The sequence below is a fragment of the Salvia splendens genome, chromosome 10, assembly GCF_004379255.2.
Source record: "Salvia splendens isolate huo1 chromosome 10, SspV2, whole genome shotgun sequence".
NCBI lineage: Eukaryota > Viridiplantae > Streptophyta > Magnoliopsida > Lamiales > Lamiaceae > Salvia > Salvia splendens.
In genome coordinates this window covers 64,917-121,177 of record NC_056041.1, presented here as the reverse complement: position 1 = coordinate 121,177, position 56,261 = coordinate 64,917, and the positions used below count along the sequence as shown (strand labels likewise).

General features: G+C 38.9%; 6 protein-coding genes, 2 long non-coding RNA genes and 2 pseudogenes across 8 annotated transcripts; 3 read left to right on the top strand and 7 right to left on the bottom strand.

The window, feature by feature from the left end:
* Positions 1 to 1,315: 1,315 nt before the first annotated feature.
* Positions 1,316 to 3,506, bottom strand: LOC121752364. Its single transcript, XM_042147390.1, has 3 exons — positions 3,087 to 3,506; positions 2,509 to 2,575; positions 1,316 to 1,360 (listed from the first exon to the last, which is right to left on the bottom strand). The coding sequence occupies exons 1-3, from the start codon at positions 3,327 to 3,329 to the stop codon at positions 1,356 to 1,358; spliced, it is 315 nt and encodes a 104-aa protein (XP_042003324.1). The 5' UTR covers positions 3,330 to 3,506; the 3' UTR covers positions 1,316 to 1,355.
* A 2,954-nt stretch (positions 3,507 to 6,460) lies between these two features.
* Positions 6,461 to 8,277, bottom strand: LOC121751708. The gene is made up of 3 exons (XM_042146507.1): positions 7,423 to 8,277; positions 7,112 to 7,354; positions 6,461 to 7,042 (listed from the first exon to the last, which is right to left on the bottom strand). The coding sequence occupies exons 1-3, from the start codon at positions 8,275 to 8,277 to the stop codon at positions 6,461 to 6,463; spliced, it is 1,680 nt and encodes a 559-aa protein (XP_042002441.1).
* A 4,927-nt stretch (positions 8,278 to 13,204) lies between these two features.
* On the bottom strand, positions 13,205 to 14,486 carry LOC121750529 (homoserine kinase-like). Its single transcript, XM_042145080.1, has one exon. It carries the CDS (start codon positions 14,441 to 14,443, stop codon positions 13,349 to 13,351), a length of 1,095 nt encoding a protein of 364 aa, XP_042001014.1. The 5' UTR covers positions 14,444 to 14,486; the 3' UTR covers positions 13,205 to 13,348.
* Positions 14,487 to 18,960: 4,474 nt separating this feature from the next.
* On the top strand, positions 18,961 to 20,299 carry LOC121752281. The gene is made up of 3 exons (XR_006040296.1): positions 18,961 to 19,376; positions 19,469 to 19,565; positions 19,778 to 20,299. It is a non-coding gene; the product is annotated as an uncharacterized LOC121752281 (long non-coding RNA).
* LOC121752280 lies at positions 19,515 to 24,293 on the bottom strand. The gene is made up of 8 exons (XM_042147264.1): positions 23,834 to 24,293; positions 22,963 to 23,025; positions 21,694 to 22,413; positions 21,454 to 21,588; positions 20,897 to 20,977; positions 20,632 to 20,691; positions 20,407 to 20,493; positions 19,515 to 20,027 (listed from the first exon to the last, which is right to left on the bottom strand). The coding sequence occupies exons 1-8, from the start codon at positions 24,161 to 24,163 to the stop codon at positions 19,755 to 19,757; spliced, it is 1,749 nt and encodes a 582-aa protein (XP_042003198.1). The 5' UTR covers positions 24,164 to 24,293; the 3' UTR covers positions 19,515 to 19,754.
* Positions 24,294 to 25,012: 719 nt separating this feature from the next.
* On the bottom strand, positions 25,013 to 30,382 carry LOC121753319 (T-complex protein 1 subunit gamma). The gene is made up of 13 exons (XM_042148575.1): positions 30,180 to 30,382; positions 29,718 to 29,779; positions 29,308 to 29,380; positions 29,019 to 29,086; positions 28,830 to 28,899; positions 28,214 to 28,282; positions 28,064 to 28,135; positions 27,861 to 27,934; positions 26,595 to 27,257; positions 26,392 to 26,517; positions 25,951 to 26,055; positions 25,795 to 25,869; positions 25,013 to 25,486 (listed from the first exon to the last, which is right to left on the bottom strand). Exons 1-13 carry the CDS (start codon positions 30,202 to 30,204, stop codon positions 25,298 to 25,300), a joined length of 1,671 nt encoding a protein of 556 aa, XP_042004509.1. The 5' UTR covers positions 30,205 to 30,382; the 3' UTR covers positions 25,013 to 25,297.
* A 6,290-nt stretch (positions 30,383 to 36,672) lies between these two features.
* On the bottom strand, positions 36,673 to 38,256 carry LOC121751060. The gene is made up of 2 exons (XM_042145773.1): positions 37,950 to 38,256; positions 36,673 to 37,330 (listed from the first exon to the last, which is right to left on the bottom strand). Exons 1-2 carry the CDS (start codon positions 38,204 to 38,206, stop codon positions 36,745 to 36,747), a joined length of 843 nt encoding a protein of 280 aa, XP_042001707.1. The 5' UTR covers positions 38,207 to 38,256; the 3' UTR covers positions 36,673 to 36,744.
* Positions 38,257 to 44,095: 5,839 nt separating this feature from the next.
* On the bottom strand, positions 44,096 to 44,480 carry LOC121751973. Its single transcript, XR_006040222.1, has 3 exons — positions 44,446 to 44,480; positions 44,247 to 44,362; positions 44,096 to 44,152 (listed from the first exon to the last, which is right to left on the bottom strand). It is a non-coding gene; the product is annotated as an uncharacterized LOC121751973 (long non-coding RNA).
* A 2,582-nt stretch (positions 44,481 to 47,062) lies between these two features.
* Positions 47,063 to 48,941, top strand: LOC121753050 (annotated as a pseudogene).
* Positions 48,942 to 51,304: 2,363 nt separating this feature from the next.
* LOC121751599 lies at positions 51,305 to 54,668 on the top strand (annotated as a pseudogene).
* Positions 54,669 to 56,261: the final 1,593 nt, after the last annotated feature.

Here is a 56,261-nt window from a genome sequence, read left to right as displayed (position 1 = left end):
CTGGCAAGAGCACGGTTGTGGATGCTCTTACAAGGAACCATAGTCTATGTCTATGCTTTTTCTCCGCCAATCAAAGGACAAGCAGCCCCACCCCACTTTTCTCTGTTTTTTTAATCAATGATCTTACAAATTTACTGAATTGAATTATTTGCTTTACATAACTTTTAACATTACAAGGAACCATAGTCTATGTTTATGCTTTTTCTCACTTTTCTCTGTTTTTTTAATCAAAGATCTTTTCCTTTACTTGACCATTCATCAACTATACTCCCTCCCCTCCGTCCTATAAAAATATGAATAATTAATATGACACGAAATAAAATTGATAAAGTAATAGAGATGAGGAGAATGCTATGGTAAAATAAGAGAGAATAGGAAAATAGTAGTTAAATGAGTGTTAGTAAATAGTGAGACCTACATTATTAAATTACTATATAACTTCTTAATGGAATACACATATTTTTATAGGGAAGACGAAAATGGAAAGTGTAGATATTTTTATGAGAAAGACGGAATATATTGCTTGCAGATATGATACATGTAGTATTTTAATTAGAATGAATGGTATTGATTTGTTGGTACTGGTCGAGTTTATTATGAGATTGAGAGGAGTAAATTCTAAATTTATCGTAATATGCTCATTTTTTTTGGGTAACATTGACAACAATTCTATGCACTTCATACGATTTTGCTTAGTAATTCTCTCACAATCTAGCATATATATCACCTTCTTGTAGATCTCAGTCTCAAGAGAAAAAAAAAATACAATCAATTTACATAAAATAAAATTTGGGAGTTGAACATTAGAAAAATGTACTGTGTAATATAGTATCTGCACACAGCACAGAACAACTCAAAAATATGAGGGAAGACTTTTATAGCTAGGAAGTTTTCGCCATCTCAACTTCTGTAACTGGATAGAAACAACAAAAATCAGTACAGAGTCCAGTTGTTTTGGTCAACGTCGAACAATCAAGGTGAACGAACAACTCGATTCACCACAGAGTCCAGTGCATCGACATGTCTCCTGAGAATTTTTCTGATACATAGACTTAAGGAAGCAAACAAGTATATTCCACCAAATCACAATCTATAACTTTATACGCACATGAAGAAAGTATAAGAGGAGAGTATCATGGGAGACGGCTAAGAACTAGCACTCGGCCATCTGTGTCAGAGGAAATTTAGATCTGATCCTACTTTAGTGTCACGTATGCAGTGAATATGACAGGTTGTAATGATTTATAAGTATTTGCAACACAAATTCCTATATTAGGGGTTTAGACGAAAGGAGAGAATGACAGACAAAGGATACAATTTTGTTGCGAGAGCATCCATGTCTTCCATCTCTTCATTTAATCTGCAATAACAAAAAAAATCAGAAAAGAAAACAAAGAAAAGCATGTGGTAAATATAACTTCTCTGATATACTCATACGGCTTAAGACTTGGAATTTCAACAAATACCAGAGGGACTGCCAGGTCGTATCATTCTAGAAGGTTTGCTTAGGAAACACTATATTCTTAATGTATGAATCAATGATGTAAATTGGAGTCGATCATAAAGTGTGTTTTAACCAGTTTGGATCAGAAAAACACAGAATTGTTTTCCTTCCTAAACTCAAAAAAGAAAGGCGTAAGATTTTTCAACAACTCCAGGAAAAAACAGAACTCAAAATGGAAGATGTTTTTCCAAGAATTAAAATCTAAACAAGGGGTGATTTGTTATCATTCAAAAGTTTGACTTCAGCTTAAGTTCTACTTATAAGATGAAGTAACAAGAATGAACTAGTCCCACTTCCCAGCATGTTTCTTTTCTGGGGTAGGATGTACTTTGGCGAATGAAAGTTTTGAAGGGGTCCCCCAAATCACAAGTAGACAGTTTCTCAAGTACGTCCTTGTCGAGATGTTTAGACTTCAGAGATATTAGATTAGTAGTTTAAAATCAGACACCCAACTTCAGTCGTCACGGACGAGCGTTCATGATTGTGCAGATATAATCCATCAAAAGAGTCATCTTCTCGAACTATAAAGATATGCAACAAGAACCAAACCTCAGACAAGAGTTTATGTATCGATTTCCCTTTGTTGATGCATCAAGCAATGCAGTACAACAGCCAAAAAAATGCAATTTTAAGATCCATATAGAGCTCACGAGATAACTTAAGTAAGAGCTTAACGGAGTGTTTACTTTGAATGATGCATAAATATATAAAGTACTAGTAATACTTAATCATATGATACTTATTGTCAATCTAATCTACCATCCAAAATAAACGCACCACTATAGAACAAATGCCTTGAGAAGAACATAAGAAAAGCTAGCAGAGGTAAATAATAGTAATAGTATGAATTTTTTTCACAAAAAAGGTACCCCTCATACTGAGGGTAACAAATTAAGAGACAAGAGGACAAATTTAGGATAATAACATACTTACTAAGTTACATAACTTGGACAACTATAAGAAGGCTTGCTTTCCAAATTAATTAATGTGAAGCTTTAATTTACCATATTCTTTAAGGCGTCTAGCTGCATCACTGAAGCAGTTCATGTGTTCAACCGTAGAGCCAGTAGCCTAAAAATTACATTCTCCTGATTAGAATAGTTGCACCAGATATTAGAACAAGACAGGAGAAACTGCAAGCTGAATCAAGTCCATATAGGCTACTTAATTTAACCAACTTTTATTACTTTTGTGACGCCTTTCTTGAACATCCAAACACATAAACTAAAACTAAAATGTATTTCAGCATTATGAGGCGTAGAGCAAATTGTGTCAAGAACGCGAAAAAACTGCACATCTTAAAATAACATTGATCAATGATCTCTCGCTTATCATACGATCATGTGTTGTTGATATTGAAATCAAGCAAGAACCCTAATGAATACGTCCACACGTCAATTGAGGAAAGTTAAACACAAACTTGGTGAAAATATTACTTCAACCATAAATGCATAACAACACAAAAATGAAATGTGAAATGACCACACAGGCAGCAAATTAAAAGTATATAGAGATTTTTGAAGTCACCAAATTGCTTTGCGATTAGGAACGAATCGAATGTCTAATTACAGAAAGCAGAAACCTGTGAGAGTGATTGGCGGAGAGAGGAGAAGCTCTCAGCTATGGCAGCCGAATCCCTCTCCACTGCCTCCAGCGCTTTCAGAATCTCCTTCCTCAGACCGTGCGGCTCCGGCTCAACCAACTCATCGCCTTGTGCATCTTCCTGGCCTCCGCCGCTGTCGACATGGCAAGGATAAGTGTGACTGGCCACCGCATTTGAAGCTTCGGCCTCTGAGTTGCCGGTAATCGTTTCCTCGTTCTCCATTGATGAGGATTGAGCGTAGAAAGTGGCGCTTTCAAACTGAGCTCAAATGCTTTCACGGAATTGGATAAACTGGAATAGCTTCATTACTCATCAGCATTCAGCAGTTGTTGAAGAAGCGATGCAGCCAACCAACGGCGAATCAACAGAAAACTCGGATTGCGTTGGATTTACAAAAGACTAAAGGAAGAATGGATATTTTTTCAACATTTTCATTTTAATTTCATTAATTAGTGTAATACCAGTGGTAAATCCAATTCTCATACAAAATGTTTTGCACTTGTTTCAATTTAATACAAAAAGTTTCAAGTTTACATAATTAGTACAAAAAGTTATCTCGACGTTTAATTTTAATACAAACCGTTACTACAACCCTAACTCCGTTAATTAAGTGCTTATGTGGCATGTGACTCATCAAAATACACCAAAATGAATGTAAAAAGAAGGAACAAAAGCGTAACAGAGAGGCTGCTGTTTCCCAACTCACATTGCATTTGAAGTTCCCATTCATTCATCTTACATTTTGCTAGAGATGAACTCAAAACTCCGTAAGGGAGAATTGTGAGAGTAGAATAGCAAATGTAATATACTTAATAATTGACAAATGCATTTTACCATAGAAATATCAGAGTACAGCTAATAGAGTCCAACCAGACATTTTATAAAGCCAGATTTAAGTTAGCATCTCAGCTAGATGTCACCACGGTTCGGGAACCGGCGGTTCACGGTTCGGAACCGCCGGTTCCGGTTCAAGATTTGGATGAACCTGAACCGGCCCGGCCAAGTTTCGGCGGTTCCGGTTCGTGAACCGTGAACCGCCGGTTCAAGTGAACCGCCGGAACCGCCGTGCATATCCGGTTCCGGGCCGGTTCCGGGCCGGTTCGGCCGGTTCGGCGGTTCGATTTTTTTTAATTTAAAATTCAAGTAAAAAATGTAAATATATTTGCATAAATAAAATTAGAATAAAGCGATGTACAAATGCAATTTTATTGATACAAATTATAACTTCAAAATTACAAATTACAACTTTAAAATTGCAAAGTACAACTTTAAAATTATAAATTACAACTTAAAATTTACAAATTACAACTTTAAAATTACAAATTACAACTTAAAATTTACAAATTACAACTTAAAAATTATTAATTACAAAAGACTTAAAGTCTTGATTACAAATTTACAATTTACAAATTACATACTCGAAACAAAGGGGAGAAAAAAAAATAAAGGAAAAGGACTCGAGCTCAACTTAAATTTAAAATTTAAGTTGAGATGCCTACGTATCCGGTATCCTCAATGCTCAATTGCATTTTGGAATCAAAGTCCACGTAGTTCTCTTACCTTGCTTACCTATTTGGCTTGATCGGAGGAATTAGCCTACTCTTCTTTGCCGGGGAAGTAGTATTGGTCGGGTTGTACTACTTGATTGTCCCAATATACTAAAAGTATTTTATGTACCCAAACTTGCAAAGTATAGTTTTATATACCATACCGCTATATGTATTTAATACTTGCAATGTTATGTACCCAAACTTGCAAAAACGTTGTACATCTAAGATCATTTTAAGGTTAAAGTATGTGAGAAATAATTTGGTGATGTTAGAACTATTTTAAAATTATATCATAATTATTTTGATTTTGATTTTGAATGTCATTGGAATCATTTTATGTAATACTAATATATAGAAGAATCTTAAATTTTGTGACAATAATGAAAAATAGACATTTTGCATAGTCAATATCAACAAAAGTAAAACATTAAATGATAAGTTATAGTTATTTTTTGTGTAAATAGACTAATTTGTATTTAATAAAATTGTACAAATAAATATTACTTTAGACAAAAATAAAATAAAATGACACAACTAGAATTTAAAATCATTAAACTATTTAATATAATTTTTTATAAAATAGATATATAAAGAATAAGTAATGTTTATAAAAGTCGCCGGAACCGCCGAACCGCCGGTTCGGAACCGGCGGTTCCGACGAAACCGGCGGTTCGGAACCGCCGGTTACGGTTTGCCAAAATTTGGAACCTGAACCGGCCCGTTGGAACCGCCGGTTCCGGTCCCGGTTCGAACCGCCGCCGACGGTTCCGGTTCCGGTTCGGAACCGCCGGTGACGGTTCCGGGCCGGTTCAGCCGGGCCGGTTCGGTTTGGAGACCTCTAATCTCAGCACAACATTATGGGCAAAGATATCATCTTTTTATACAACTATAAGTCCAATTCCTACCAATACTTTGAAGCTTTTCCATAACATTTAAATTAATCAAAAGCAATCTTATTCCAAATCTCCTACATTAAAAATCCATAAAAAAATAACAGTAACACATGACTAAAATCACAATCAAATCCATAATAATAAGAAAAAAAATAGAAGAAGACAAATGACTGTAGCAAGAAAATTAGTACGACTTGATATCCAACAAAAATTGACAGCAAATATGAAACCTTCCAACATAGCAACAAAAGTTAACAGCAATATAAAATGTCTAATATTGCAACAAAAAGTAACAACAATATCAAAAGCGGACTTGATATACGAAAAAGTCATTCAAAAAAAGGATAATAGCCATGAAATCAACATTCAAAACATGGAGAGCAAGATCATCTCAATTTTCAACATTAGAAGGCTGACTTGATATATCTTGATGCTCTTGTGAAGTGTTAGCACTCTTCCTTCTCACCGGCAGCTTGTTTCTTCTCATTACCATGCTTACACATACTTCAGTTTGATCTTCTCTAATATTTCCCTGAGAAGCTTGAGAAGCTTGCCTACCATAGGTCCTTTTATTGTGGCCTTGACCTCCACACTTAGAACAATTTCCTTTTACTTGTCCTGCACTGCCTAAAATTTTCGTTCCATATTTTGCTACCTTACAAACCTACTCATCTATTGTTTTCCTCCTACGCTTTTGTTTTCTTCCTCTCATCACTTTCACAGGAGGTGGTTGCACCGGGAGATAACCTGTTGGTTCATAGTCGTCTATATCTCTAAGAGGATTTATGACATGTCCATATGCAGCCTTAAATCTATCTAAGCTGTAATATTCATGCACAAATTCCTCTGGATTCTTTCTTTCTTGTAAGATGCAAGGAATGGTGTGTTGGCAAGGAATTCCAGAAAGTTGTCATTGGCAACAACTACAAGTCTGAGCATCTAGATCAACCACATATAGTTTCTCCCAAACAGCAACGCTGTATTTTCTAGCACCAGCTTTAGTTTCCCAACAATTAGACGACAATTCCTTATACTTCTCAAGCTTCTTGATGATATTGGGACAAATAGCCCCAGTGTACTTATGAGCCACCTTCCCCTTCAAACACATTCTTTTCATCAACTTCATTCTAATCACTTCTAACATTGTAAGAATTTGTTGATCTCTAGCTTCCAAAATATAGCTGTTGAAACTTTCAATGTGGTTATTTAAGAGAATGTCACACTTTGAAAAATCCCTAAAGTGTGATTTGGACCAATTCTCAGGGGGTTTATTTTCTAGCCACCCCCATGCCTTGATGTCTTCTTTCTTCATGAGAGCCATTCTCCTAGAGTATTCTGCAGGATAGGTTGTCTTTGCTGCATTCCATAGCAAATCCTTTAGTTCTGGGCTACCTTTTATAGTTGTTGCCCTACACAAATTCTTCCAGAGATGTCTTACACAAAATCTTTTCTCTACATGTGGCATAAGTTCATCAAGAGCAGCAATCAGTCCCTGAATCACAATACATTAAGTTAGTATAGAGAGACAATCAATCCATAAAACAAAGCAACTAGAAAGTACATTTTCTTTATCACTCATAAATGTCCAAGAGCCTGAATTCTCAATATTTAAGTCGATGGACAAGTTCCTCACAAACCAGGTCCATGATTCTCTGCTTTCAACATCTACAACTCCATATGCAATGGGAAATATGCAATCATTTGGATCAATTCCCACATCTACAAGGAGTTGTGCTTTGTATCCACCTTTCAGAAAACAACCATCTAATCCTACTAAAGGCCTACAACCAGCTAAGAAGCCTCTCTTACATGCATCAATACATACATACATACAAGTTCTGAAAAAATCAAATGATCAGTCCCTATAAAGACACTGCTGTTGGGGTTAAATTTTTTCAACTCCTCTGCATAATCCCTGAGTTTACCATACTGCTCAACCTCAGATTTCATAACCTTTTCTAAAGCATGCCTTCTTGCTCTCCAAAGCTTTGACCTACTAGTCTTTGTTTTAAAGTCTACCTCAAGTTGATGAGCCAATGACTTATTAGAGAATTTGGGGTCTGGTCCTAGGTGTTCTATGTAAGTTTCGCTCAACCATTTGTAAGTGATATGTCTCTGTGGAATCTCTAAAGCACATTTGTGATTGTCCTTAAACTTCTTTATCTGAATTGCCTTCTCTTTCTTATTTGTAGATGCTCTGATCATCCATCCTTCACAGTTTAAACAATTAGCATTAACCCTATCATTTTCATTCCTCACAACCTTTACATTGTACTTGTTAACAATGGCATATTGTCTAATAGCCTGCTTCAACACCTCTTTGTTTGTAAATAACATTCCATGCTTGAACTTTGGGTCTTTCATATCCCTCTTAGCATTGAATACATGCCATCTTGATATTCTTGCTTCCTCATCACTAGAATGAATACTTATCATCCCATCAGACTCACTCCCTTCACCTTCACCTTCACCTTCTGCCCAAATCTCATCTTCTTTATCCATATTCTCATCAAACTCAGATTCATTAATCATCCCATCTCTGCCATCTCCATTCCTCTCATCCTCCCAAACATTAACATAAAGAGGAATGACATCCACACCATCATTCAATTCATCAATATTAATATCATCTACTAAGTCGAAATCACTATCTTCAAATGTTAAAATATCATCTAACTCATCAAGATTGATATCAATATCAGAATCTGAACCCAAATCTCCATCCATCTTATTCTTATAAAAAATAAAAATAAAAAAAACATAAAAACTTAAGTATATTGATTAGCATATATATATATATATATATATATATATATATAGGGATGTATTCATTTCCTTTTCCTATATTTCCTCCTTTTTCCTTCTTAATATCAACCATTAGATTAGAGAAATGGACGGTCAAGATCAACATTGGGTAATTAATCCCGTGTTGCATTATTTGTCCTATTTTGTGCATTATGAGGGTACAATAGTAATCTAATCTAGGCTGGAAACCGCTACGAATAATGCACCACATGGTCACGAGTAATGCATATAATTGCCTATATAATGCACAATATGTGAACTGCAATGCATACGAACAAGATGTGCTGTGTTATGATGTTTGACACACGTTTCTTGTTTCCCCTAAGGGTTTAATAAGCTTAGGGGCTAGGGTATAGTACGTAGACATGTATGTAATCTTCACATGGTAACGAGTAATGCATATAATTGACTATATAATGCACAATTTGTGAACTGCAATGCATACGAACAAGATGTGCTGTGTTATTATGTTTGACACACGTTTCTTGTTTCCCCTAAGGGTTTAATAAGCTTAGGGGCTAGGGTATAGTACGTACGCATTAATAACAAATTATAAAACGATACGAATAATTCACCAAATTGTCACGAGTAATGGATGTTATTAACTATATAATGCCCAATATGTGAACTGCAATGCATACGAATAAGATGTACCATGTTAAGATGTTTGACACACGTTTCTTGTTTCCCCTAAGGGTTTAATAAGCTTAGGGGCTAGGGTATAGTACGTAGACATTACTAAATACACGTATGTAATCTTCAATCCGTTGATTAACCCATATACACAATACCTCTAATAATGCATAATATACTGAGATAATGACAATTAGCAGCTACATAATGCACTACCTAAACCAAATAATGCACATACGTATATTCCAATAACAACAATTTGTTAGTAATGTCTACGTACTATACCATAGCCCCTAAGCTTATTAAACCCTTAGGGAAACAAGAAACGTGTGTCAAACATCATAACATGGTACATCTTATTCGTATGCATTGCAGTTCACATATTGTGCATTATATAGTTAATAACATCCATTACTCGTGACAATTTGGTGAATTATTCGTATCGTTTTATAATTTGTTATTAATGCGTACGTACTATACCCTAGCCCCTAAGCTTATTAAACCCTTAGGGGAAACAAGAAACGTGTGTCAAACATCATAACACAGCACATCTTGTTCGTATGCATTGCAGTTCACAAATTGTGCATTATATAGTCAATTATATCCATTACTCGTTACCATGTGAAGATTACATACGTGTCTACGTACTATACCCTAGCCCCTAAGCTTATTAAACCCTTAGGAGAAACAAGAAATGTGTGTCCAAACATCATAACATGGTACATCTTATTCGTATGCATTGCAGTTCACATATTGTGCATTATATAGTCAATTATATGCATTACTCGTGACCATGTGGTGCATTATTCGCAGATACCAAAATGTGGCAGTTACTTTTCCGTCAAATATCAATAATAACCCTGTAATGCATACAACCACCTTCTATAATGCAACACGGAACCAGTTTTATAGAATCAATCTGATCCGTTGATGCCTTAGATCTAACGCGTAATATTAAGAAGGAAAAAGGATCTAAGATGTGAAAAGAAGAATAACGCTCCCCTATATATATATATATATATATATATATATATATATATATATATGCTCCTATTTGAACTCTTACATTTATATATATATATATGCTCCTATTTGAACTCTTACATTTTTCAAGCAAATAATAACTATACTTAAATCTGACTATTTTTTAAAGAATATTGAACTCAATGTAACTCAAAGTAGAAGGCTCTACCATGTCGTCCTATGTAGTGCATGCAATAATAAGTATATTTGAGAAAGGCTATGCAATTAACTAAAGCATGTTTTAATTTTTTTTCATAATCCTTTAGGTTCCTATGCAGTTTCTGCTTATATACTTTTACAACCAATACTTCATTCTTATATACTTTTACAACCAATACTTCATTTTTAACATAAAAAAATGTAGTGGTTCAAATACATAAAAAACACAATTTTTTATAAGAAATAACAACAAAGAATAAAAAGATTGACAAAAAAATGAAATAAAGAGAGATAGAAGTTTTACCGTGCGAAGTGGATGCAATGCTGCTCTTGGTTCACTGGTGTGGTCTTGAAGAATGTCAAGAGTTGCTTATGAGAGTTGAGGAGTTTTTATCTTGAATTTTGATTTTTCTTTTATTTTAGTTGATGAGTCACATGCCACATAAGCACTTAAATTACGGAGTTAGTGTTGTAGTAACGGTTTGTATTAAAATTAAACGTCGAGATAACTTTTTGTACTAATTATGTAAACTTGAAACTTTTTGTATTAAATTGAAACAAGTGTAAAACATCTTGTATGAGAATTGGATTTACCCCGTAATACCACCTTCTCAAGTATTGGCATTTTTCTATTTCAAAATTACGTGTACTATTTATAATTTAAATAAAAATTAAGATATTAGAGTAATTAAGTGTTTCTTTATTAAGTGATAGTAGTATCTTTACACTTAAAATACTAATCTAATTACACTCATTATTCAATCTTAAATTTACAATCTAAAATGAAATAGCATATACCCGAGTTTTATAGTGATTTTATTTTAAATAATTACCATTTCCACTTTCCAGTGATTTAGAAACAGAAGTTGAAACTTTTATAATGGTGGGAATGGGTGTGATTTTTGTGTTTATGCAATTATGTTTCAGATTCTCTCACTATTATATAGCTTTTCAATTTAAATTTATAGAATTTTTTATATATATATAACTTATGTTTTTAGTATATACTTGTGATAAATCAAATTTTAATGAATAATAAATTAAAGTTAGTCATATAAATATGGTTACTAATAATCCAATTTTAATGAATGAGCTTGATTGAGATTTACTCAAGCTAACGATTTTAATTAATTAAAAATTGGTTATTAACTAATCTAGTAATGAATATTAGTATATTTTAAAAATCAAACGATACAATAGCTACTGTACAAGTCAATAAACTCAATACATGGACGAAAATTTCTTTCTATTTATGCCAATGCCAAATTGAATACAGTATTTTTCTATAGGGATTCAAAATTTAATTATTAGAGCATCTGCGTCGGTGCTCTTGACCAAGAGCACCCGCCGTGCAGTTGGCGCGGGGAGTATCCTGCTCGTCGTTGTGCTCTTGCTGACGACACGGCCCTGCTCGATAGCAAGACCGCCGTGCCGAAGAGCACACTGACGTGGTGCCATCCTATTCGTCAACGGAATTTTTGTCGGAATTTTATTTTTTTTTAAATCGAAAATAATACCAAAAAATTAAAAAATATAGTATATATTTTAAGATTCCCAAAAAGCAGCAGAACGACATGAAATCTTCCGACGAAGCGAGGGCGGCAATTTCATGCTGTCGAGCGCGGAGAAGCTTCTGAGGCTCGTATTCATGGAGGAGCCTGGACCGAGGTCGTTCCACGGTGGTGTCATGTCTCACGTGCTCAATGGCGACGAGGAGGGATCTGTATGGCTATTTTATGAAGTTTTGAGTGAATGAGTTTTTTGTGCTTGGCTGTTTGCTTGCGTTAAGGTGATTGTATGTTGATGCAGCGTATGGAGGGAAGAATCCCAACAATGATAATCCCAACAATGATATAGAGCTTCTGGGGTTAGGAGGGGATGACTCTGAAGTGATGGAGTTCGTTCTATGGCTCACAGTATTGTCGAGTACACTCTTTTCCATCTAGAGAGACAACTGAAAAGTAAGCATTTCCTTGGCACCTTCTTGCATTGTCTTAGTCTTATGGGAGAGCATTAACTATGTGTATCGCTTATTTGATTGCAGATTATGTGCGTCTGTTAAACATCCGAAACCACCAACGAGGCAGGATCTGCTGCTCGATCTTCTCTAAGCAAGAGCACCACCAAAATTCCATGTATTTAACAGTCTTCATAAACTGAATTTATATGCTAGTATTGACTTGAATTTATATGCTCCATGCCCGTGTTACCTTCCAAAAACTGGCATTAGTTGAGAAGATATTGATGGATGATTAGGTGTTTAAAGTATTAGATTTAGCAGACTTCATTTTTATGATGTAAAATTAGATCTGATGTCAACTTGGAAATTGGTGGCCTCCTTTTTTTTAGCCAACCAAATTTATTCAATTGATGAATGCATGTTTGGTATTTACTCCTCTTCAGCTAAAAGGCTTGGATGAGAAAAATGCAGTCTCACATTAACAAAAGATAGTGTAAAAATCACCATTTGTCAAACAACTTGAGTGTTAGGTATCAGCTTTGACCAGTAAGATTTTGTAATTTTTTTTATTATATTTTGGCCAAAGAATCAAGAAAAGTAGTAATGAGAAGCAGCCAATCAACATTGCCTTTGTTTTGAGCTGAAGGGATCAAATGAACAGTACAGGAAGGAGGGAGACAGAGCTGTAGAGGCCTAGTTTTATTGTTCACTTCAGAACCCAGTTTCTTTGACTCAAAATATGAGAGCGAGTGATTTCTTTAACAATGTGACAAATTAGAAGACGGAAACGCCCTTGAAGGATATTTGTTTTTTGTCTTCAAGAGCTCAGGGTAATGGGGAATCAATGCATTGATTATACTATTAGTACTCCATAATATGTTATGGTGTTGGGAAACGAGATTAAAATTTGTTTTATTAATTTACATATCGGTAATTAATGGTTTGATTAAAATATTAGAAAGGAATCTGTTTCAAATGTTAAAAATGCAAAGGGATTAGATATTTTGTGCATGTTAAACGATGAATGAGGAGGAAGTTACCCTGGTTTTGGATGACAGTGAGGAGCGATCGATCTCAAGAACAACGAGGGGTGTAGAATCGATATTGTTCCAGAGGAGAATTGCAAAAATGTAGATACACACAAACAATCACTAGGCTCACAAAAATGTCATCCAAATTTGATGAAGAAACAGAGCAGTTTTAATAAAAAAAAATGAATTACACCACAGTGCTGACAAGCCTTGCTCCAACTCTGTCAAGCTGTTTAACCATTGCCAAAGACTTCAAGTTCCCCTCTTTGGAAAAAGCCTCCACCATTCTCTCCCCAATCTCCCCACCCCTCTCCTGGCTGTCAGTGACCGCCACCGCAGTCGGCCCTGCCCCGCTGATCGTGCACCCAAACGCCCCCGCCTCGATGGCCGCCTTCTTGACGGCCTCCATCCCCGGGATCAGCGGCGCCCTCCTCGGCTCCACAATCTTGTCCGACGACAGCGCCTTCCCCAATCCAATTAGGTCTCCTTGCAGCACCGACGCCACCAGAGCCCCCGCCTGCCTGCAGTTCCAGATATGATCCGGCATCGTCACATCCGGAGGCAGCGCCGCCCTCATCTTCTTCGTCGGAGCTTCGAATTCCGGATTCACCAGCACGAAATACAGACTCTTCTCGTGGGGGAATTTGAGCTGCATCACCTCCAATGGCTCGTAGCTGCGGATCAAAACGAAACCCCCCAAAATCGACGGCGCCACGTTATCCGCGTGGTAGCCGGAGACCTTCTTCTCCGACTCCAGTCCCGCCATCACCAGCTCCGACGGAGATAGAATGCCGCCGAATAGCTCGTTTACGGCCACGGCGGCTGCGGCGGCGCTTGCGGCGCTGGAGCCAAGGCCGCTGCCGAGGGGGAGGCCCTTGTCGAGGGAGAGAGTGAGGCCGACGGAGCGAATGCCGAGCATCCTCATGACCGAGATGGCGGCGATGCCGGCGCAGTTCCAGAGGGGGTTCTTGCTCAGACGGGACCCGGCGCCGGAGATGTGGGAGATGGCCAGCTCGCCGGGCTGGACGGCGGGGTCGAGCCGGAGGGTGACGTGGTCGCCGATTCCGTCGACGGCGCAACCGAGGAAGTCGAAGCCGGGGCCTAGATTGGCTACGGTGGCGGGGGCGAAGGATTTGACGGAGGAGAAGAGGGGGAGGGGCTCCGTGGATTTGGATTGGGATTTGGATTTGGATTTGGGGAGTGCGGGTGTGGATGGGTTGAATCTTAATTTGGATGGGGAAATGTTGGTGATGGTGGTTAGCTTCAGGTAGACGGTGGCCATTGTGAGTGCCGGCGGCGGCGTTGACGAGGCTTTTGGCTTTTGTAATTTTATGGATATTATGCCATCAATAGCCACATCACTAATAACAATTATATAAAATGACATAATTAACAATCACACAATATACGGAATTTAATTTACGAGACATATACGGGAAAAGTTTAATAATACTATTAAAATTTAAAAAAGTACAATAATTTAAAAAAAGTACATTAATTTAAAAAAAAATACATTAATAAAAAAGAGTGACAATTCACTCCTCGTCTCCGTCGCTGTCGCCTCCGTCGCCACCATCGCCGTCGCCTCCGCCGCCTACGCCGCTGCCGCCGCCACCGGTCTCCCTCCGTATAGCCTCCAACTCGTCCTGCAGGCTCATGAGCAAGGTTTGAAGCACGCTCTTCTCCACGGGATCCGTCGCCACCCGCCATTCGGCCATCGTCTTGATCAACTGAGCGCGCGTTTGGGCGCGAGCGAAGAATTTGAGCTCCTGGGTGGATTGGCCAAGGGGGGATGCCGACTGGACCTCCTGGGAAGCTCCGGCGTTCCCTCTCGCCGCCTGCTGAGCGCGCTTGCGCCCAATCGGGCGAGGTCGGCCACCGACCGAACGCGGCGTGGGGAACTCCTGCGTCGTCTCGGGGAGGTCGTGGGAACCTCCGCTGCTGCCGCTGTAATCGCCGGTGTAGTTCAGTCGTTGCTTCTTCGGCCAGCCAGAGTCGACACCTACTCGGAACTTCTCGGACTCGCTCAGTACAAGATAGCAGTTCAAGTAGGTGAAGTCCTTGTATAAACCCTTCAGTGGGAAGTCTTTCTCCGCTATTCTCCTGCAGTCATCCTCCGTTTGGCCACTGCTCATTATGAGGAGTGCGTTGGTGTACAAACCCGAAAATCGGGAGACCGCCGCCCTGATTCGGTTCCAGCCCTTCCGGCAATCCTCCCCATTGCGGGGCCTCCCCTCCGGGCAAAATCTCTGGTAGGCTGCTGCTATCTTGCCCCACATGTTGACGATCCTTTGCTCGTTCGAAACGAGAGGATCGTCGCAAACACTCACCCACGCCTTGCTGAGCGCGACGTTCTCGTCGTCCGTCCACCTCCTCCGTACCTCCTCCTCACCCGGCTGCGACGACTCGCCGACCTTCTTCTTGCCCTTCTTCTTTGGGGCGCCACGCCCCGGCACTGCCCCCCCCTTGAACTAGAGTCTCCGGAGCTCCGAGAGTATCAAACCCCAACTCATCTAAGGAGAAACTATCAAACCCCAAGGGTGTTTGGGTCGATGTGTGCGAAGACCCAGTCGAAAAATCAAAACTGGGGCGATAGACATCCCCCGCCGTCGTCGGGGACCCCCCATGAGTCCCCTGTGTAGCCGGTACGACCCCCGGAGTCCACTGTGTCGCCGGTACGACCCCCGGAGTCCACTGTTTCGCCGATGCTCCCCCGGGCATCATCTGCATCCCGGGTACCCACCCCGGTATCGGCGGAAACCCCCCCGGCGGACTCCCCCACATTGGGGCCCCGGGCATCATCTGCTGCCACGGGTACATGTTGTAGTACCCGGGCACCTGACCCCATCCACTTCCCACAGGGATCGTCGGAGTTTGTGACCCGCTACTCCCGGAACTAGGCTCGTTGTTGAGATCCATTTCTCGTTGTTGATCTTGAACAGAAATTAAGATAGAGAGAGTACTCGTTAAAACAAGTGGTGCGAATGAAAATGACGAGCAAAGCGCGTATATATAGTGTTTCGGAAAAAAAAAATTAATTTTCGCGCTAGGCGGTGCGCTGGGCGATCCGGGCGCTGCAATAGCGCCGAACGGACCGCCCAGCCGACCGCCCAGCGCTGCGCGGTTTCTCTCTCCAATCGCCCGCTGGGCGGCTGCAATAGATCGCCCAGCGAACCGCCCACCGCCGGCGCTCGGCTGGGCGGTCGCTGGGCGCCTATTGTGCATGGCCTTAGAGTATCCACTATAAGGCGGACACGCCCAATAGCCCCGCCCCAGTTTTTGTCTATAGCCCCAATTTTATTGTCCATAGCCCCAAAATTCTATTTCCGTCACTATAGTGGACACCTCCAATAGCCCCAAAATTCCAAATACAAAATTCTACATTTTCACATCCCTCCAATAGCCGCGTCCTCGCCGCGAACGCGGCTATCCCGCGTCCCCCCCCCCAATAGCCCCAAAAGTTGTCCGCCTACCTTCCCCACTATAGCCGCCCGCCCACCGCCCCCAAGACGCGGCTATAGCCTTATTAATTGTTAACCCCAATTTCTCAAGTCTCCCAATAAATTCATGTTTTTACTTTTTATTCAATCTCCGTTATAATCTAAATGTATGTTTATCACTTTTAAATTGTAAATTTACTATATTATGTAAGGGTGGGAATATGGCTATCCGTGGATACCCGACCCAAAAAAAATGGGTATCCAAATCCGAAAATCATCTAAATGTCTATCCAAAACCCGATTCGATATATTTTTGGGTACTCCAATACCCCCGGGTATCCATACCCGACGTATTGGGTACCCAAATACCCGACTCTTTACATGTGTTAATAACTAATAAAAAAATTCAAATTTTATATATTAATATAAATATAGAAATATTTAAATTGACTAATATCTTTAATGTTGCATTTATTTTATAGTATAAAACTATATAAAAAATGAGTCACTTTTATTTTAAAGTATATGGTTATATTTATGGGGATTGGTTATGCAATATGCAAGTAAAATAATAAAAGTTACGCATTTAATTAAACAGTAGAAGCTACCAATAATATAATTCAAAAGTCAAAATAATTAACTAAAATATAAAACCCATATGAGTTGGTTATGCAATACATAAAACTTGATAGTTTGGAGAAGTCGTGACCGAGTAAGAGAGATTGACTTATTTACATAAGTTTAGATAAAGTTGACCTAGTAAGTTGTAATTAGTAAATAAATTAGCTAAAATGGCTAAACCTAATTAAAAATTGCTTTAAATAATAAATTGGTTATTCTGGTAATATCCGATACCCATTCGGGTTACCCAATATCTGATTTATCTTAAATTTCAATATCCAATCTCATACCCAATCCCATAAAATTGGATATTGGGTATCCAATACCTGCAGGATATCGGGTCGGGTACGGATAAACCCAATACCCGATATCCATATTCCCACCCCTAATATTATGCATTTTTCGAGATTATATAGCAGTTATGTAATTGAGAACTGCAATAAAGTTACGATTTAAATATTTAATCACTTCTGATTTTATGATGCCAATCTGAATAAATAAGGTGATAGTATATAATATTGTGATATAAGTGAGAATTAATTAGTTTTTGTGTTGAAAAAGATTCTTTGGAGATATATTATTTAATGTATTTCCAATTATATACGGAGTACTATGTTTACCTTCATTGATGAAGACAAAATAGTTAAAATCGAGATAACGTTATATATTATAGTATGTACTTTTATTGAATATTTAGATGAATAAAAAAGTTCTTACGATTCTAAATTTAAAGATTTAGTAGTACTCCAAATTTATAAACCCTCCAAATTTATAAACCCTCCAAATTTTGTTTAGCTATTTAAATTCTGAAGTAGCAATTCGAGGCCGTTTATAGGCCGATTTGGCCCAAATCAAGCCCAATAGTTTTAGCTATTTAAATTCTGAAGTAGCAATTCGAGGCCGTTTATAGGCCGATTTGGCCCAAATCAAGCCCAATAGTTTAATAATTGAACTGAAAATTTTAATTAGTTTAAGGGCTAAAACTCAAAATGAAATAGGTAGAACAAGTCCTTTTAAATTCAAAAACTGAGAATAGCCCAATCAAATTACCCCTCCGTCCCTGAAAAGTATGTACTATTTCCTTTTTCGCATGTCTCTAAAGAGTATGAACTTTCAATTTTAGAAACTATTTTCTCTCTAATGAGGTAGGACATATTATCCACTAACAATACTTAAAAAAATTTTCTCTATCTATCTCTCTCTTACTTTATCAATAATGCATTAAAACTCATGCCGAACTTAAAGTTCATACTCTTTGGGGACGGAATGAGTACAAATTACTACTAAGATTTGGGAATAACATAGATTAATATAAATCATAATTCAATAAATTAACTTCTTTAATTTAATATAATACAATAGTGTTAAAATGTCTAAACTTGGTAAAGCGTGTCCAATTATGGCACGTAAGTAAGTCATCAAAATATGTTACATGCGAAATCAGTAATTTAATTGTAAAATTAGAATAGATCAATAATTTAGTTATTTTTATATGCAGATTTAGAAGCTATTTAACAAAAATTGGTTTATTAATTTGAATATTAATAGAATATAAAAAAAACAAAAGATAGTAAAAGTACAAAAAAGGACATGGCATTGTCTCAAATAATTTGAAATTGATTGAAGGTAAATCTCAAATGCGCGTAAATTAACGTGATCGATCGATGAGAGGTTGGCGGAAATCGTGCGGCTACGATTAAAACCCCCATTTCAATCTTATCTGTGTTCTAAGCTAAACCGCTTTTTCCCTACACCAGAATAGACGCCCACAATCACAAGATAGAGATTCCCTCATTTTCACCCTTCCTCCCTTAAAATTCCCTCATTTGCACCTCGAATCAACGCACTCACACAGCAAGATAGAGATTTTTCTGCGACAATGTATTCCATGGGGGCGGCGTTGCACGTGCAGCAGAAGCGACAGAAGGAGAGGTTAGTAAAGAAAATGGAGCAATTGAAGAATTTGAGCGTGGAAAAACATGTGGTGGAGGCATCGGCTGCTACGATTTGCAGCGCCAAAGCCAAAATCCACCCTGCGCCTCTCTTCATTTGAAGTGGAATTGAGTTTGTGCTGAAACCGTCCACGATTTGTATAGAGTTTTAGTATCTTTTTTGATGGGACGACAAACCATGTGAGACACTGAACTGGACTAGGTAAGTCCACCGTCTCTTCATCCTCTCCTATAACTATAAGACATATGCCCAATTTAATTTCCTTTTAGAATTCCCATTGCATATGGAAACAGGGAAGTTAAAATAGGTCTTGCAAAATGGGACGACAAACCAACTCCATAGGGTCTCAACTCTCAAATATGATTAGCATATGAAAGTGTAAAAATCCGGGTAAAGTGTCACCTTACAGTCTTCTCTACCATTTTCTTCATCTCGATACAAAATCACTAGCAGTTAATAGGCACATCACTAACTACTATGTTATTGATATATCTATGTATATACGCGTGCGCAACTAGACCTTGTACAAAAAACAAATCCGGCCAAAATACTAGCAACTAGAGGATGTACAACATGCATTTACTTGGCCTCGTTGGTTGCAGGACTTTCCTTGAACGATCTCTGAGTTTCCAACACTGGAACAAATGCTTCCCTGGTTTTCTTCAACACGTCACTAATTCCTTCCTCAGCTGCATGCGGGCTAACTAAAGCCTTCTCGACATCTTCAAACTTGGCCGTAGCCAAAGGTGCAGTACCAACAACAGTCTTGCCAGAGTTAGGCCCTTCTATGGTCAATGTAGCAGCATCGTCCCTCGAAGCATACCAAGTGTTACCGCAAGAAACACATTCCAACTGAGGACACAAAATGAACAAATGTGGAAACAATTATTCCTCTTCTTCGCTTTTACATGTGTCATAGTAATATTTTCAGGGTTAATTGAAAGGAATGTTATTCATTCCACAGGTTCTTGGGACATTGGTTTTGTTAAAACAACAATTGCTGGATCACAAGCTATTACCAAGATTTCATGTTACCATTAGACAAAACCAATATCAGCCTATAAAATTTAACATGTGCGGAATTGTGAACTATGAATCACATCTCAGTCATCTACTTTTCTAAATCCATATACTAGAACACTTTGAGTTTCAGTCTATATCAATTGATCTTATACTACAATAGCATATCGATACCCACAAAATATAAACTATAGAAGCTAAGCTAAAAAACCTGATAGCGGTCACCATGCCCAGTCTGAATAATATCAGTCAAACCCACTTGTTTTGCCGAGCATCTTCTACAACGAGCATCCGTCATCTGATCAAAAAAAACAAACACCAATCAAAATGGCGTAAAAGTCATCAGGAAAAATAATGAAAAAGATGAATCCATAATGTTGATCAAAAAACTGATCTTTGTATGTTTAGTAAGAATAATGTTTAATCAGCAGTCGACCTGCATGCGCCCCGTCTCCTCTGGCTCCCTCCTAGCAATTTCTTCTGCTGTTAAACCCTCCTGAGGAAAGTCAAATGTTCACAAAAAATAGCCTGGTCGGCAAATTTGCAGAAGAGTAATAAAAACACCAATAGTTGTTGGTATTTCCGCATACACAGGATATGGACCACAAGTCCAATGTAATTGCAAAAACGAAAGGAAGCCCAAGACAGATGCAAGGAACAAAAATATTGAAAAATTATACAAAGAGGGAAAAAGCAAGAACCTTCAACTCATTAGGTGACATATTAAGTATTTGTGCAGGTTCCAGCTCCTTGTTCAGAAGACGTTGTGCCAGTACAGCATGCTGTACATTCAATTAACAATTTTAAAGAACAAACAGAAGACAATATGAAGATTTGCATGTATAATGAAATATAAGATGAAAATGGTATATATATCAGGAGGGTCCTTGATAAGTTTGTAGACTATTCCACAGCCTGATAAGACATCTGATGGCTTATAATAATACTATTCAAGTGCCCCCCCCACCCGAAGCATTTTAGAAGTGATTTATAATCTCTTTCAATATGAGTTGTTCAGAAAGGTAAACAGATCCTGGCCCCTTAAAAAATAATGTTTCAAATGAAATAAAATAAAGACATTAGGATCTTGAAGTTGTTCTTGAAAAAGTGAAGAAACCACAGTACATATATTTAAAATTAAAATTTTTTTGCAGTTCTTTTCCAAAGTTTTGAGCAAAAAGTTATCATCAGATACTTAAAAGCTTAGTATGTTGAGGTTGAGCTATCTGAAAATGCACAATGGAAACCAGCAATGGACCTTAAGATTGAATGCTAATTGACGCATCTTTTGGTTATACTTCTGGAAATCTGCAGAGAGTGCTTCATGTGCCGCTTTCTCAAGAGCAGCCACAGACGCAACAGCAGCATCGGGCCAGTCAAATGATACATCACCCTACAGAACATAAGAGAGGACAAAATATCAATTAGTCAGGACCATAAGATATAACAGAACAACATTCTAGTAGTATATTTTTCACAGTTCAGACAATTTTATTACCTTATTCGGGACTTCATTGCTCTGGTCTGGGCCACCATTCTTGATCCCACCTTGTTCCTCATAGTTCTGCTTACCGTCCACTGGAGTGCACATGAACTGAATTGACTGAAGAAGCTTTTCCAGCCACTTATCACGCTGTGTTTCCCCAGTCAACATCTTAAGTTTTGACAGAATGGTGTAATATTCTGTTGCACCAGCAGGGGCAGTTCCAGGAGTTTCTGCTTTGAGAGAAAAAGATTTGTTGCTTTCATCTTCCCTGGAAACATCCAAAGGTGAAACATTCTTCTTCCTTAAAAGTCGCCTATTCTTAGTTTGGTCTTCTTGATCTATATTAGCATCCTCTGGCTCAATGTCAGGTATTTCTCCAAGTCGTGCATAAGTCTTCTGAACAAGGAGATCAATCTCGTGTTGCTTGTTATCTTCATAGTCTTTATCAGTTAATTTAAAGAGCCTCCTCTGCTCAGTGTCGTATACCTTTTGCACAATGAAACCAGGGTGTTCTTTGCGGTCAGGAATTCGCTTATTTCGAGGTATAAAGTGCACAACACATTTGTGCATGACAGATTCTGCAGGCACTTCATCTCTGTGGAAACTATAGAACAGTTCCCTAGTGTCTTGTGATTGCCAATTTCCCCCAGTTTTTTTTTCGGCCTCCTCTGGGCGATAGAACCACTGCCCTGTAACCATCATGCTCCTCCCATCTTGTTTTTGAGTAATATCCTGTAAACCAAATCAAGGACTTAATACACCTGGCATAAAAGGACAGCGACATAAAAATGATACTCCTAAAGACCTCATGTAGGAAAAATATATTTTTTGAAACAAACTAAAGTAAATCAATTTAAGCATAAGAAGCAGTAAAGTCAAAGAAGCCAATAAGATCAGAATGATGTTGATATTTATTCCTTTGTCTACTTGTTCTTCCAAGTGCCCAAGGAGTTGTGGGTTTTATGAATTATGATTTATCTATCAAGCAAGAGAACAAATCAGTTACCTTTACCAAATGAAAAATAATTCAAAGAGATTCCGTCACTTGAACCTTAAAATGTTCTGGTAAAAGTCATAAAAGGTACTATTTATGGGGACTCAAACTTTATCTTTAAACTTCTAACATTATAACTCAATCTACTCTAAATTATTATACAGCACTCGTCAAAAATCATGAAGTACTTAGCATTCCTACACAGTACAGTAGTACACACCATACAGTCATACAAAGTTGTGTCTCCCTGTGTGCATGTGAGTGCGTGCGAGAGAACAGGAGATTACCTTTATAATGGCAACATAAGGCTTCTGATTTCCTTTCTCAGGGACCAAAAGCACTGGATCCTCCTAAAGATAATATATAAAAATAAAAGGCGTGAGGTATCAGTAAGCTTAGTTTGTGATACAAGCAAGCATCAACTATAACATCCAACGGGGGTTGAATTGTGGCATATAAAAGATTGACAAAAAATCATCAACCAATCATGAAATGCTATTTTCCTATATGGGCCAGGGATTTACACACTCAAGTTTACACCTACCTGCAGAAATAAGATTACAACAGTTTGAATATAGATGCATACATGTATGCATTCTCGTCAACTCCCACCAAAGAAGAGAAGACGGCACATGGGAGGAAAACTAGCCATCCGAGAGACATAATTAAAGAGAAACGAAGAGAGATGTATCCTCATTTCTCAAAATCACAAATGGAAACAGAAGCAAGCTAATAGTTGATACAAAAGGCACGTCATACAAGTCATATTTTACAGGTCATCACATAATTATCAGAAATGAGCAAAATAACTATGGCTTAATGGTACACAACTTCACGGTGACAAAGCACAGCTCAATTGGTAAAATGAATTCCTCCAACCAATAGGTTAGGCGTTTGAGAGTTGTAACTCAAAAAATGGTACACAGCTTCACATCTAGATTTACAGCACTGGTTGGATTACATGATTGCGTGATAAAAATCCATGTGTCAGTTATTTTTCTCAATGATTGTTGTAGCACCACCTCTGTTTCTAAACCTAACTTAAGCCAGTGAATTGGATTCGAGCTTACTTTTCTATCAAAAGCAAGAAATAAGAGGCAAAAACAGAAAGTAATGCAAATTGAAGTGAAAACCCTAGAAAAGAAATAGCAAACTGACCAGCTGATACTGAATACCATCGTACTCGAAGGAGTCGAAATGACTTCTCCTCCCTCTCCCTTTTCCCGAGAACCTAATCGGCTCCCCCACCGGCTGCGCCTCCACCTCCTGCTCCTCGGTGTCACTCTCGGGGTCAGGCGTCTCGCTCTTGTTCTTCTTCTTTTTCGTGTATTGCTCCATTTTATCATTATCATCATCATCATCCTCCTCCTCCTCCTCGTCAGGGGGGAGGTGAAACTTCTTGCGCTTCCGTACACCGACAGTCGAGTTTCGAGGCGGCAGTACGTCGTCCTCGTCGTCGCTAGTAGGCACCTGCCGTCGATTCCTCATTTGATTTGGGCGGAAGTATTCTTCTAGTTTTTGTCTCTGCGTCGATGGAAATTGAATCAGACCCTATTTGTATAACCGATTTTGTCTTGAATGGTCATTTTTCGTTCGATTAACATTAGAGCATTCACAAACAATAACGATTTTTCATTTCGTGTTGATTAATTCCATATAATCTAGTAGTACTCCTATTTAATACTCACGGGGTTCGGTTTGCAAGATTGTATCCGAGGATTAAATATGTAGTGTGTTTGATTCATGACATTTAAAATCATAATTCAATCCTCAATGGATAATCATGGGATAATCCTTGATCGATAATCATGAGATAATTAATCATAGCTGAACTCTCTATAACTAAAATAATCTTACAATTATATTTTAAATTATATATTGATATTATTTTATCTAAGAAATCGAACACCACTAGAAATGATAGCTAATTACTATCAAATAAATCACTCGAATTCAACCTATACAACACACGTGAAACTAAAAAAATAGAAACCGATTGTGTATAATTCTTCAATGATATCATTTTTTCAAATTTGTCAGCTAGGCAAAACATACCTAATCCCGATAGCAAGGACATTATTACGAGTCTATTAATTTATATGCTAGGAAACAAATGTAAAAAATCGCTAAAATATACGTACTAGTATAAACGAGTATTTACCCAAAAAAAAACATAGGATGACAAAATATACTATTCCTACCTTATAAATATGTTATGAGTTGCTTTACCGAAATAAATAAACAAATTCTCAATCCAAGTAAACAACCCTGTTTTCCTGCCAATTTGGTAAGTGCAAAAACTGTCACAAATTTATGGAGTAAGTATAAAAATAAAACTGATGAAAGACGAAAATCATTCAACTCCAAAAGGATATATCCCTAGAAAACAATTACATTAGTAAAATTTAGGTCCGAGGACAAAATTCGTGAAAAAGCCAAGGGGCAATAGTTTTTTTAAGGAGATAAATCAACGCTAACTCAACCTAAACTTGATCATGGGGTTTAAAAGACGATGCGATGCATTCTGCATCCAAACAAAACAGCAGCAGATAGCAATGTCGCCTTCTTCTTTCCTGAGAACTAGCCTTGATTGAAAATCATTTACAATTCACCTGCCCTTCCTCACTCCGGAATCATATTCTCATTGTCTGCATCACCTTCTTGCTCGATTGTAGGCTTCGATGGACCCAGAGCTCCAGGGGCTTGCTTCTTCTTGATGCCACTCACTATATCATCAATTCTCAAAAGCATGCAAGCAGCTTCAATGGCCGTCTTAAATGCTTGAGCCTTCACAGTGTATGAATCCCATATCTATACATATAGGGCGAAATTTATGAAATGGTATATGTATTCAGGATGGGACGGAGGATATAATATACTACTCATAAAGAAAACTAATACAGTACTATGTAGAAAGTAACAAAACTTAGTATAATTGCTACTGAAAGCAGATTTAGAAAACCAGAAACATAAAGTTATAGATCTAAGAGGCTCCTCTCATCGCATTATTCATGATTTAACATGAGTTACTTCTGTTGCCCCCAAAGAATGTAAAAATGGGAGTAAATCAAGTACCATAGATAGGCAGGCAAAGAAAGAGAGGTACCCCCAAAACATACCTTACGCTCTTTCATGTCACTAATTTCACCAGTATTTCCATCTATGCCAATCCAAGCATTCTCACCACTTCCATGCTAAAAAAAGAAAGAGAAATACATAGATAAGCACATATAACTTGAAGCTTGCTCAGAACATACATAATAAGGATAACTTGCCTTCCCTTGCAAGGCAGTCATGGTCCGAATCACATTGACTCCACAATTCTGAGCCAAAGTTCTTGGAATAGCCTCAAATGCAATTGCAGCAGCTTCATAAGGCCACTGTTCAGATTCAAGTATCAAAAGAGAATGTCAATACTACATCAAGATGAATAGTAGAGAAAGAGTTACTTGGATGAATTATATTAATAATAATGGCTTTTTCCATTTCAAAGATACAAGATTTCATCAAATAGTTATCAACGTCAAAATTTGAAGTAACTTCTTTAGCAATCAGTACAATATTGAAAACAATGCTATCCAGATAGTACATTAAGATATCATCTAATGTCCACATAACATTCTCAGTAGAGCTTACAAACCTATTTGAAAGTGAAGTTGAATGTTTGAGACTAATTAAAGAGCAACCAAGAGATAAAATTCAGTGAATTTGCTTACCTTTTCTATGCCTTCAATAGATGAGCTCTTTTGCTTTAGCATAGCTGATACAGTCAGCTCAGTAGCACCCCCACCTGGAACAAGTTTTGGATTCTTTACTATGTTTCTTGCAACAGACATCGCATCCTGTAGAGAACAGAGAAATTTAGAATCAATAACTGTAAAAGTAACCAGTATTGGGATGCTAAACTCAACAAATATACCTGCAGATTCCTCTCCACTTCATTCAGCAGGTCCTTGCTAGCGCCCCTCAAAAGGATTGTGCATGCTTTTGGGTCTTTGCAGTCAACAATGAAAGCAAAGAACTCATCACCTATTTTCCTTACCTCAAAAAGTCCAGCACCAGTACCAACATCAGATTCCTGCAATTCATCAGGTCTGTTAACAATTACAGCCCCAGAAGCCTTGGCAATTCTGTTGTTATCTGTCTTCCTGAGCCTTCTGATTGCGCTAACACCAGCCTTGCTAAAATAATGGCAAGCGAGATCGCTCAGCCCCTTCTCAGTTATTACTAAATCAGGTTTGAACTTCAGTATCTGAGCACACAGGTTCTCAATGTATTCCTCTTCCATTTTCAGTAAGACACTCCAATCTTCTTCCTTTAACAATTCGGCATTGGTTTGGTTCTCACCTTTCTTGTACTCAAGGGGAGAATCAAGAAGAATAATTCGTGGATTGACTATCTTTCTTCTCATTTTACCAGGTGCCACAACATCCTTGTTAATCATGACCCCTTTCAAAACTTTTGAGTCTTCCAATTGACCCCCAGGAACCTTCTCCACCTTAATGTACTTTTTGATATCCACCTCACGCAATCCTTGGCCGAGTTCAACTCCCACAATGGTTGTTGCATCAATTGCTAAGTCCTGACAGTCGCACCAAAAATTGTCATTTTAAAAGTCGTGGAGTAACCATATAAAATGAAATATCGAAAAAATATCAATCATATGCATTTTAATGTTCAAAGTTCAAACCTATAATTTTTAACTTTCAAAAAATTCATGCAAGCATTAATTCATTTGCGTATTAAAATCAATCAACCAAGTAACTCGCTAGAGGTGGTTAACAAAAGAAAATGCAACCTGGAATCCAAACCAAACAAACGCTGAATTTGCTAATAAGTTTTACTCCCTCCGTCCCATAAAAATATGGGCAATGGGTATGGCACATGAATTAAGATATAATTGGTAAAGTAAGAGAGATGAGGAGAATGGTATGGTAAAGTAAGAGAGAGGACCTACATTATTTAATTGATAAGACTTTCCAAAAATGGAATGCACATATTTTTGTGGGACCGACGAAAATGGAAAGTGCACATATTTTTATGGGACGGAGGGAGTACTAATTTAGCATTCCTAGCACACAGATTACTAACTGTAAAATCCATTTCCATACAACAGGATAAAGGCTGAGAATGAGAAGATACAACTACTACACCCTAGGCAGCAACTAATTATTAAATTACTTACAGCAATCAAATCTCCAAATTGACTGGTAAATTTTGTCCCAATACAACTCTTGACGAGCCCAAGCATTGTTGCTCCTGCAAAATGAGAAAAAATACTAGATTTAGAGCTTGGTTAATTAAAAACTACCATATGTTTGTTAGTCAAGTTAATATGGCATTTGATATATAATTACAGGCAAATGAAAATAAGTGGAATGAACTTACGGTCCTTTACATCTATAGTCATCGCAATTTTGTCAAGCACAGCGATAGCATCCTCCAGAGCCTTGTTATAAGCTGCAGGCCAATCAAAAGAAACTTGTAAGCATACATATCTGCAACATGTATTAAGGATTCAATGGAAAATATTATTACCACGACAAATGACCGTGGGATGATAATTCTTGTCAATAAAAGCTTCAGCAACATGGAGCATTTCTCCAGCTTCAACAAAGATTATTCAAAGATGAAGAGATCAGTTAATGTCAAAGGAGTATTTGTTTTAAAGATGTACTTGTGCATGAAAATCTGAGTGTATGTGAATATGTGTGCATCTGTATTCTATAATACTCCATATGCATATTTACAAGTCTCCAAATGTAATCTTTCTAGTATTTATTTCATCTGGAGACCTCTGCACTGAACCACAAGCAACCTAAAAGGCGTAGGTATATTGAACAAAGGAAAAAATACAAAATTGTAAAGATATCAAAAGATGGGAGTACTCCCGGACTCAAACCTAAATCCAAACACAAGCCCATGTAATTGGTTTGTGACTGAGGGGGTGTGTGGGGTGAAGTAGAATGTTTACCAGCATACAAATACAAACAAGTACCAGAATCTAGACTCATTTGCAGCATTGGATATGCACGTGTAATATTACTATATAAATGCACTCACATGAGTTCCATTTCTAAATCGCATACAGATTATGTATAATGTGCAGGACATAGCATAACAGAGTTAGATTCCAAGTATATTTAGGACATACCAAGGACAATCACAGATGTTGTCCCATCTCCCACCTCCTCATCCTGGGTTCGGCTCAGCTCAATCATTGACTGTCACCATTGAAAGAGGCAGAAACCACAAAAAGACAACCGAGTGATAATGTTCAGTAAGGTGAGTATCAATCAGCAGAATACTACATCTGTAAGTTACTTGGAAATAAAGACTATACCTTTGCTGCTGGGTGTGCAACATCTAGTTCACGAAGAATAGCATTTCCATCATTTGTCACTACAATCCCTGTATATATAAAAAAAAGTATTTCAGAGTACAAAGACATAGGATGACAGATATGTCTAGAATGTCATTACTTAGATATGAAACTCCTTCGTGAATCGTGATCCTATATTCACTAAGCTACTAGACACAGATAAATGATAGATCCAGAATATTGATTTTTCTTCTTCACGCCCTAGTTTACATTCACAAGCAGTTGAATATAAAATAACTAGAGATACCACCTCCAGCAGCATCAAGCAGCATTTTCAACATAGATCGTGGACCCAAAGTAGTACGAATAATATCGGCGACAGCCTGTCAAGCACAAAGTACTCAGAGTAAATTAGAGAGAACAATGAAAAAACAAGTGTGGCTCTTTCAAAATCAGTAGATGCTAAGATTTAGCACGCACAATCCATTAACTACCCAGGAATTTGTCATACGTATTTTGCATACACCTTCTTTAAATTAAGGGGGTACTGAGTGTGGTGGCTTGTGCGGGGGGGGGGGGATAGGATGAAAATTCAATCTCCATGTTGAAGGAACCATTGTTCCATAGCAATTTATAACCATGCCAATTAAAAATGTGGGATGAGGGGATGAAATCAGATAGAGAGCTAACAGCCAAAAGGAGGATGAAAACCAGTACTACCTTGGATGCTTGGATATTAGCATGGTGAACCTTGCTTCCAGACTCACGCTTCAACGAATCTTCTGCTCAACAGAAAGCACAACATAATTAAGAGTATAAATATAAGAGGAAAGGCGGTATCCCTAGTATGCCACATATTGTCATAAATTGAAAACATTAACTCAAGTGTCCATACAAGCAAAGCAGACCAACAAATACTCGAAACTCGCACATCAAGGTGAAACACACAATGCATCTGAGACCAGAGAATACAGACTACAGAATGTCATGAACAGAGGTCTCCGAAGAGCCAACCTTGGACAAACCCTAGGCTCACTCAAAAATCCAAGCAAACTTTAAAACGAAGTATGAATCGATCGAAAGCGCAGGAATTGGTGCAATCATTACTCAAATCGACACATCAACAGAAAAATAGTAACAACAATACGTAAAAGAAGAGCGAATATCAAAGTGAAGAGTTACTGAGGACGAGGACTGGAGCATGCATCTCGACTTAGGATTTGAAATTGCAGGATCAGTAAGGAGGAGTGAAGATCGATTCAGATGGGAATCAAATGGAGGAAAAGGCGCTTCTTGGAAAACCCTGGAAGCTGAACAAGGGTTTTGGACTCTTGGTTTAGTGCGGGACCTATCAAAATGTTCTACACTAGAACTAGTCGGTAGAGACAACTAGGCTACGAAATGGTAGCTGTGTTACAGTTAGATAAGAAGAGTAATATGGGTTTATTTGTGCATTTGGTAGCAATGTTACTTATTTGAATAACCCGTGTTTTATATCCGGCCTGCACAAAGCTCACTGAAAAATCTATGTTTCAACCATATATGTAACCCCCAATTTTGCTATGTTACATATTAGGATACCTAGTTAATTTTAGTAAAATACATTTTTACCCATCAATTTTTCTAACCTTAAACAAAATATAAACGTGCCTCCATATTTTTCCTCTTCTCGAAATCACTATTGTCTCTCTCCTTTCATTTTCTCAATCTGCCTCCCTCCGGACGACGAAATTCGACGATTCCGTTTATGTATCTTTTCCGGCTACTATTTCTGAATCAAAGGTTCAATTTTTTGCAATTATTCTTCAAGATTTATCTGAGCAGGAGTAAAAATCTAAACTTTGGAATTGGGTGAGAAGTAGATCGATGCCGAAATAGAGAGAGACGGACTGCCGACGCGTGCGGCGAAGCGACGGGACCGCAGTGTGACAGAGACGACGGCCAGAGGCGATGGGTTCTGAGCGAGATGGTAGGCAGCGCGAACCGAGGTGTTACGGCGATGGGTTCCAGCAGCGGCGCAGATCGCCGGAGAAAAAAAGAAGGATATTGGGAGAGGGAGACGAGGGAGAAGGGAGAGGCAAGGCGGCGTGGTGGCGCCATGGAGAATCGCCGGTCCGTGAAGAGGAGCAATAGCGGACACATAGCCAAGGGAGGAAGGGCTTAACCCCTCCCCAAATTATATTTTTTTATATTTTGTACTTCAAAAAATTTCAAAATATCTAAAAAAATATCTTTAGCCCTCACCAAGCTACTGTATCTGAAGTCTAAAATGTAAAAGATTGAATAAGAAGGAGGGGCCGAAACTTGAAACTGCAGAAGAAAGTTTTAAAAAAATGGTTGTCGTTGCCGCTTGAAGAAGAAGATGAGATAACCAAGGCTAATTAAGTTAATAATAATAGTAAAATTTGCAAATGTCAAGTCTCTTACCTATAGGCTACACTCATATCACGCGTTCTACATTTATTAGTACGTTTTAGTGTTTTACAAATGTTTAATTGTTGCACTGTAATTTAAAAATATTAGTCCCTCCGTCCTAACTAAGTTGAGACAAAAATTTTTGGATACGAAGATTAAGAAATTGTGTTGAAAAGTAGGAGGTAGGGAATAAAGTATGAAATATAAATAAAGAGTAAAGTAGATGATGAAATAAAGTAAAACTGATTGAATATTTTATTTTTTGTTAAAAAATAAAATGACTCAACTTAGTTAGGACATCTGAGGAATACGACTCAACTTAGTTGAGACTAAGGGAGTACATGTTTTCACTACTCTTATTATAAATACAGTTAAATATGGTAAGTTCAATTCATTAGTCATTTTAAAATTTTGATAACATTTTTATCATATATTATATTATTAATGACGTGGATTCCATCCACTACAACTAATACTATTTCAACTAGTTTATCAATTTATGTTTCATACTATATCAATTTCACTATGAAACTCGTGTAGCTGCAGAAATCTCTATTTTTAAATTACGAAATAAGTATATACTCCATCCGTCCCTAAAGAATATGCAATTTGGATTCGGTAAGGATTTTAATGCAAAATTAGTAAAGTAAGAGATATAGAAAGAAAAAATAATTAAAGTATTGTTAGTGGAGAATCGGTCCCACCTCATTACAGAGAAAAGTGTTTCCAAAATTAGAAAGTGAATATTCTTGTGAGACGGACTAAAAAGGAAAGAGTACATATTCTTGTAGGACGAAGGAGTATTAACTAAAAAATTTATTGTACAGCCCCTCCCAGAAAATATTTCTGCGTCCGCCACTGAAGAGGAGATTGAGGAAGATGGTGATTTTGGGATATTTGGAAATTGGAGAAGTATAGTAGAGAGAGATTGAGGAAGATGGTGATTTTAGTATATTGGAAATTTGGAGAAGTATAGTAGAGAGAGTTGAAGAAGATGGAGATTGTGGAATATTGGGAATTTGATTAAGTACAGTAGAGAGAGAACCGTAGAAGAGAGATGGAGTAGCAATTATTCTTCAAGGGTACTTTAATTATTAACTTAAATTAGTGAGGTTAATTTTGACCATTATAATTTTATCATTTTTTATAACTTATGTACCAAACACTTAAATAAAATAACTCATAGCTATCTTAAGCTATCAAACACTCAATCAAGATAACTAAACTAATAGAAACTATGATAATTATCTTAAATTTTATCATGTCTAGTCGAAACATGACATAGCTACCAAACATAGCCTTAGAGTGTAATTAATAGCTCGATCTGGTGTTTGATTATAGCATCCACAAATGTTATGCGGACATCCCAAAACACCTCCGCGTCATAAGGACATCCCATCCCACTGCCACGTCATAAGGACATCTCACTCCACTATAGGGACATCCCAATAATCAAAATTCACAAATTCACAAATATGCAATTTTACGGAATTAAAATTTTGACACGAATACGGGAAAATGCAACCATTTTATTTTTTAAAAAAACATACATAATTAAATAAATAAAAAAAATACATAGTTCAAATTTAAAAAACATCCCAGAGCTTCGACACACGCGGCCCCCGCCTCACTCCTGGTCGTCCCCTTGGCAGACCGCCGTCACTCCCGGGCAGGAGTGCGAGACCTAACTCGCACCTCATACGGTCGATGACCCCCTTCAACAAGTACCGCATTGTCGAGTAAAGTATGATTGTCCTGGCTAGAGAGAGAAACTCATCAATACAAGTGGTGCGAATGAAATAAAGTGCAACGAGTCATATATATAGAGTTTTTAAATAAATAAAAAATAAAAAATTGGGACGTCCGCTGAAACCGACAGAGGACCTCTCGTATGTCGCCGACATCTGCGTCTGCCGTTTTTTACGCAATAGCGGACGTCCGCCCCGACGTCCGCTATTGCAGATGCTCTTAGTTGGTTAAATTTTTTGTATGCCTTGCTCATATGGCAAGTGTTTGTTGAATTATGACTGAAAATGATTGTTTTATTATCGTGAAAAATTAATTTATAATAATTTGAGTAACACTATTTCAGTTATCTATCTTAAGAGCATCAGCAGTGGCGGACGTCAACTCGGAATTCCCACCGGCGTGCGGGAATTCCGTGGCGGACGTCCGCCATTGTGCGGGGCATACACGGATACGGAATTCCGTCGAGGAATTCGCAGTTCCGCGGCGTTCCGCGGAATTCAGCGGAGAATTCCGTGCGGATGTCCGCCATTGCGTTGACTCGCACGAACGTCCGCGTGGAATTCCCGTTTATTGCATTAAATGTTTTTTTCCGGTTCCTATATATACATCCCGTTAATTTCATTTCATTCGCACCACTTGTATTAACAAGTTTCTCTCTCTCTCTCTCTAAAAACACTTTTCTTTTGAAGAACAATGGAGCACCACGATAGTGATTCCCCCGCCTCGAGCGAGTCACCGACGCTGCATTTTCCCATCGGCGGGAGTACGCCGATGTCCGCTGCGATGCCTCAAATACCGTGGATGATGCCCCAATCTCAAATGCCACCGGGTATGATGCCCGGGTACTACAACATGTGCCCGCAGTGGTATGAGATGATGCCCCAGATGCCGGGAATGATGCCCAAGATGTCGGGAATGATGATGCCCGAGATGATGCAGGGCTCGCCTGTCGCTGCGGGGGAGTAGGCAGGGGGTCCCCCAATCGCCGGTGAACAACGTCTGTCGGCCCTATATGGACCTACTGTCGACGGATAACCCTACGAGTTCTCCTCTCGAGACTCAGTTCACTGGCAATGACACGTTCTCACTCGAGGAGTTGGGGCTTTCTCCGATCCGGGATTCTCCCACCGATGCATCACCGGCGACAGTGAGGAGGGGGAGGACCGGGCGAGGGAGGGGCAGGGGACGGGGCGTCCAGGTGTACGGTGGGGGGGCTGAGGTGGGGGAGGGATCCGGCGGGAACAGGAGGACCGTCTGGATCATGGACGAGTGTGTCGCGCTAGCGAAGGCGTGGATCAGTGTAGTGGAGGATCCATACGTCGGGGCGAACCAGCACATCAACCGGATGTGATGGCGCATTAGCCAAAGCTACCTCCAGTTCAAACCGCCAGGGGGGGAAGCCTCACAATGCAGAGCAATGCCGGAAACAGTGGGATCGGTTGAAGAGGCAGCTCAGCCGATTTGGCGACATTTACACAAACAACCTCCGCGCGACAACCAGCGGTCTGCCGAGGATGTGAAGCTGCTGTCTCATCAGCAGATCCTCGACGCTGACAAGGGCTTTGGGGAATTCAAATATTGGTCGGTGTATCTTGTGGTGCAGTCCTCGCCCAAGTTCACTGCGGGTGTTGAATCTGGCTGGCCGAAGCGGACAAAGATCAGCGCATCCGGAGAGTACAGTAGCAGTGCTGGTTCCGTGGAACTCTCGCCGCCGTAGCCCGGTTGGGCAAAAGTCTGTGGTGCGGATGTCGAGGGAAAGCACCAGCGGATCTGCCGAGGCCCAATCGGCAGCACCCCCCCAAAACGACCCCGAGAACCCCTCATTCGCTCGCATCGCGGCACATGAAACCTTGTTACGTGCGATGGTTGAATGGCGCCAAGCGACCGACCCCCATTACAAGCGGAAGCTTAAACCCCTCCTCAATAGATGCGGCGCGATTTGGGGTTCGACGAGATGTCGGATAGCGACGGTGAGGGGGCCGGCGGCGCGGACGGCGAGGGGACTGGCGACGGGGAATCCGATAAGTGAGAAGCCAGTTTTTATTTTAATAAAAATGTACTTCTTTTTAGTAATTATGTATTTTTTTAATAATGAAGTATTTTTTTTTAAAATAAAGTGGTTGCATTTTCTCTGTATTCGCGTCGAAATTTTAATTCCGGAAATTGTTTAATTCCGAAAATTGTTTAATTTGTGAATTTGTGAATTTTTTTTATTGTGGGAAGTCCGTCGGGAATTTCGCGCGGAATTCCGCGCTGTGCAGTGAGAAGTCCGTATGATGTGACAGTGCAGTGGGAAGTCCGTATGATGTGGCATGAGTTATTTTTGGGAATTCCGTGGGGAATTCCGCTGGGAATTTCACGTCACTGCCGATGCTCTAAATCTGCGTCACAAGATTCACGTTCAAGAAATTAGAAACGTTTTTCCAATTATACCCTTTGTGCGTCAATGTTGTCCCTTAAAAACCTTATTTAAATTTTAATATACTACTAATACTAGTAAGTTTCATTTTTTGCTAGTTCATTTTACTCATTATGAACGTATGGAGTAGTTTGTAATGTTTTTTGGGAAGCGGTGTAGTTACAAAAATCATATAAAATGTGTTATTTTTGTTTCATATTGATACAACATAGGTTAGTTTGCATATATCAGACAAAACGTTTTATATGCATATTAATTTGATATATTCCATTATAGGGTAAAATTTCAAGATTGTACAAACTCCAAACTTTTCGAGACATTGTCAACACAATGTCAATACAGTGTAAAATTTCAAGATTTTGATGTCAACACAATGTCAACACGGTGGTTGACACCGTGTTAACATCTTCTGTTGCCGTTATTTTGTCATCTGTTGACATTTTCTAACGATCCAAATCATAGTTTTGAGTTTGTATAAAATTTGGAATTTGCATTTGATTATATCTCTTCCATCATATATGTTTGAACATCGTTAATCTTTACCTACGTGGCATATAAAACATGACACAATAGTGAATTTCTTTGTACTAATATAAAATAATGATAATTTTTTTGTATAAAATAATAAAGTAAGAGAGATAATGATATATAAAGGAAGTGAGTTAATTATTAGAGCATGTTTGGTAGGGTAGTTAACTCATTTATATTTGGAATTCCATGTCAAAAAATGTAAAAAAAAAGACTTAGTTATGGTGGAACGGAACTAATTTAAATGAATTTTATCAAAATTAGCTCCACCGACAATTAATAGTCACATTTTTTATTTGGGTTATCCAGAAAAATAGCTACGAGCTTCTCTCTGTGTTTGGGGAGAATATATCAAACCAAATGAACTTCAGTTTTCATTAACAATATTTCAAGTATTTCTTCGTAGCAACAACTACCAAGAGACCCAACAAATAGCTATGTTTATAGTAATATAAAAGGTTGCCAAGAGATAAATTGTCAAAATTTCCTTTGTTTTCAGATATTTAAAGGTTATTTTATAGTTGGGAATTGGGATAACAAGAAAGAAAATTGGGATTCTTAAAATAAACATTGGAATCACCAAATCGACTGCTTAATTAGTAATCAAATGTTACATCTCCAATTGTGCCTTGCTAATTAAATAAAGAATGGAACTGTCGAGTTTGTGAATTTTGTGCCAGCATCTTGGCCACTACTCTCAGCAATCTCCTTCAGACTCGTCCACGTCCTCTTCCTTCTCTTACATGAAGCTTGAGTGCTCTTCTCCGTATCTGCTACAGCTGAACTAATTGGAGGTTCGTCGATTTTCTTTACACCGGACCTATTCCTTTTCCTCCGCTTCGAATCCAATAAAGAGAGACCGGGTTTCGGCAATGGAGTGGCCAGAGAGCTTTCTTCGAGATCATGTCCATCTAAAGGCAACAGAGCACTGGAGTCCATCCCTATGCACTCGACAGTAGCTGTAGCATTTCCTGAGCTAGGGTGGTTCTCTCGCACTTTTTTAAAGCTCGGTGCTGGTTTAGGCTTTGGTGGACATATCTCTTTGACATAGCCCTTTGGTGTTCCTCTCATCATATTCTGATGAGAACAAAAGTGACATCTGTAAACAATATTGTTCTGTACTGTAGCCTTTGATCTCTTTCGTGTATGCCTCCCTTTCAACTTGTTGTTCTTCTCAATCCGAACACTGCAATTGTTACCAGGTTGAAGAATAGATTCGCACCTGTTGAACAACAAAGCATTGTTGTGAGCCATTAATATTTCTAATACGTAAACCTCATCTGTCGATTTCAAATGTACACATAAAGAGTCTAAGAGAAGTATTCCTAGGAGAAAGAAACACGGGCACTTGAACACTGTATCAAAACAATGATCTATCAAACTTGAATAGTAAACCAATGATCTATAGTAGTACTAGTACTATTTTCTAAACAATGCTCCAAACTTAACATAACACATGGATCTATCAAGTAGAAACACAAGTTGAATGAGCAAAACCAAGTTACTCTGGCAAAATTATGGAGCTCAAATTACAGAAAGTTATGTTTTTACTAAACTTGCTGCTCTCTCTTTATATCTTACCATGACTCTCAACTTGTTAGATTCTGTCATATCCAATGGATCACAATTAGGCTCCCATTTGAAGTAGTACTACTATTAAACAAGTCAGTCAAGTTAGAAACACGAAGCACAACTAAATGCTTGATTTCTCAATCCGAACAAAGTTTCAATGGATAAAACAAGCAATGATTTTCCCCAATTATATTACTATTTTTAACTATCTAAGCTAATCGTTATTAAGTAGCACAAAATCGAATGCAGAAAAACGCTAAAGACTTAACCTTTCACAAACAAAAATAGAAGGATCACCGCGAAGGCCCAGTGCTTCGTTGGTGGCTGAGAGGCGCTCCCCGAAGAAAGCGCCGAGCGAAGGAACGGAGGCCGCCCACAATGCTAGGTCTTTGAGATGATCGATCTTGCACATGGTTTTGGCGTTCACGTTGCCGTGTTTTTTACCAGTCGATTCTTCTCTCAGCGTCATGGAACCGCGCGGCCGCGATCCGGGTGCCGAGTCGGAGCCCTTCTTCTTCCCTCCCATCACGTGGCTCTAGCTAAACTTTGTAATGCACAAGGATTTTCAACAGAGAGTTTGTGGGCTGACGTAATAGGTTTTTTTGTGTTTTCGGGTTATAAATGGACGACATTGCCAAACGAGGCCCAAAATTGATACAATGTCAAAAATCAACACACTTTAATGGGCCGAAAATCAACACACTTTAATGGGCCGAAAGGCTAAGACCATGTTTATCAGCAACCTCCAACCCAACCCAACCATCCACTTTTTCAATATTTAATTTATTTATATCTCCTCCACATCATCTTCCACATCATTAATATTCATTCAACCTAACCACACATATTTTCACGGTTTATCAATGACCACCCAACCACACTATTATATATTTATTTTTATATTATTTTTTAATACTATTATTATTACATAATTGGTGCTCATACATAAGATGAAAACTAGACGTTCAATTACATTTGCCGAATTTTGCCCATATATGCTCTACCAAATCGTTTAGCAGAGGGTTAACATTTTGGGAAGGGTTGAAGTTTTGGGAATCGGAGAATATATTATTCTCATCATCCTCCGTAGCTAGCAACAAGGGAAACTAAAAAATATGAAATTCTATTAAACAATAAGGATTATAGGAGGAGAAAAGATGATTTTTTTTTGTGCAAAACTATGACAAATGTGGTTTCTATGTGTAGAGGAAGAAAAATTATGAATTTTGGTATAATTTTTATAATTTTTTTAATATAATATATTAAATATATATTAATTATTAAAAATAATAATATCAGCCAATGAAATTGTGCCAGTTGGCACAATCTCATTGGCTGAGTGGTGAAAGGGAAGGAGAGACCTTTGGGTCTGTTTGAAGAGAGAGATAGACCGAGGTTAAAGAGAGAGGGAGACCTTCCATTTCATTTTTTTTAATTGGGTAATGACATGCATGTCTGCCTCCACCAACCGATAAACTTGATCTAAGTGAAAGGAGGAGTAAAGTGAAGAGTAAAGGCTAAAATTGGTCCTGAACATATAGCTATTTTACGATTTTGGTCCTAAACATTATCTTTTGGATTTTTTGGTCCTGCACATATGGACATTTGATCATTTTGGTCCTCCGTCAATATTTCCGTTAAAAACTAACGGTCAACATTATCTTTTGGATTTTTTGGTCCTGCACATATGGACATTTGATCATTTTGGTCCTGCGCATATGGAATTTTGATCATTTTGGTCCTCCGTCAACATTTTCGTTAAAAACTAACGGTCAACGGCCGATTTTTTACTAAAACAATGGGTTGGGTCGGGTCGTGTTTGGGTCGGGTTTGGGTTATACGTTAAGAAAAAAATAATATTTTCTTAAAATCTAAGCATAATATTTTCGTTAAAATCTAAGCATAATATTCTTAAAAAATTAATTAATATTTTTTAATTAATAAAATTAAAGTATAGTATTTTTTAATTAATTTTTTCATGAATTTGAAGAAAATATTATGCTTAGATTTTATTAAAAATAATTTTTTAATTATTTAATTTTATTATATAGATTTAATATTAATATACTTTAATTTTTATTATTTTGATTAAAAAATGATTATTTTAATTTGGTAATTTTTTATTTTATTGTGTAATATCATGTTTAAATCGTATAATAACATCATGTTTTAGTCGTTATAATATTTTTAATCAACAAAAATAACTAAAAATTAAAGTTTTATAATTTTTTAATTAATAAAAAATAAATTTTTTTTCTTAACGTGTAACCCAAACCCGACCCAAACACGACCCGACCCAGCCCATTGTTTTAGTCAAAAATCGGCCGTTGACCGTTAGTTTTTAACGAAAATGTTGACGGAGGACCAAAATGATCAAAATTCCATATGTGCAGGACCAAAATGATCAAATATCCATATGTGCAGGACCAAAAAATCCAAAAGATAATGTTGACCGTTAGTTTTTAACGAAAATGTTGACGGGGGACCAAAATGATCAAATTTCCATATGTGCAGGACCAAAATGATCAAATGTCCATATGTGCAGGACCAAAAAATCCAAAAGATAATGTTTAGGACCAAAATCGTAAAATGACTATATGTTCAGGACCAATTTTGGCCTTTACTCTAAAGTGAATATTCATTTAATTTTGTAATCTATAAACAATACTACTACTACTATCACTTATTATTTCCAACATATGGAGTACCTTGTTAAATCAATCTCAAATTTCCTCTCTCTCACTTGTAAAATCAGTTATACAAACAAACTGATAACTCCCAAACTTTCGATACATAAACTTCTACACAATGTAAAATCAGTTATACAAACAAATTGATAACTCCCAAACTTTCGATACATAAACTTCTACACAAGTTTTTGACCATGCATATTTTATTTAAATTGAACACTTATCTATGCCTATATAATCTAACTTGGTTATGTCTTACACGTTTCAACTACCACTAAACGACACGTTGACAATATTGACGTGTCACCAGGTTGTCCCAATAAATTTTGTGAACTTGGATTATGATTTTGTGTCCATTGATTCGCCTAGAAGAATCTAGCAATCAAACATCTTAAATGTCGTGCAAAATGACTAACATTTCTATTTTCTGTAGTGGAGTACTTAGAGCACCCGCAACGCGGGCCGTGGGCGTTCCACATTTCGTTCCTCCGGAACGAAACCGTAGCGGAACACGTTGCGATGCTACGTTTCGTCACGGTTCCGTGCCCATGCCGTCCCGGGTGCCGTCGGCACGAGACGCGGCACGGTCTGTGCCGCAACGCGCTTCGGCGACGTGCCTCTCCCCGCGACGTGCGTGACGCCCACTCGCTGGGCTCGTCACGGTGACGAAATAATTCGATTTTTTAAAAAAAAAATCAAATTTTTAAAAAAAATACTTTTATTTATAAAAATTGTTTTTATAATTAAAAACAATTTTTACAAATAAATGAATACAAGAAATTCGTAATATCCCATATAAATTTGATGGACTTGCGAATTTATGAAACCATTCTTGGTTGTTTCTCTTTTATAGAGACAACCTTGAATGTTTTATGTTCCACTTTCGATGTGGGACAAACTCATTCTTGGTTGTTTCTCTTTTATAGATACAACCTTGAATGTTTTATGTTCCACTTTCGATGTGGGACAAAATCATTCTTGGTGGTTTCTCTTTTATAGAGACATCCTTGAATGTTTTATGTTTCACTTTCGATGTGGGATAAAATCATTCTTGGTGGTTTCTCTTTTATAGAGATATCCTTGAATGTTTTATGTTTCACTTTCGATGTGGGACAAACTCATTCTTGGTTGTTTCTCTTTTATAGATACAACCTTGAATGTTTTTATGTTTCACTTTCGATGTGGGACAACTCATTCTTGGTTGTTTCTCTTTTATAGATACAACCTTGAATGTTTTATGTTCCACTTTTGATGTGGGATAAAATATGTTTTATGTTCCACTTTTGATGTGGGATAAAATCATTCTTGATTGTTTCTCTTTTATAGAGACATCATTGAATGTTTTATGTTTCACTTTCGATATGGTACAAACTCATTCTTGGTTGTTTCTCTTTTATAGATACAACCTTGAATGTTTTATGTTCCACTTTCGATGTGGGATAAAATCATTCTTGGTGGTTTCTCTTTTATAGATACAACCTTGAATGTTTTTATGTTTCACTTTTGATGTGGGACAAACTCATTCTTGGTTGTTTCTCTTTTATAGATACAACCTTGTATGTTTTATGTTCCACTTTCGATGTGGGATAAAATCATTTTTGGTTGTTTCTCTTTTATAGAGACATCCTTGAATGTTTTATGTTTCTCTTTCGATGTGGGACAAACTCATTCTTGGTTATTTCTCTTTTATAGAGACAACCTTGAATGTTTTATGTTCCACTTTCGATGTGGGATAAAATCATCCTTGGTTGTTTCTCTTTTATAGAGACATCCTTGAATGATTTTGTCCCACATCGAAATTGAAACATAAAACATTTAAGGATGTCTCTATAAAATTGTATTTTAAATTATGTCATTTTTTTTAGGATTTTAATTATGTCTTTTTTTATTTTTTTGAATTTTAAGTTGTATTTATATTTTATGTTGTAATGTTATTTTAATTTTAATGAAGTGTGTTTGTTTTAATTGAATTGGATTGGAAATAAAAATAAAAAATGAAATTGAATGAATAGTAATTTAAGGAACGGTTAAGGAACGGAGGGTTGCAGGTTCCGTTCCTTAGTTAAGGAATGGAGTAAAAAAGTACAGTGGGGCCCTCAAATAGTGGTTTAAGGAACGAGATAGGAATGATATAGGAACAGCGTTGTGGATGGCCTTACAAATTAACTGGAGTAGTAATTATTAATAATTAAGTGTTAATTGATGATATCGCAAGCACGTCCTTTTATGAGTCTTTGCCGTATCCAATGAGTTAGCTCTAAACCACTAAACAATATTGATTAATCATAAATCCGTATTTGGAGGTCTTTCTTCTTTTGTGCTAAGAGAGTAATGGAATTCCAATTTAATGAAGGAGAATAGATTCATTCTAATTGAGGGAGTGACGCATAATGATTGTGCGTCGTTCTTAATGAAACGCATAACCATTATGCGTCGTTAAGTAATGACGCATAAGGATTATGCGTCGCTTAACGACGCATAAGGGTTGTGCGTCGCTCATGAACGACGCACATTGGTTATGCGTCGTTAAGGCGGCTTTTATCTGCCTCCAGTCACACGCAGATCACAGAACGCACCTTCATACACTTTCAATTCCTCTATCTCGGCGATTTCCGGCGTTTTCTGGCAATTTCCGGCGATTTCTCCATAAGATCCGGTAATTTGTTCATCAATTTAGCTACATTCATCATTATTCATGTTTATTGTGCTTTCATTTGTTAGTTTTACCCAATTTATACAAATTAGGGCTTGTAGGAAAATGTCCATAATTGTCGTTGGTTTATATGTTTTTGATGCAGAAATCATGCAAGTATTTGTGAGTTTGTATTGGGGTGGTAGAGTAGTTCAACTACCACATATGGGTATTGGTTATGACCCACCTCGTGCGAGGAGCTCCATTATATTAAATTCATGTGTTTCCTATTATGAGTTGGTAGCAATGATTTGTGATGCGATGGGAATAGATATGAACCAACACACAATTGAATTATTATGGAGACAATGTATAGTCTATGGTTCCGGTATGAGTTATACATGTTCTGTGATTCGCAATGATGATAGTGTAATGTTTATGTTCAACAATGCTCAAAATTCAAGTGGGTGTATTGAATTATTTGTTGAGTATTCACCTGTGAGGAGTGAAGAAATCCCACCAGTTGTTGATTATGGTATTGGAGCATCTGCGAGGTTTGAACAAATGAGTTTTGAGTGTGGTATTGGATCATCTGCGAGGGTGGACCAAATGAATGAGCAGAGAGATGTTGTAGATGTTGTAGATGTTGTAGATGTTGCTGATGTTGGTGTTGGATTGAATGATGAGGTAGATGATGCAGATGATCTTGATGAGCCAAGGCCACTATCCGAGACAGAGCCAGACCCCGATCTCAGTGATGGTGATGGTGCTGATGATGTCGGTGCTAGTTCTGATGATGAGATAGTACCATGTAAACCTGTTATGCAAGGTGAACAACCACTTCCGGAATACAATCCTAATGGGTTTAGATTCTTTCGTGAATTACCAAGTCGTCCTTCTGGAGTATCGGATGATGTGGGAGGTAATGAACACAGCCTTTTGTATTGGAATGAGAATGAGCCGCATCGGATTGTGTTGGGAACAAAATTTGATTCCAAGCTACACGTGAAAACTGCTATAACTATGTGGAGTTTATGGAATGAAAAACAGTTTAAGGTTGTCGAGAGCAAATTAAGAAGGTGGCATGCTGTATGCAAATTTCCAGCAGGAACGACAGTCACAGGGGCAGGCATCATCAGCACCACCGATGCTGAAAAGGCGAGGGAATGTAAGTGGGAGGTTTCAGTTACACAAAGGTCGCATGACGATATGTGGGAAGTTAGGAAGTGGAAGAATCGACATACCTGTATAGGCCATCGTGCTAATAGAGATCATGCTAACTTTTCAGCCCCAATGATAGCTCTGTTGATTCGACATCATGTGCGACAATGTGCCGATTTCAAGGTCTTCTCAATAATAGCTGATATTCAAGACAGATTTGGTGTGTTAATCAGTTATAAGAAGGCGTGGTATGCAAAGAGAAAGGCTATAGAGTTTGTATACGGTGGATGGGAGGAGTCGTTTAGGCAGTTGCCAAGCTACATGTTTGAACTCCAGTCACAGAATATGGGCACAATTGTTGAGTGGAAGCATAACGATCTGTTGAGTCAGAGGCGTACAATGGTGTTCAACTATGTTTTCTGGGCATTTGGGCCTGCAATACATGCGTTCCAGAAGGCCGCACCGGTGTTAACAGTGGACGGGACTCACCTTCGAGGAAGATTTAAAGGTAAGTTGCTTGTTGCTTGTGGTTTTGATGCTAACAAGACATGCTTGCCTATTGCATATGCTGTGGTGGATGAAGAAACCAATGACAGTTGGTCGTGGTTTTTGGATCATGTCAGAACTCATGTAGTGAAATACGAGAGGGAGGTGTGCATTATATCAGATAGGCATAAAGGACTCTTGAATGCAATGGATTCTGAAATCATGACTAGGGCCCCGCAGATACACCACAAATTTTGTTTGCTTCATGTGAGGGCAAATGTGTTGAAGAAGCACAAGGGCCCCAATGTGAAGGCCATTATATGGAAGTTGGGGGTCAGTTCTCAGGAACGTAAATTTGCCAGAAGACGTCGAGCACTATATGATGTCAACAGTGGTGCGGTTCGAATGCTGAATAGGATTACAAAAGAATGTTGGTCACTGTGCTACGATGGTGGACTTAGGTGGGGGGTGGCCACCACAAACATGTCGGAGTGCTACAATAACGTCTTGAGGGGTGTGAGAGAGTTGCCGATTAGAGCGTTGGTTGATTTGACATTTTGGAGGACGGTAAAATGGTGGGCGGAGAAGAAGACAACAATAGAACACACCGAAGGTGAATTAACCCCATGGGCGAGGGACAGACTTGCTAAGAATGACTCAAAGGGGCGAAAACATTACATCACTGTCATTGACCGAGATCTAGGGAAGTACCATGTCCGAACTCGAGGAAGAATCGTACAAGGAGTGTCAAAGGGCAACAATGTTCAAATAGTCAGGTATTTGGAATCGAGTTGCAGTTGTGGTAAGTGGCAGATGTGGAGAATCCCTTGTTCGCATGCTTGTGCGGTTGCTAGAGACAGAGGTCATGTTATGATTGACCTGATAGATGAGAAGTACTACCTAGGTACATGGAGATCACAGTACTATAGTGAAGTTTCATTTGATGCACCAAGACATGAAGAGTATTGGGTTGCACCTTCATGGAAATTGTGCATCACCCCTCAACAGTACAAATCTCTACACTTGCTGGACCAATCTTCAAATCCAACAGGGTAGTCACGGCCAGTGAAAGCACGACCGTCTGCTCTCAAACCCCACAGGCTTTGCACATCCTGTAAGGTAACAGTAACTTCCCCAACTGGAAGGTGGAAACAGTGTGTCTCAGGCCTCCAGCGCTCGATCAAGGCAGTTATTAGCTCATTGTCCATCCTCATCGGTCTTCCACATTCAACCACGCCTCTGAACCCCCATACACCTAGCCAATACATCACATTTTCATGTATAGGCAATGCCCACACCTTACTCTCCGTCCTACGACTTCTCAACACATTTGTTGTGCCATTCGCCAACAACGAGCTTGAAATGTGTTCGCTCTGATGAAACAGTAGTGATGGATCCTCAGGTCCATAGCATAACTGTTGTTCGGAACTTGCAGATGCCATCTACTTCAAAACATTCACCCATGCTTCAAATTTTTTTCATAACAACTCAACAATCAACAAGCTAACTAAATTGCAACTTAGGGGCACAATATATGCATAAAATCGCCCACCAAAAGGGGCACAATTACAAAAACTTAATCAATTGCTACTACCCATTCAATTATATGCATATGAAATACCCAAATTACGGAAAATCGACCAACAAATCCAACAATTTCATCATAAACGCTAATTTTGCTAAATTAAATCCATATGAAATACACAAATTACGGAAAGTCGTCCAAAAATTCCATCAATTTCATCATAACCCATAATTTCATCATAATCGCTACTTATATGCAACAAAACAACACAAAAATACCAAAAATCCATCAATTTAATCAAAAACCCTACTTTTACTAAATAACGGAAAACCTGCCCAAATTAAACATTAAAGGATGTATTTAGCCAAATTGAAGAACAATTACCGGAAAATGGTTGCAAAATGGTGGTAATTCGCCGGATTTTGCTCGGATTCGTCGGAAATCGCCTGCCTCGCCTGCTTCGCCTCTTTCGTCGCGTTTCTGCCTGATTCTGCCTTCTGCCCGTTTTAAAACTCAACTAACGACGCATAAGTATTATGCGTCGCTAACTAAAGACGCATAAGAGTTATGCGTCGCTATTAAACGACGCATAAGTATTATGCGTCTCTAATAAACGACGCATAAGTGTTATGCGTCTCTAATAAACGACGCACAATGGTTATGCGTCATTAACTAACGACGCACAATGATTATGCGTCGTTTAATAGCGACGCATAAGGATTATGCGTCTTTTTGTTAGTGACGCATAAGAGTTATGCGTCACTCCCTGAAGCGGAATACGACTAATGCTCTTCATTAAAATGGAATTCCATTAAAATCCTTTACCAAAAAAAGAATTGATCCTCCGTATTTGTTACAAATATATTCGATCATAGAAAATATAAATTCGAAGGATCCGTATAGAAACAGTTTAGCATTCTCATTCCTACCACCAACACAGGTTGGAATCTTCTTTTCTTTTGTAGAATAGGTAATCTCGATTGTTTCCGTTTCCTGCTCGGATTAGCTGGAATCACTCTGTTTTTCTGTATGTACAAGAAATACTCCCCATTTTTATGTTTTCTGTTCGTGCTATAGGAATCTAGGGCTGTCTCTATTCTTGTAAATTGATTATCTTGGCTGCTTGATTCATCGATTGGGATGTTCAATTTGATGGAATATTGGTGAAGTTGGAAGCTTTACAGATTTGATTATATGGTTTCTGTTTTTGGTGATTTCAGCATGCAATTTATCATTGTCTTTGAAGGGATTTGGGCCGATTAGGTTTGAAAAACTGCCTTAAAGTATTACTTGGATTGATCTGCGAAGCCAAATTCTAGAATTAGGCTGCTGTTGATTACAAAATGATGGTGGATTCAATAGCTGCAACATCTCTTTTAGGGCACCGGCCATTTTTTAGTAGCTATAATTGGCTGTCTTTTACCAAGTCAATGAATAGGAAATATGCTATCTCACCTTCTGTGAGAAGGTGGCATGTTAAGAAGCCGATTAGGTCTTTGACAAAGGCTCAGGCTGCAGAATTGACAAGAGAGGCACATTCATATCGCAAGGAAGAGCGAGAACCTCCCAGGATTGACTATGGTGTGGATAGCCGGCCGGGGCTATGGCCACCGGAAAACAAGGCTGATAACCCTGCCCTTAAGAACCTGTTGCTTCGACAGGAGAGGATGGGTTGTGGTTGGTTAGGTGCTATATTTGAATGGGAAGGGGTGCTGGTTGAGGACAATCCGGATCTCGAGAAGCAAGCTTGGTTGACTCTTGCTCAGGAAGAAGGGAAATCGCCACCACCGGCCTTTATGCTTAGACGAATAGAAGGGATGAAGAACTAGCAGGCTATAGCAGAGGTTCTCTGCTGGTCTAGGGATCCCGGGGTGTTGAAGAGGATGGGGTCTAGGAAGGAAGAGATCCACCAAGCTCTGCAGGACGGTATGTACAGATTCCGGTCTGGCTCCCAGGCGTTCTTGAACCTTCTGGTTCATCACAAGGTGCCCGTTGCGTTGGTCTCCACCCCGCCTAGAAAGTCTCTTGAGAGGGCCATTGCAGTGATTGGGATTGAAGGAGTGTTCAGTGTCATTGTCACTGCTGAGGATGTCTACAGGGGGAAGCCTGTCCCGGAGATGTTCATGTATGCAGCGCAGCTCCTGCAGTTTATACCCGAACGGTGTATAGTGTTTGGGAACTCGAATCAAACGGTTCCGGCCGCCCATGATGCACGGATGAAGTGCGTTGCTGTTGCCAGCAAGCACCCTGTGTACGAGCTCGGGGCAGCTGACCTGGTGGTCCGGCACCTTGATGAGCTCACGGTGGTGGACTTGAAGAACCTTGCTGATATTGAGGCAGTGGAGCTCGAGCCAGAGAAGGAGATGGAGGCTTCGGCTGAAGATGACCGGCCTTTGTCCACATCAGTAGGTGTGTATGATGGTTTCTGGTGATATTTTTTCCCAAATGTACAGGATGTTCTAGTTCTTGGTCATGTGTTATAGACCAAAATACAAAGGGAGGATGTTCTAGTTCTTGGTCATGTGTTATAGACCAAAATACAAAGGGTGGTTCAGTGGTTGGTTCTGCAAAGGAAAAGTGTCTAGAAATGCAGAAGGTAGTCTACGTTGGGTTACCATGTGCACTATAATGTACTACTAGTATTATTTAGTATGTTTATAATTAAAAATATATACTACTCATCCGGGGTGAAGCCAGGAATTTGTAAGGAGAGGGGCAAAATTACATACGAAATTTTTTTAAAAATTTGCGGAGAGGCATTTAGTAAGAAATTGAAAGAAATAAATTTTTAATATATATAATATCTACCTGTGAAAATAGAAATAAATTAAAAATATATATAATATCTACCTGTGAAAATATGAGGCGAGGCAATTGCCTCTATTACCTGAACCCTAAACCAAACCAAACCTAACCTAACCTAACCTAACCTAACCTATTGATTTGAGCAACGTACACCCAATACACCTATTAATTGGAGCGAAAATGTCGCGTATAAATAACTTACTGATTGGAATGAACATTAAATTTACGTTCTACATTAAAAAGCGAAATTATTTTCGACAAAAATATGCTTTGAATTATTATAGTGGACCTTGTTCGTAATTTTTTTTTCCTCAATCACTTTATTGATGACATTCAACAACAAAATTGAAAAATAAATTTGGTCAAGAAAAAAATGAAATTTGATAAAATACTTTAACAAATAAAAACATAAAAATAGAAATAGGAATTTAATCAAAATTTAGGTAGACCGATAACGTGTCAGATGCGGATGGAACGGACCACGGCAAAAGAGTGGATGGTGCCGCACATCATTGCACCCCATGCCTCCTCCGCCATTCTTTTCATCTCTGCTTAGACCATTCACAATAGAATAGCCCAGCAATAGCCCAGCCATAGCCTAGCCACAAACTCCTCCTGGCACATCATCAACACTAAAAATCTTCCTGCCACATCATAAATAGCTCAGTCATTGCCTAGCCACATCATAAATAGCCCAGTCACATCAATAGTCACATCACTCAAAATTATATAAAACAAATAATTAACAATCACACAAAATACGCAATTTAATTTACGAGACATATACGAGAAAATTCAATAATATTATTAAAATTTAAAAAGTACATTAATACAGGCGTATTAATGTACACCTTCATCTTCGACAATTATGTTGTGCATGATAATACAGGCGTACATTATATCTGCAATGCAGTCGACATGCCACAAACGCGTTGGCCCCTTAACTGCCGCCCATCGAGACTGGAGCACACCAAATGCGCGCTCCACGTCCTTGCGCGCCGACTCCTGCCGTGCCGCAAAGTAGGCCTTCCTCTCATCTGATGCGCATCGGATCGTCTTCACAAAGACGGGCCACCTAGGGTATATCCCAACCGCCAAGTAGTAGCTCATATCATGCCGGTTGCCGTTAGCGACAAAACTGATGGCCGGACCGACACCCTGACACTGCTCGTTGAAAAGTGGCGACGAGTTGAGGACGTTGAGGTCGTTGTTCGAACCGGCTATCCCAAAATACGCATGTCAAATCCACAACCGGTAATCAGCTACGACCTCGAGGATCATCGTGGGATTCTTTCCCTTGTAGCCGGTTGTGTAGAACCCCTTCCAGTAAGCGGGACAGTTCTTCCACTCCCAATGCATACAATCTATGCTGCCTAACATTCCCGGGAACCCATGCTTCTCCCCGTGCATCCGCATCAGATCCTGGCAGTCTTCGAGGGTAGAGCTTCGAAGGTACTGATCACTGAATACTTCAATCACGCCCTGACAGAAATACTTCATACATTCGAGGGCAGTCATCTCACCGATGTGGAGGTACTCGTCCCACATGTCTGCCGAGCCTCCGTAGGCCAACTGCCGGATTGCCGCAGTGCACTTTTGAATAGGTGTGCGGTCGGGTCTGCTAGACGCATCGTGCCTGAAGCGGAAATACAGATATCGTTGCTTCAAATCGTTAACAATACGCATAAACAGAGACCTGCTCATCCTAAAACGGCGCTTGAAAAGGTTGGCGTTGAACCGCGACTCCTGTGCGAAGTAGTCTTCGTATAGGCACTGATGTGCAGCTACGTGATCACGATCAATCACCGCTCGGCGGTGTACTACTGGGCGAGGTCGAGGTACCGCCGGCTGCAAGACCCTCTGCATCCATTGATCAATCTCACGGTTCATATTGGCCTCTGGCGCTTCGTTCATTAAACGCTCGTACTCCTCAGCATCCCCACCACTACTACCACCGGCGTTACTCATTTCTAGGTGTTGATCTTGTACAGAAATGAAGATAGAGAGAGTACTCGTTAAAACAAGTGGTGCGAATGAAAATGACGTGCAAAGCGCGTATATATAGTGTTTTAAAAAAAAATCGCGCTAGACGGTGCGCTAGGCGATCCGGACGCTGCAATAGCGCCGAGCGGATCGCCCATCGCACCGCCTAGTGCCACGGAACCGCCGAGCACTAGGCGGTTTTTAAATCCGGAAATGGCTGGGCGGTTGCAATAGACCGCCTAGCGCCGACGCTCGGCTAGGCGGTGCGCTAGGCGCTATTGTGGATGCTCTTAGTGCTTACTAAATTCTTATTCTACTGAAAAATCAAACACGCCAACTCCATTGTAGAGGACTCGCGTTTCTTGTTCTCTTTATCTGAAGCCGATTCAAGGTATTGTCTTGTTCAGTATGTTTCCTTACCTTTGATCCTAAGCTTTCATATACCGATTGTGGATTTTCCTTTTTTATGTTGGCTTTTTCGGCATCAATTGAAGTCTGTTTGAGAATACATTACTGGAATTCAGCATTTTTGTAACAGTTCAAGTCTATATTTGATATTTTTTCGGATTGCTCTCAATTGTATAATTGGCTGCTAGAAATGAGTGAGCAGCAGCTGAAGATTTTGTAAATTTTGTTCATGATATAATTGTTTCTGCAACGTACATTGAGTATCTGTCCTGACGCTGAAGACACTATTCTAATGTGTAATATGTCTGAATTTTCAAAACAAATATGTCTAGAACCATGTGTCTTATTGAATGTTTTTCGTATATCAGCTTGTCGATCTGAATGTTAACTAACATCTTTCTCAAGCTCAATATATGGGTCTTTTATGTTTTTGTGATTGGCACTGCAGCTTCCAGCCATGACATTGATGTCCCATCCTGGTTCATCTCACAGCATTCATTCTGAGGTTATACAGTGTAAAACAAGGTGCAATGGAGTTAATAGATTTTCCAAAACAGTTGACTCAGCCCGAAGAAATGAAACCTCCTTAGGTATGCGGTCCCCTTTGTGGAGTTCCCTGAAGGTGAAACCAAGCTCAAGTTCTTTTGGCACTGGAGTGCGATGGAGGCAAGAGCTCCAGGTAACTGTTGCTGCAAGTCCTCCTACAGAAGATGCTGTTATCTCAACCGAGCCACTTACAAAAGAAGACCTTGTAGCTTAGCTTGCTTCGGGTTGCAAGCCTAAGGAAAACTGGAGGTTGGAGTTATAGCTTTTCTTGGTACTAAAATATTGATTGCATCTTGTTCTTTTGAAAATACCCTCTGGTTTCAATATGTAGTCTAGTGTTGCTATTCCTGCTTTTGTTGTGAAACAACCAGTTTACTGGGATTATTTTTAAAATCTAGTTTTTTTTTCCAATTACTTTCAGCTGGTTAAACTTGAAATTGCTAGCCATATTGTTCCTTCCCAGTTTATACTGTAGTTGGAAAGGTCATGCTTACATCCCACTAATATGAGATTATTATTCTTGGACGCTGTTATGTGATAATGTCCACTTGTTCCTTACCATGCCTTTGCACTGGGCCTGAATACCCAGCATCAGTTATTGATTAATCACTTCCTATTTCCAACCAGCAGTTTGGATTTGTATCTCTAGTTAATAGTTTAATGGTTCTTATGTTAATAAAGATCTGACACCTGATGACACAGTATATATCATTGGCTTGTACAGGATAGGCACTGAACACGAAAAGTTTGGGTTTGAGATTGGATCATTAAGCCCCGTGAGATATGAACAGATAGCAGAGCTTCTTAACGTTATATCTGAGAGATTTCACTGGGATAAAATAATGGAAGGTGAAAACATTATTGGACTCAAGCAAGTATGTAATTTATATCCAGTTCCCTGAAAAAATATATGGCCATTTCCACAATACTTTGTCTATGCTATACACGCTGGTGTCCATGTAACATTAAACAATTGTTAATATAACCTCCTATTCTATCTGATACATATTGCTAGACCTTAGATTCCAAGTTGATAGTCTATTGCCATATTTGACATATGTGATGCTAAGAACACACTGATTGATTGAGTTTATTGTAACTGGCAGGATAAACAAAGTATCTCACTTGAGCCTGGTGGCCAATTTGAGCTTAGTGGTGCACCCCTTGAAATTCTGCATCAAACTTGTGCTGAAGTCAATTCTCATCTTTATCAGGTTTGTAGATTTGTTCTGAGTGATTTTATCTGGTAAGTTTGTTCCGTTTTAATGTGATGATAAACCAGAATGAGTGGGAAAATAAATATCTAGAATCAATTCCTATCATGAACTCAGAAATTTTTTAATCACATTTTAAATAGATTTAGTCAGAATTGTAAATTTGCCTTAACAAGAGAAGCTTTCCACAGACTAGTAAATCATGCCTAGTCCCTTTTAAAGATTTCAAGCCTATTGTACTTGTGGTTGTGGACACTCTATTTAACCAGCCAAATCAGACTTCAACAGATAATAATTGGTTTATGAAATGCACAGGTTAAGGCTGTTGCAGAGGAGATGGGAATTGGATTTTTAGGAATTGGCTTCCAGCCCACGCGGAGACGAGAAGACATACCAATAATGCCCAAGGTAACATCTATATGAACTTTTAAATATAAATTTCAATTTTATTGAGGGGCGTATTCTCTTTTCTCTCTAGTTGCATTGTAAATAACTATCCATTATGTGGGTTTTCATGGCAGTTCTAACTGAGAGCCAATCTTCATTGCACATTGATTTTTTATTTTCTTGAGTTGACATATCTGTTTCCATCAGTTGTGGGATAGTCTGTTGCATATTTCAATTTGGACCTGTCCCATTCATGGAAGGTTTGACTACTGTGTAAGATCTGATGAGTTTCTTTTTCAGGGAAGATATGTAATTATGAAGAATTACATGCCCAAAGTTGGGTCACTGGGACTTGATATGATGTTTAGAACATGTACCGTCCAGGTGAGGAGTAATCCCTAATTCTCATCTACAGCTTGTTGTTTATACTTTTAGTTCTCAACGTACTTCTTTTAGTCTTCCTTAGATGCTTTATCAGGTGTTGGTTCTCTTTCTCTTATAAAGGTGAACCTGGATTTTGATTCTGAAGCTGATATGATAAGGAAGTTCTGGGCTGGTCTTGCCTTACAGCCTGTAAGTTGGCATTTATCTTTTGCAGGAATCATTTAATTACATGGGATCTAATATATTTATTAAACAGATAGCTACAGCATTATTTGCAAATTCACCATTCACTGAAGGGAAACCAAATGGCTATCTTAGCATGAGAAGGTAGTTATACTTTTCCAGATTGTGACAGTTCAATTTTTTTACTACCCTTAGTTATATGTAGTTAATTTTAGGCTTTGAAAAAGTTGATTACTTCATATTTCTGCACAGCCAAATATGGAAAGACACCGACAATAACCGAGCTGGAATGCTTCCTTTTGTCTTTGATGACTCCTTTGGGTAAGTCCCCTTGTGATGAAAAAATCTACTGTATTTATTATTGGAAATTTGGAAATAGTCTGACACTCTGCTGCCATATAAAGACAGTACTATTTCTACTTAGGGTTCTACACCCACCCTTTTTAGTAAAAGCATTTAATCCAAACTTCTTTGCTCTTCAGGAAGCATATACGTATAAAGACTCACTGCATCAAAAAATATTTCGAAAACAATGGGCATTTATCTTCCACTTTATCTGAATGCTTGGTACTGATCTTGCTATGTGCATATCTTCCATCAATCATAATTGTGTACAGCTGCAATGCCCCCCACCCACTCCAAGTTTTATTTTGGAAAATGTACCGAAATTGTTGACTTGTACGCATGTGAATTTGACTCCATGATTTAACAAAAAGCTGAGGAACTGGCCTGTTCTTGCATGTACCAACTGCAGTGTCACGCCCGCATTTCCTAAGGATAGGAAGTACGGTGGACCGCGACTAGGGGAGGAATAAAGAAGCGGGGAAGAAAGGGGAGAACAGGAATCTTTGACCCAAAAGCATTTATTAAAAAGAAGTTCACTTCAAACATTGTACTAAGAAGACATTTCTAAAGTTAATGTAAACAGAGTTAAATAAAAACAATGTATCGGATTACAAAGCAGCGGAAAAGACCAAAAGACAGATGATGCCGGGTATGACGACACGACACCATCCAAAGACCAAGTAAAACACTCATTTGGCTTTCACTGCTCAACATCCGTCATCCCCATCGCCGCTCAACCTGCACATTAAGAAAACAACATGCAGGGCTGAGTACTTATTGCACTCAGTGGACACACGCCAAAATCATAGTTTGTCATGCCACATCAGTGTAACCTTGGGGTTTTAAGTGTAAGAAAGTAACCCAAGTACACAAAATATACTTCATAAATTCGACTGCGCAGTCATTTTCGGATATTGCCACCCTTATTCCCACTATCATACACTATCTGATCCAACCATGACAAGGGGCGTGGCCACACCCCAGGTCAACTAGACCGGCCAACTTGCTCTCAGATGGCTCCCGGTCTCGTGTACACTAGCCTGAGGGTTCGCAGCCCAACAGACCCGAATTCGATTAAACATATGTGGTAAACCACTTCAGATAGGTTTCAAAACAAAACAATTGGCAAGACAAACAGTTCACCTCCATAAACATTTCCGGAACAAAGTCCGTATTTAAAGATAACCCACATAAAAGTAGGGTAGAAAAGCCCACCTCGATTGCTTAGCTTTTAAAACAGTTCCCTTCAACCACACTTTCCTCGAAAAAGATCACCCTTTTGAAAGATAAATAAATCATGATTAGAGTCAGGGTAGACGATGTTTAAACGACAATGCATGATTCCTACGTGGACGACTTCAACATCTAGCACGTTACACGAACACACACTTAACAACATCTCATAAGCCAAACACACAAAGACACGCCCGAAAACACACCCCGCACGCACCCGACACGCATACGACGTACCCAAAACGCGCACACGACACACACACAACACTCAAACTCCTGGCATACCCTTACTGTGCAACGGCTCACTTGGCTCGGAAAAGGTTCGGAAAAAGCTCGGAAAAAGGATCGGCGTCTCGACATGGCTCGGTGTCTCGGCCGCCTGGCTCGGCACGTCGGTCGCTGGCTCGGCACCTCGGCCGCCTGCTCGGCACCTCGGCCGCTGGCTCGGCACCTCGGCCGCATGCTCGGCACCTCGACCGCCGGCTCGGCACCTCGGCCGCTGGCTCGGCACCTCGGCCGCCTGCTCGGCACCTCGGCCGCCTGGCTCGGCATCTCGGCCGCTGGCTCGGCACCTCGCCGCCTGCTCGGCACCTCGGCCG

Bases quoted from the DNA above. Each gene is read 5' to 3' on its own strand.
- LOC121752364 (XM_042147390.1), bottom strand. From the start codon at position 3,329: ATGGAGAACGAGGAAACGATTACCGGCAACTCAGAGGCCGAAGCTTCA. The intron at 2,576-3,086 runs GTTTCTGCTTTC...TGTAATTTTTAG, and splicing joins TCCGCCAATCACTCTCACAG to GCTACTGGCTCTACGGTTGA.
- LOC121751060 (XM_042145773.1), bottom strand. From the start codon at position 38,206: ATGGGAGGGAAGAAGAAGGGCTCCGACTCGGCACCCGGATCGCGGCCG. The intron at 37,331-37,949 runs GTTAAGTCTTTA...GTTGTTCAACAG, and splicing joins TCTATTTTTGTTTGTGAAAG to GTGCGAATCTATTCTTCAAC.
- LOC121753319 (XM_042148575.1), bottom strand. From the start codon at position 30,204: ATGCATGCTCCAGTCCTCGTCCTCA. The intron at 29,381-29,717 runs GTAGTACTGGTT...TGTGCTTGACAG, and splicing joins CTAATATCCAAGCATCCAAG to GCTGTCGCCGATATTATTCG. The intron at 25,870-25,950 runs GCAAGTTATCCT...TTCTTTTTTTAG, and splicing joins TGACTGCCTTGCAAGGGAAG to CATGGAAGTGGTGAGAATGC.
- LOC121752280 (XM_042147264.1), bottom strand. From the start codon at position 24,163: ATGAGGAATCGACGGCAGGTGCCTACTAGCGACGACGAGGACGACGTA. The intron at 20,978-21,453 runs GTCCATTGCTGG...TTGAATGTACAG, and splicing joins AATTAGCATTCAATCTTAAG to CATGCTGTACTGGCACAACG. The intron at 20,494-20,631 runs GTCGACTGCTGA...TTTTTTGATCAG, and splicing joins AGGAGACGGGGCGCATGCAG to ATGACGGATGCTCGTTGTAG.
- LOC121750529 (XM_042145080.1), bottom strand. From the start codon at position 14,443: ATGGCCACCGTCTACCTGAAGCTAACCACCATCACCAACATTTCCCCA.
- LOC121751708 (XM_042146507.1), bottom strand. From the start codon at position 8,277: ATGGATGGAGATTTGGGTTCAGATTCTGATATTGATATCAATCTTGAT. The intron at 7,355-7,422 runs GTCTTTATAGGG...GATGCATGTAAG, and splicing joins AATTTAACCCCAACAGCAGT to AGAGGCTTCTTAGCTGGTTG. The intron at 7,043-7,111 runs GTACTTTCTAGT...ATTGTGATTCAG, and splicing joins TTATGAGTGATAAAGAAAAT to GGACTGATTGCTGCTCTTGA.